The sequence below is a fragment of the Oryctolagus cuniculus genome, chromosome 8 (assembly GCF_964237555.1).
Source record: "Oryctolagus cuniculus chromosome 8, mOryCun1.1, whole genome shotgun sequence".
NCBI classification, from domain to species: Eukaryota; Metazoa; Chordata; class Mammalia; order Lagomorpha; family Leporidae; genus Oryctolagus; species Oryctolagus cuniculus.
The window spans coordinates 75,448,278-75,520,366 of record NC_091439.1 but is presented as its reverse complement, the minus strand read 5'-3'; the positions used below and the strand labels follow the sequence as shown (position 1 = coordinate 75,520,366).

Genomic DNA, 72,089 nt, shown 5'->3' with positions numbered 1-72,089 from the left:
GCAGAATAATGAATATAATTAAACAGATATTTACATATTTCTGACAAACATTTTTAAAGAAAATAAGTTAGAAGCGAGCAATAGAAATCAGTCTGTTGACCATTTTGGTTAATAATTTAAGAATGTTAGTGAGCCTTTTAATCTTCTGGCTGTTTCTAATAAAATGAGAGAACCATGGCATTTTTATACTGTCAGCTAAAATGAGCTCAGAGGAGCATCTATAATTTCCACATTATGCATATGCACCAAGTAATTATTTAATTGCAGATATGTTGTGTCTGCACACATCAAAAGGTTATGCTTTTAAATATGAAAAAGTAATACTAAAAAAGCAGAAGTTACAGCTCATGTGCTTAGACCTATCTCCAGCAGAATCAATTTTAAATAGTCTGTATTAGCCACTGTACAGCCTGACTTGCACAAAACCAACACAAAGAACTTACAAATGAAAGTTCAAATGCCATATCAGCTTTTAGAAAACATTAATGCGTAAGATCCAGATGACTGATAATCTTTGCAGGTTATTCCAAATGTTAGCACATGTGGGAGAAGACTCACTTTGTTATTCTATTACCAAGGCATAAACCAGGACATGTTGAATTAAGGTTTTTTTAATAAGTTATTTAAATCAGATACAGAAAAATTCTAGTTAATACAAGAAAAGAGTTTAATTCAAGATTTAGATTCTGTAATTTTTAAAATATTTTAACAAAAGATAATCAAATGTGATTACAGTAAAAGGGATAGGTTCCAGACTAAAGAAGTAAATTCTCATTCTGAGAACATGGAATTATTTCTGTTTGTAAAGAATGGCTTTTTTCCCCCAAATTAAATATTTCTTATTGGTGACCTTAATTTTATTCCTTCCAATGCCAGTGAATGCAAGGCTACTGGGCTCCCGTTAATGATACCAAACATTTTATTAGGTCTAAAATCTTAGTTTACATTTCTGACACTTTTCATATTTATGTATTTATGTATATTTTATTTCACCTCTAAGCAGATAATTGTAAGTAATTACCATTATTAATTTCCAACAAGGCATAGTACCCTGAAGTCCATCATATTTTAATGTCTGTCTCTGTGTCTCTCTTTCTCTCTCTGTCTCTCTGATGGAACAGAGACTATACATAACCTTAACACATCAGATCTGTCTGACATCCAGGATCTGGAATGCTGAGCAGAAAAGAGAAAGAAAGAGAAGGTTGGTGCTCACACGGCGCACTCAGGAAGGCTGAGTACCTCACAAAGAAACAGATCACACACACGGGTTTCTGTCCTGCGTTGCTTCCCATGTAGTAGACATCAGGCTCACTGCAGGGTCCTCCAGGCCCTCAGCATTCTCTACTCCTGTGTCCGCTTCTCTCTCCTCCCTTTTCTTTCTTTTTGCTCCATTTCCTAAACAGGGTTGCTAGTATCTTAGGTACATCTCATTCTGCTTTAAATATGACTAATTTCATTGAAAGTTAACCTGATAATCCTAAAACATGCACTAAGCAATGAGGCCTAAAAGAGCTGACATAAGATCAGAAGTCAGTGCTCCTACTTTTTTAAATTTTATATTATGGAACTACACTAACCAAGCATTCTTCTTTAAGTCTCAGTTTACTTCCTGTCCTACAAAGAACAAAGCAACAACAAAGGCATACCTGGTTCATAGGTGGGTACTTCAAAAAGTTAATAGAAATGCATATTTTGGGGGCCGTTGCCATGGCTCACTTGGTTGGTCCTCTGCCTGCGGCAGCAGCATCCCATGTGGGTGCCGGGTTCTGGCCCCGGTTGCTCCTCTCCCTATCCAGCTCTCTGCAGTGGCCCAGGAAGGCAGTGGAGGGTGGCCCAAGTGCTTGGGCCCCTGCACCTGCATGGGAGACCAGGAGGAAGCGCCTGGCTCCTGGCTTCGGATTGGCCCAGTGCCAGCCGTGGCGGCCATTTGGGGAGTGAACCAACAGAGGGAGGACCTTTCTCTCTGTCTCTCTCTCACTGTCTATAACTCTACCTGTGAAATAAATTAAAAAAAAAAAAAAAAAAAGAAATGCATATTATGGGGCCAGCGCTGTGGCTCACTTGGTTAATCCTCCACCTGCAGCTCTGGCATCCCATATGGGCGCCGGGTTCTAGTCCTGGTTGCTCCATTTCCAGTCCAGCTCTCTGCAGTGGCCCAGGAAGGCAGTGGAGGATGGCCCAAGTGCTTGGGCCCTGCACCCGCATGGGAGATCAGGAGGAAGCACCTGGCTCCTGGCTTCAGATTGGCGCAGCGCAGTGGCCATAGCGGCCATTTGGGGAGTGAACCAGCAGAAGGAAGACCTTTCTCTCTGCCTCTCTCTCTCACTGTCTAACACTCTACCATCAAAACAATTTTTAAAAATGCATATTATGAAAAAACTACCTATAGATTTCAAAATTTTGTACATCAAACTCAATTTATCTTTTAAGTCCATCTTTCCATGAGATTTTTGAAATTCTCTCATGTTTCTGTGGTCTACTTTAAATTGATATATATATATATGTATGTGTATATATATTTATATTACTCTGGCTTGTAGTGCTTTCAAATACATACCACTGACTTACCCTTTAGTAATAAGGAAATGAAAGAAAGCCTGTGCTTCCTTAAGGTATGAACTCACTGGGGTCCTCCACTGTATGATTCATCCTAATATGAAGGAGAATTTAAACACTGACCACTGCACCAATTAAATGAATGCATTATCACTTTATTTATTTTTAAGGTTTTTTGCTTATGTGAAAGGCAGAGTTACAGAGAGAGGGAGAGGCAAGACAGAGAGAGAAAGAGATCTTCTATCCACTGGTTCTCTTCTCAAATGGATGCAATGGCTGAGGCTGGGCCTGGCCAAAGCCAGGAGCCTGGAACTCCATCCTGGTGGTTTCAGGGGCCCAAACACTTGAGCCATCCTCTGCAGCTTTCTTCAAGTGCATTAGCAGAGGGCTAGAGAGTAAGTGGAATAGCCAGTGTTCATGTGGGCTGCTGATGACACAGACTGTGGATCAACCCGCTACACCACAGTGCTGGCCCCAGCATCTATCATTTTAGTCATCAAATTTATTTATTTATTTATTTTTTTATTTTTTTGACAGGCAGAGTGGACAGTGAGAGAGAAAGACAGAAAGAAAGGTCTTTCTTTTGCCGTTGGTTCACCCTCCAATGGCCGCTGCGGCCGGCGCACCACGCTGATCCGAAGCCAGGAGCCAGGTACTTATCCTGGTCTCCCATGGGGTGCAGGGCCCAAGCACTTGGGCCATCCTCCACTGCACTCCCAGGCCACAGCAGAGAGCTGGCCTGGAAGAGGAGCAACTGGGACAGAATCCGGCACCCCGACCGGGACTAGAACCCGGTGTGCCAGCGCCGCAAGGCGGAGGATTAGCCTAGTGAGCCGCGGCACCGGCCATCAAATTTATTTTTAAAATTATCATTATCCATACCTTTTTAAAAAACTCTCTCAGGCTCTTTGGACAAAGAGGATAAATCAAGCTAATTAATACTTTCACCTGCAAGAGCTGAAAAAGTGAGTATTTTCTTTAGTTACCAGAGTAGTTTTATAAGATTCATATTATTTTGAGGTGTTAAACGTCTCACTGTCTCATCCTTATCCAGTCCATTCATCTTCGAAGGAAGAGAGTAACATGCACAGATATTTATTTCTATCCTCTTCTGCCTTGGTGCAAACTAAAACCGTTATATATTTAGGCAGTCATTTGGCCTTTATGGAAATGATATTGTGTTAGTGATTAAAGAATACAATTACAATGTGACAAAAGTCTTTACAAAACAAGACATGAATAAAAGAGTTAAGCTGAGAATGGGTTTTGCAATAATTATGTGACTTCTTGTAAATGCTGAATTTCAGCCTTTAAGGTCCATCTAATGACTTTCTGAGTACAGTGCACACATATGGAACAAGAAGTGCAGCATGCATAAGCAGGAATGTTTTTAAACCCAGTGTGGTTTATAGTTAGAGCAGTAGAGGTGAATGAAGACAGAGAAAGGCCCAGAGGAGGCCCCCGGGTGTAGGTGAGCTCGGCCCCAGCCATCAGCAGGTTCCTGGGGTCTGCTATTTGAAAGATGGGGAGTTTATCTTCAGGTTGACAGAAGGGCGGTGTTGGTGGTGGTGATGGGAGGGGTGATGATAGAAGCTAATTAGGCAGTTGCTGGCAGGTGGGAGACAAAAGGAAGGTCATATCCATTCAGTAGCTACAATGCACTAATACCAAATTAGATGCTTAGTCAATATAACCACCTCTGCATGTGGTAAGTGCTTAATCTCAGAGAAGCAGTTAATTATCTCTCCTCGATTTACCAGCCTCCACCTGAATCCCAACTTCAGCCATCCATACATTTAATGCCATCTTCGCGGAAAATGCGTCCCTGCCATGCGCGTTATGAAACAGAATCAATTTCTGCCCCCAGTGAGTGACGTTTAATCACCCCTGTGTTATTAGGCTTATGATTGGGATTATGATTATTACTCTGGTTTGCCTTAGAGGCTCTGTGCTTTCAAAGCCTTTATAGCAAATCCTACACCCACAGGCAAAGGTCTACGGAAAGCCAGTTCCCAGCACTGCTTATGAAATGGGTTCTGAAGAGACTGTGATGTTTCTTATCAGTGCCTGGTCTTAAACTGTTTCTAGTCTACACAAAGATGCAAGACATACACAAATACATTTCTGTTTGTAATTATATCGCTGAGCTAACTTGATAAATTTGATATTCAAAAATAACATTTTTTGAATATTGTGACATGTTGTGTATACTTTATTTAAAAAAATTGATTATTATCTGATGTCTAAGAATTTATGTATGTTTCTTTTTTTAAGATTTTATTTATTTGAGAGGTAGAGTTACAGACAGTGAGAGGAAGAAACAGAGAGAGAGGTCTTCCTTCCGTTGGTTCGCCCCCTAAATGGCGGCTATGGCCAGTGCTGTGCCGATCCGCAGCCAGGAGCTTCTTCCCGGTCTACCATGCGGGTGCAGAGACCCAAGCACCTGGGCCAACTTCTACTGCTTTCCCAGGCCTTAGTGAGAGCTGGATTGGAAGAGGAGCAGCCTAGATTAGAACTGGTGCCCACATGGGATGCTGGTGCTGAAGGCAGAGGATTAAATTACTGTGCCACGGCGCCAGCCCCATATGTATGCTTCTTTTTTTGAGCTTTATTTATTTGTTTGAAAGGCGGACTTACAGAGAGAAAGAAAAAGAGACAGAGAGAGAGAGAGAGAGAGATTTTCTTTTTTTTTTTTCCTGTGTTTCCCATTTATTTATTTATTTATTTATTTTTTAACTTTTATTTAATGAATATACATTTCCAAAGTACAGCTTATGGATTACAATGGCTTCCCCCCAATAACGTCCCTCCCTCCCGCAACCCTCCCCTTGCCAACTCCCTCTCCCCTTCCATTCACATCAAGATTCATTTTCGATTTTCTTTATATACAGATCAGTTTAGCATATATTAAATAAAGATTTCAACAGTTTGCACCCACATAGAAACACAAAGTGAAAAATACTGTTTGAGGACTAGTTATAGCATTAAATCTCAATGTACAGCACACTAAGGACAGAGATCCTACATGAGGAGTAAGTGCACAGTGACTCCTGTTGTTGACTTAACAAATTGACACTCTTGTTTATGGCATCAGTAATCACCCTAGGCTCTTGTCATGAGCTGCCAAGGCTATGGAAGCCCCCTGAGTTCACAGACTCTGATCATATTTAGACAAGGCCATGGTCAAAGTGGAAGTTCTCTCCTCCCTTCAGAGAAAGGTACCTCCTTCTTTGATGACCCGTTTTTCTATCCACTGGTTCATGCCCCAGATGGCCACAACAGCCAGAGTTAGGCCAATCTGAAGCCAGGAGCCACAAGCTTCTTCCGGATCTCCCACATGGATACAGGGACCCGAGGACTTGGGCCATCTTCTACTGCTTTGTCAGGCCATAGCAGAGAGCTGGACCAAAGTGGAGCAGCCAGGACAGAAACTAGCACCCATATGCGATGCTGGCACTACAGATGGCAGCTGTATTTGCTACACCACAGTGCCGGCCCTGTATGTTTCTTTCTTAAAAAGTAACTCCAAGGGATTTATAGGCAATAAAAATGTCAGTATTCTAATGCACCCCAATTACTAAGTTGCTAATGAAAGAATAATGTGTCAAAGTATAGAAAAATACATTTTACAGGGTTTTGTTAGAAAAACACTTTTCTTTCATATATCTCAATGTCTTCTTTTTTTTTTTTTTTGATTTTTTGACAGGCAGAGTGGACAGTGAGAGAGAGAGACAGAAAGAAAGGTCTTCCTTTGCCGTTGGTTCACCCTCCAATGGCCGCCGCGGCCGGCGCGCTGTGGCCGGCGCACCGCGCTGATCCAAAGGCAGGAGCCAGGTGCTTCTCCTGGTCTCCCATGGGGTGCAGGGCCCAAGCATCTGGGCCATCCTCCACTGCACTCCCTGGCCACAGCAGAGAGCTGGCCTCCATGGAAGAGGGGCAACCAGGACAGAATCCGGCGCCCCGACAGGGACTAGAACCTGGTGTGCTGGCGCCGCAAGGCAGAGGATTAGCCTAGTGAGCCGCGGTGCCAGCCTTCAATGTCTTCTTAAAAATATTTTTTAACTTAATTCAATTATATACTAGGTATTTTAACGAAGAATACTATTTTAGAGTATCAAGTGCTTCCTTGTTGCTAAGAATTGTGGTAAGTATTTTATACCCAACAGCTCATTATTTTCAAATAAACCCACAAGATAAGTATTACTGTTGTGTCTATTTTATTGAGGCAAAGTGAGACACAAAGAAGTTAACTCATGAACTCAAAATCAGTTTGTCAAGCATTTATCCCAGATTGGACACAGTAGTATTAACTCCCAAGGTTTGACTCTATCTTTTTAAAAATCAATCTGCTCTTTTCACTCATTGATACATCTCTCCAGATTCAGTGGGATATATTTTTCTATTTCTATTTACAAAAAATGATTTAGAATGATAAACCAAAATCAATAAAATAAACACAACACGCTAATCATTTAGTATCAGTGTAATTTGAGTATTTACTATGCTTTCTTTGGTAAGAGGTTTAAAAAATCATTTATTTGTTCTGAAAAGAAACCAACCAACATAACAGAATAAAAACACATGCTCATTGCATTCTGGGAAATGTAATGTAGAGCAAAAGTTTACATTAGCAAAAACCAGGGCCACCTACATTAACTTGCATGTCTGGTACAAAATGAAAACATAGAGTTCCACGTTCAAGAATTATTTAGAAGGTCCAACCCTGTAGCACAGTGGGTTAAGCCACAATCTTCAATGCCAGCATTCCATATGGGTGCTGATTCATATCCTGACTGCTCCACTTCTGAGCCAATTCTCTGCTAATGTGCCCTGGAAAGCAGCAGAAGATGGCCTAAGTGCTTGGTCCCCTCCTTTGCCTTTTCCTAGCACTGGCCATCTGGAGAGTGAACCAGCAGATGAAAAATATCTCTCTCTCTTTCTCTCTCTGTAATTCTAACTTACAAAATAAATGAATACATTTTTTTAAAAAGAATTATTTAGAATTTTGAGGTAGACACAGATGAACACTAAATCAATGTGACTGCACAGGGCACATCCCTCCAATCTGGCTCTAGCTGAAAACCAGCATTGGTCACTGAAGATTTCCTTCTGCGTTGCTTATGTTGCCACCTCCTCCCAAGGGCAGAGGCCATGAGGATAGACTTTAAGGTTTTACTACTCCAAGTAAACTTCCTTGACCTCATTTATTTTATTAACTTGTTTCCACAGTTTTACTTTAAGAATTTACTTGAGACAAAGAGGAAGGGGGAAGTTTCCAAGCATGGCACGTCTGCTGGAGGTGAGAAATCTTGTCTCTGGTGCTAATCTCCACTGCCTCAGTGGGGTGAGAAGTTGGTTGCTAGTACCACACCAAGAATGTAGCACATTTAGGAGAGCTGCAAGGACCGGGACTGCTTGGGTTTGAGTGGGCCCCACCCAAAACGCAGTGTCTCCTGTCTCCATGTAATGGTCTTAAGAGGTGGGCCTCTTCAAAGGCAATTATGCTGTGAGGGCTCCTCCCTGATGAATAGGATTAGGTGCCTTGTGAAAGAGCTTGAAGGAGGGAGCTCATTTTTACACTCTTTTAACCTTTTATGCATTCTGCCACTGGAGGCCCCAGCCTCCAAGTTGCCATCTGAGGAGCACAGACCAGATCCTCACCAGGCAACCAAGCTGCTCACACCTTGATCTTGGACTTCCCGGCCTGCAAACCATGATGAATATGTTTCTGTTCATTAGAAATTACTCAGTCTCTGGTATTCTGGTATTGAAGCCCAAACAGACTGAGACAGTGACTTTATAAGAAAGCAAATGTGGCAACTTTCCCATTATCTGACAGTTTCATGGGAAACAGTCCCGTATGCTCTGATCAAAAATAAGCAAGTGGCATTTGTGGAATTATGACTTGCAAGAAAGATTCAACTAGGTGCCATCAAAGATCCCCACTACAGTTAAAGGACTCAGCAGTTCTAAATGTGTAGACTGAAGAGGTTGACTGTGTGACTGTGTCTTTGATGTCAGAGCCGAAGTGGGTTGTACAGAACACATCCAGATTCCTTTATGATTAGTGGAAGATTCCCCTAAAGTGTACTATAGATTGCTATTTGGACTATCCTTTCCCAGGTGAACTGATGTCCCCAGTCACACTCAGAGCAGTTGAACAAATGCTGCTACCCCTAAAGGAGCATCCTTAAGGAAAGGCAAAGGAGAAGAGCATGGGCTTCCTGCAGAGGAGCTGAACTGAAAAAGGGAAACTAGATAGGACTAGGCAGGCACACGTTCTCTCTGGGAAAACAGGGAAGAAAAGTTGAGAGGAGAAAAAATTACATTCCATTTATACCAAGAGGGCGGAGTGCATGTCTTGTTAGCTCATAGAATGCTAGAAAAATCCCAAGAAAAACTCTCTCCCCTAGTCTACCAAGGTTTGGTTAATAAATTTTGTTTTGGAATTAGGATAGTCTTCATGGAACTAAACCTACAACTGCTTGGTGAGCACAGAAAGTACTGGGCTGCCCTGGATACAAGTGACATAAGGGTCAGAGTTCAAGCTTTGGAATGAGGTAAACGCTGGTCTGAATCTTGGCTCTGCCATGGACCAATTGTGTGCTACTTGGCATTTAAAGTTACGTATCTTCTCCAGGCCTCAGGGTCTTCATCTTTAACAGTAGAATAAAATGTAGCTGTACCAATTAACCGTAACAAGTACAAACCCCCAATAACCTCTCTGTCCTGGTCTGAATGTTTGTGGCCTCAAAATTGTTGAAGCCAAATCCCCAACGTGAATGTGAATGCTTGGAGCCCTGGGATATGTTTAGATCAGAGGGGCCCAGTCCTGTTGAATGGGATCAGTGCCCTTATGGAGAGACACCAGAGATCTGCATAGCCCCTTCCTCCAAGAGAGGCTACAGCTGGAAGGCCCCAGCTATAAGGAACAGACTCTCACTGGGTGCCAAATAGGTCTATCCCTTGATCATGGAGCTCCTGGCTTCTTGAGCGGTAGAAATCAGTTTCTATTGTTTAAAACTTCTGGTTGATCGCCCTTTGTTACGGCACCACAGACTCACTGCCTTCTTTGCTCAGTCTAGGATGCTCAGATTGTAAAATTTAATTCACATTCTGCCTATTGGAGTTAATTTCCAGGTTTATCACAAATACATTACCCAAATAAATGGTAGTATTTCTATTTTCATAAGTTATTGAGAAAATTAGGTGGGTTTGATTTTCAGGTGAAAAGAAATTCTTTAAAACAGTCTTTTAAAAAGATTTATTTGAAAGGCAGAGTGATAGAGTGAAAGAGAGAGAGCGAGCTTCTATCCATTGCTTCACTCCTCAAGTGCTCGCAACAGCTAGGCCTAGGTCAGGTGAAGCCAGAAGCTAGGAACTCCATCCAGGTCTTCCATGCGGGTGGCTGGACCCTAGCTACTGGAGCCACCATTTGCTGCTTCCCAGCTGCATTAGCCGGGAGCTGGATAAGAAACAGAATCACGGGGCCTCAAACGAGGCACTCTGATATGAGAAACAGGGGCATCAAGTCTAAGCTTAACCTGCTCCTCTACAACACCCACACATCCTAGTAAGTTTTAAAGTAAAAATAAAGTTTAGCCGGCGCCGTGGCTCAATAGGCTAATCCTCCACCTTGCGGTGCCGGCACACCGGGTTCTAGTCCCGGTCGGGGCGCCGGATTCTGTCCCGGATGGCCCAACTCCATGGGCCCTGCACCCGCATGGGAGACCAGGAGAAGCACCTGGCTCCTGGCTTCGGATCGGCACGCCGGCTGCAGCGCGCTGGCCGCAACGGCCATTGAGGGGTCAACCAACAGAAAAAGGAAGACCTTTCTCTCTGTCTCTCTCTCTCTCACTGTCCACACTGCCTGTCAAAAAATATATATAAACATTTTCTAGTAAGTGTCTTGTGGAAACTAGTGCTGTGGTGTAGCAGGTAAAATTGCTGCTTGGACTCTGGGATACCCATATGGGCTCTATTTCATTTTCCTGCTGTGCCACTTCTGATCCAGATCCCTGCTAATGGCCTGGGAAAAGCATGGGAAGATGGCTCAAGTGCTTGGGAGACCCAGAAGAAGCTCCAGGCCTTGACTTCAGCCTGGCTCAGTGCTGGGCAATGTGGCCATCTGGGGAGTGAATCAACAAATGAAAGACCTCTCACTCCGTCTCTCTTCCTCTCTCTCTGTAACTCTGAATTTCAAATTAATAAATAAATCTTTTTTTAAAAAAAAAAGGGTAAGTGGTTTGGGTTTTTCCAGACATAGGATCTCTGTCACAATTACTTAACTCTGTTATGGTAATGCAAAAGCTCCAGTCCATAAACAAAGATTTATGGCTGTTTCGATAACATTTTATTTTCAAGTGAGTAGTTGACCTACCCTTGGTTAATCCGCTAAGTATACTAAAAATACAATATAGTGTTCCTTGTCCTGATATAGAGGAACAACTAGCTAAAGTGCTGTTTCTTAAGCTCATTCTGTCCCTCAACGCACACTTCTCTGACTAGATGTGAGCAGTTTCCCCAAATATCAGGGAGCACCAGATGGGCATACTCAAAGGCAGTCCAGTTCTGGCCCCTCTACCTGAAGAAAGCATCAGAACCCACTGGTAGAAGGTTGAGGCTCACAAGATTCTACCTACCTCAGCTTGGACCCTCAGACCCCATGCCCTTGCCTATCCTGCTGGCCAACCAGCCTGGAACCAAGGTTCCCATGGCCCTCTCCTCAGACTGAGTTATTTCCCAGAGCAGCTGACAGAGCTCTGGGCAATACATCAGTTACATTGACCAGTTTATAATAAAGTATTTAGGGCAGACATTTAGCTCACTGGTTAAGTGACTGCTTCAGACGCCCATATCCCATACCGCAATCCCTGGCTCAAGTCCTGGCTATTCCACTTCAGATCTTTCTTACTGCTAATGTACATCCTGGGAAAGCAGCAGGTAATGGCCCAAGTATTAAATTCCTGCCATTCACATGGGAGATGCAAATGAAGTTCCAGGCTCCCAGCTTCAGCCTTGCAGTTGCAGACATTTAGGGAGTGAACCAGAGGATGGAAGATCTCTCTCTGTGTCTCTTTATCTGTGTGCATGTGTGTGTGTGTGTGTGTTTCAAATAAAATGAAAATAACTAAATATTTTGCCATATTTTACAAAAGATTGGATGAACGGCTGTGAAGAGAAGAGGCATATGAGGGAGGCCTGTGTGAAGGGGTCAGGAACTTCCATGCCCTCTCTACGTACATCACACTCCAGGACCCTTTCCAGTGTCTCTCAAATCCAGTCTTTCTAGGTTTTTATGGAGGCTTCATTATATATGCACAACTAATTAAATCACTGGTCACAGGTCATTAACATAAACTTTAGTCCCTCTCTCCTCCCCAGAGGCTGGAGGGATGCTTAAAATCACAGCTCTCCAGTCATACCTTGGTCTTTCCTGTGTCCAGCCCTGACCCTGAAGCCATCCATCCACCCTCAGCCACCAGTTCTCTCAATGGCAAGCAGAAAACCCTCATCATTTTGCAGATTTCAAGGGTTTTAGGAGCTGCAAATTAGGACAGGTAAGAAGACCAAATATGTAATTCATAACATTATAAAACTGAAACGACTCAATGCCATCCCAATATGGAAGATTTGAAAGTCTATCTCCATTCCAGCATTATCTACATGTTCTATCTAATTTCCTTTGTATCTGTTTTACTGCATCAACCAATAAATAGATGTCAGTGTAAAAGTCTTTTTTTTTTAATAGACTGTATTTATTTAACTTGAGAGGCAATTATAGACAAAGAGAGGGAGAGACAGAGAAAGAGTTCCTCCATCTGCTTCACACCCCAAATGGCTGCAACAGCTGGAGCTCAGCCGATCCAAAGTCAGGAGCCAGGAGCTTCTTCCAGGTCTCCACATGGGTGCAGGGGCCCAAGTACTTGGGCCATCTTCCACCATTTCCCCAGGCCACAGTAGAGAGCGGGATCAGAAGAGGAGCAGCCAGAACTAGAACTAGCGCCCATATGGGATGCTGGCACCATTGGCAGAGGATTAACCTACTGCACCACAGCAATGGCCCCATTGTAAAAGTCTTAAATATCATCTTCTTAGTGGTTTATTTAGATGTTTTTAAACCAAAATAATCAAATACACAAATCTAGGTGATTCCACAGCATGTTAGTTAAAATAATTTCCCATTAAAAAAAAACTACTGATTATCTGAAAGGCAGATAGACAAAGACAGACATAGAAAGATCTTCCATCTCTGGTTCACACCTAAAATGCCTGAGACAACCAGGACTGGATCTCCCATGAGAGATACAGAGACATAAGTGTTGGACCATCACATGTTGCCTCCCAGAGTATACATTAGCAGGAAGTTGTAATTGGTAGCAGAGCTGGGATTCAAACCCAAATGCCTGCCCTTTCCATATAATTTTATTTAAAGATCTCATGGCTATCATTTCTAAGGTTTGTTCTTCCAGGAATATTTTTTAAAGAATTATTTTTATTTATTTGAAAGACAGAGTTACAAGAGAGAGGTAGAGCCAGAGAGAGAAGTCTTCCATCCGCTGGTTCACTCCCCAACTGACTACAATGGCCAGAGCTGCACCGATCCTAAGCCAGGTGCCAGGAGCTTCTTCTGGGTCTCCCACGCAGGCACAGGGGCCCAAGAACTTGGGCCATCTTGTACTGCTTTCCCAGGCCACAGCAGAGAGCTGGATTGGAAGTGGAGCAGCCGGGACTTGAACCATTGCCCATATGGGATGCTGGTGCTGCAAGCTGGGGCTTTTTAATCCGCTGTGCCACAGCACCGGCGTTCTTCCAGGAATTTAGCAAACAAACACTTTCTTTGTGCTCAGATTGCAGTTCAATGTACTAAATCGAAATTAATGTCGCTCCCCCTCTTCGTGGAGGAACGACACTAAACCCTGCGCTGTTCTTTCGTCTGCTCGGCCCTCCCCGGGTTTGCTGCTGGTTCTTCCCGGGTTGGCTACTGTCCCTTCCACCTCCCCTCCGTGGAAGGGTGGTTCCCCCTGCCACATTCCCCACTTCCGCAGGGGAGCGGCACACCACCGGCCGGCTCTCTCGGGGGCTGCACAGGTGTTCCCTTAGATGTTCCCCTTAGATGTTCCCCTTAGATGTTCCTGGTTGCATGCCGTCTCTCTCCTCCTATATAGTCCTCTTCCACCAATCCCAACTCGGCTGACCACACGCCGAGCACGCTGCTCTCCTCCAATCAGGAGCAAGTCCTACAGTTTATTGGCTGAACTGGAGGCAGCTGTGTAGAAGCTGTTTTCTTCTCTCCCAGCGCCATATTGTGGGAGAGCAGATGCATAGAATAAGTCTTAATTCCAGTAACTTAGTCTAGTCCGGGTTGCTCCCCACAATTAAGAGTTGTTATTACTGTTTCTCTAAAAGAGAGAGAAAACCTAAAGGGACACAATCCATCAAGTATTCATCAAAACATGTCTCTGAATTATATGCTATAATAAATAATAATTTATATTATGGAAGTTATAATCAACTTTAAAAAAATAGAACCTTGAGCTCTTATTGTAGCATAGCAGGTTAAGCCACTGCCTGCAAAATTGGCAGCCCATGTGAGTGCCAGTTTGAGTCCCAACTGCTCCACTTCTGATCCAGCTCCCTGTTGATGTGCCTGGGAAAGCAGCAGAAGATGGCCTAAGGGCTTGGGCCCCTGCACCCACCTGAGAGACCAGGATGGAGTTCCAGGCTTCTGGCTTTCACCTGCCCAGACCTGGCCTTTGAGACCATTTGGGAAGTGAACCAGCAGATGGAAGTGTTCTCCGTCTCTCCCTCTCTGTAACTCTGCCTTTCAAATAAATAAAATATATGTTTGTTTTATATAGAATCTTATGGTTTACATAAAGCAAACTTTTAGAAACCAAAGAGAGCTGTATTATACTGTCTCCCTTTCCACCACCCCTGAGTTAGTAAAATAAGAAGAAAGTGCAGGCAGGAGGCATAGAGAAGGTAAAGCCGCTTGCTCTTCTTTGATCAACAGAACACTTTCTGCCCTCCTTCCTCCATAATTATGCTGATGAATCTATGAGTAGATGGCCAATCAAGCAGCAATGTTTCTGCTTTCTGAATTACTTAAATACTTGGTGGTTCACTGAAAAGCACTTGTTGTGGGCGTGTTAAGAAGCTTGGGTCAAGTAGGTTTTGGTATGTTCAGGAATAGTTTTTAACATGGCCCAGCTGTGTGAAGGGCTGTTAGGTAGTACAAGCACGAAACACATGAGGAAGAGAGTGTGTCATCACCAGCATAAAAAACATCTTTGAATGGCAGTGATGAGTCTATAAAATATGAGCAAAGCAGAGCCCTCATTCTCTATAACATGGCGGTAAATAATAGAGGCTCTACTTGAGAAAAATCCTTGATGAGAGATCTGGAATTCATAGTATAAATTCAAGTGCAACTGAAAGCTCTTAAATGTTCATGTGAAATAGCGAGAAAGGTGTAATTCTATGATCTGGGAAAATCCTGTATAAATTAAGTAGAGCACTGTGCGTTATGTTCTTTCTTACTCGATTGTATTCAGCTTCTAGGGGTGAGGGGATGTGGGATGGCAAAAAAAGGATGAAAGTGCATTGGTCTACTTGTCCACACCTCATTGATCTTTCAGGATGCACATGAGAATGCATTTGTATATTTGTCCTTGGCTTCCTCTGCATCCACAGAAGCTCTAAGTCTTCCTGGCAATCTCAACTAAGGACTCTTCAAACGTATTTCCCATCTTACCATCCATCCAACTGAAGCCTTGCAGATAAATATACGAACAAAAAACGGGTCCAATAGAATAATTGTACATGTGAAAGAAAAGCATTTTACAAAGAAAAATGCTAAAACCCTCTCTTTCTCTGACATTGAGTTAAAACAGAAGGCAATTTTATAATAGATATATTAAAGCAGAAATTTCAACACACTTGAAAATATTTTGAAAATTTTGGCACGCGGGCCCGGCGCTGTGGCTCATTTGGTTAATCTTCTGCCTGTGGCACCGACATCCCATACGGGCGCCAGGTTCTAGTCCTGGTTGCTCCTCTTTCAGTCCAGCTCTCTGCTGTGGCCCGGGAGGGCAGTGGAGGATGGCCCAAGTGCTTGGGCCCTGCACCTGCATGGGAAACCAGGAGGAAGCACCTGGCTCCTGGCTTCCGATCGGCACAGCACCAGCAGTGGCAGCCATTTGGGGAGTGAACCAAAAGAAGGAAGACCTTTCTCTCTGTCTCTCTCTCTATCTGTTAACTCTACCTGTCAAATAGCTAGCTAGACATGTAGCATGTTCAGTCATAGCCAAATGTACTACATTGAAAAATAAAGAAAAATTATGGATTGGAGTCTGAACAAGGTAACATTTATTATTGATTTTTATTGCGTATTAGTGACCTATAAAAATATATTTACACTTGGTTTCTAAGAGGAAAAATAATTATTAATTTATAACAGTAGTTAAGTGAACATATTAATCAATAACCACTTATATATATGGAAATAAAAAGCCTCTGTTTCTTTTAAAGACTTTTTAATTTATTTGAAAGACAGAGTTACAGAGAGAAGGGATAGGCAGAGAAAAAGAGATCTTCCATCCACTGGTTTATCCCCAAATGGTTGCAACAGCCAGGGCTGGGCCAGGCTGAAGTCAGGAGCCAGGAGCTTCATCCAGGTCTCCCTCATAGGTGGAAGAGGTTCAAACCCTTGGGCCATCTCTCCTGCTTTCCCAGGCACATCAGCAGGGAGATGGATTGAAAGTGGAGCAGCTGAGACTCAAACCCGTGTCCATATAGGGTTTACGTTGCATCATAGTGCCAGCCTGTGTTTCTTTGTTTTGAAACAATGGGCAGATTATTATCATTTTTTGCTATGGACGTTGTCTCATTATGAAAGCTGACAATATTGACTTTCTTTCACAGATCATAAAACTTAAAGAGATAGTAATTCTGATAGTAATGTTGAGATAGAAATCACAAAAATGCCACATTCATTACTATAATAAGGGACAAAATGGGAGCCCTAACAAGGGAACAAAATTGCTTTTGCTCAAGTAGATGTAAGATCACTGTTCTTTCATCTCAAAGTCTTCCCCAGTCTCATTCAACTGTGGGACTATTATTTTTAAAAGAAATTCCCCATATAATTTAGCATACTTTCAGAGATAAGGTAAATTAGAACCAAAGCACATGCAAAGCTATTTAGTGACAAAGAATCACATACTTTCTGCTAAGCATTCATATCACAAAAAAGACATTATTACAGTATTGCTGTAATCTCGCATGCTCCTGATTGCTCCAATACTGTTTAATATATTACCATTACCGCCAGTTACTATTAACAACTCAGTGACCACAGTGTCATCACGTTCTTTTGAATAAATAAATAATGACAATAATAGTTCACACTGAAGTGCCTGGCACATAGTAAGCACTTTCAAAGTGTTGGTTGTTATATTTGCCAAACACTATTATAAAGATCTTAAGTATGTTCTCTTATGGAATCTTCCAATAACTCTATATAGAGAAGATTTTCATTACTACCATTTTACAGATGAGTTCACTAAGACATGGAGAGGTCAAGTAGCTTGACCAAGGTCACCCAAGTAACTGGCAGAGGCAGAATTGAACCCAGGTCACAGAGTCTGTGTCCTTGACTATCATTTTTCTACTGCCTCTGCCATAAGTACAGCATACAATGTGATGCAGTATCTGAATGTATTCTGTTAAATTCAAAGAAAGATTGAACATGCACAATTACTAACATCTTTATAATTCATGAACTAGGTAATATTTTCAGAATTGTGAGGCATAGTCCTTATGATCATTAAATATTGTGAAAATGTTATTAAATATTTTCAAATATTCATAAAATGAATAATTCAGATGATCTTTATGTCTTCAAGTGCATTACAATCTATTAAATGTTTAAGAAGGTGTGAATAGCATTTTTATGAAAAATAACCTCCACAATTAGCTTAAAACGCCAACATCAAGACCATATTTCTTATCCTTTTTTGAGACAGATTTCTTGTAAGAAACATTTGAAAAAGGTGCAACTTGATGTCCCTCCCCTAAAATGTCCATCCCAAAGGTGTTCCTACCTTCTGAATGCAAGGACCCTGGGCAACACTCTGAAAACCTAATGTCAGACTATTCATTGATAAATCTGAAAGTATTACGTTGAACATTACATATTGTACATCCATATTATAGAAAAAATTTCATAACAACTGTCTAGCCATTATATGAGTATAAAAACATATTTGGCTTAAAATTTCAAATGTTACTTTGTTCTGGGAAACTGATTCTGAACTGTCTCTGTCATTTACCACTGTCAAGAAATATTACAGAATTTTTATTTGATAGTTTTATCATACATGTCTTCTCTTTCTCCCATATTGTTCTCATTTCTTTCTTTCCTTTTTTTTGACAGGCAGAGTTAGAGAGAGAGAGACATAGAGAAAGGTCTTCCTTCCATTGGTTCACCCCCCAAATGGCTGCTACAGCCGGTGCGCTGCGCCTATCGGAAGCCAGGAGCCAGGTGCCTCCTCCTAGTCTCCCATGCGGGTGCAGGGCCCAAGCACTTGGGCCATCCTCCACTGCCTTCCCGGGCCACAGCAGAGAGCTGGACTGGAAGAGGAGCAACCAGGACAGAACAGACCACTGCGCCTCAACCTGGACTAGAACCCCGGGGTGCCGGCACCGCAGGCAGAGGATTAGCCTAGTGAGCCATGACGCTGGCCATTTCATTTCTTTCTTGATGATGGTGAAGTAAGAGTACTGCACCCAAATAACTTTTCTCTAACACAATTCTACAACTGGATAAAAAAAAAAAAAAAAGTGTCCTTTATGTTTTGAATGAACTCATCTCCCCTTGAATGGTAGTGTGCTGAGGATGGGGCTTCTCTGTCCCATGAACACTTCCACAAAAATGTAGTGAACATCTACTCTGAACCACGAACAAGAGAAGTCAAGCTAATACTTCATGCATGGCCCACTCCTAAAAACAGCAAGTTTGGGATTGGCATTGAAAGTCTAGGGTTTGCAGCTACTTCAGAGATCAGAATGCAGATCATTTGTCCCAAAGTGGACCTGGGGTGATGAAAATATTAAAGAACAGAGAGGAATTCCTGAGGTGAGCTACATATGAATCTGGAAAAACAGTAGGTGTATTTATGGGGGAAATGAAACAGAAACAACGGCTCTTTGCATATTAGGTAAGCCATCAAAATATTAGTGTCATGCCTTTTAGAGTCCACTTATTAAGCAGCGACTAAACACCTTTTATTCTTCAGGTACAATGAGATATCAAGCCCAGACAATTTTGTCTGGGAATTATTTCCTTTGATACGTACAATCCTAATAATTGATTTGAATTTAAATTCATGAACACAATCTTACCGTATTTCCATAATAAATTCACTGTTCCCTACGTCTTCAGTTATCAAGTCCTTTATTATCTAGTGCTTATGCAAACTTTGCGTCGAATTTATTTTTGGCAGGTTAATTATAAAAAACAGCATGGCCTCGTATTCTAAGTGGTCTCAAATTTGCTTTCCCCATTTTCTAGCTCTGTGACCTTGAGTAAGTAGAATAACCCTCATCTAAAAAACAGTTAATACATGTCCCCCACCTGGTTGCTATTAGAATTAATAAGAAGGCCCATGCAGTGAGCCCTCCCCTACCTCACAGAATTCAAGATGTGGTGATGGAGGTTCTATATATTTTGAGATAAATAATTTCTTTGAGCAGAGGCCCGAGAAATAAAAGCCATGAGAAAAATCTGGAAGAAAAAGCAGGGCAGTGAAAGAGCAGTCAGCTTTCCCTTTTGGGATCAGTGGGAGAAGGGCATAAAGTCTTTTTAGCATTATGTTTTGGCAGAGGAAATGCTTAGCATAAAAATTGTCCGGATTAAGGCAGATATGGGGCTTCCCTTATGTTGCTCCTGGGCAGAGCTGTTGGAGTGGACTTGGGGGTCTGGGATTCTCAGGAGATTAAGCCAGAGGAAATGGTTCCCATCAGACACTGGTTATCTCATTGTGTCCAGTAGGACAAGCCTTATTCACAGTAATGCAATTTCTGATGACATTTATTTTTTCTAGTTTTGTTTGAAATTGATTTAAGTAACAAAATGACCATCACAGGCAGAAGCCAAGGGGTCTTCAAGTCCAGGAAGGAAATGTCAAAGCTGAGCCACAATGTACCTTCAGCTCGGGGATTCAGGGAAAATCTCTGACATGTTCATCTCTTCTGAGGGTGACAGGTACCCGGTGACAGCCAGCATCTGTCCATGTGGTCACATTTGAATGTGAACACCTGTAACATTTGGAAGGCTCTTTAACCCAGCTTCTCGTGGCATTGAAACGAAGAAAATCAAGAGGAATCGTGTTCTCCTGACCTTTCGAATTTAAGTTTTCCTTAAAAGAAAACGGACTGGGGTGGGGGCTGTTTACTCCTTGCCATCTGCTATTGTTTTTGCCTGCAGGCCTGACTGCCTCTCTACTCTCTAACAAACAAAGGGGAATTTTATTGACTAATTCATTTTCAAAGCGACTTTAAAAGGCGGTAAGCAATCAATTCTCACAGTGTCCAATTTGGGTCTCTTATTCACTCTCTTGCCTGAGAAGCACTTGAAAGCGAAATTCATGTAAAGCATTCCCTCAATAAAATAGAAGCCTTCATTTTACTTACTGGTATTAAAAGTGATAAAGATTCTTGGATACATTCACAGGCTGTGTGTTTTCCATTACTTCCTTCCGCTATCCCCTATTGCTTTCCCTCTCTGGTTTCAATATTTTAAATTTTATAATGATGATTTGCTTACTCTTCTTTGTCCTGTCATGAAGTCTTTGGAGCAAGCTTAATTCAAATTTCACAAAGAAATTAAAATACTTGTTGGAGTAGTTACACAGGCAAGGGAATAGCGTGCTCAAATATGATCCTTTCTTTTGACGAACATCTTCCTTTCAATGACAAAGACATTTTTGACAATCAAGGTCATTTATCATAAGAAACTGAGAGTGAAATCCGTGCTGTTTAGTTCCAGTTCTCTTTGATGGGCAATGCTTTCTGTGAGGGAAACAGTTACCTTTCTAGTTTAGAATATAAACTGTTCACCTCAAGGCATCTGCATGATGAGAGATACTTAATCACTTAATAAAGATTCGCTTCACATCCTAATTTCTGTTTCCACAAACATACATTATATTTCTTGAATTTTCTCACTTTATCATTTAGTATGAAATCTTAATCAAGAAAATAATTACACACAGAACTTGTATCATTAGCTCATTTTAAAATGAATTTTATTTTGGAAGCTATTAGTAATTAAAACAGCAAGTGATCTCCAGTCCTAAGTTCCCTGTGAGTATATTTCATTTTTCAGACTTTATTCCTTCATCCTATATATGTATTTTACCAAAAGAAATAGCGATCTTTTCCTCTAGGTCCCTAAGAATCCAACAAATCCCATATTATAATGATTATCTATAAAGAGAAACTATATCCACAAATGAATTAACAATTTTACTTTTATATGTGAAAAATGGCTACTATATTGTTGAAAATAGCAATTAATTAGTACTAACTTCCTTCTAGTTACAGTGGACCTGTGTCAAATGCTCGTGAACAAGGCATCCCAATCAGAATGCAGAGTTGAGTCCCTACTGCTCCACGTATGATCCAGTTTCCTGCAAATGTGCAAGGCAAAGCAGCAGGAGATGGCTCAAGTATGGAGTTCCCGGCTCCTGGCTCCTGGCTTTGGCCATTTAGGGAATGAACCAGTGGAGGAAGGATCTCTCTCTCTCTCTCTCTCTCTCTGTGTGTGTGTGTTTCTGAACCCTCTCTTATTCACTATGCCTTTCAGTTAAGAAAATATTTTTGAAAAAACTAATAAAGACTTAGTGTCTTCCGGAAATAAAAAGGAGAGCGCTAAAGTGAATGGTCTTTAGTGACTTTGTTTCTAATAACAAATAAATTGTATTAGAAAGAGATTTGTTTTTCAACAGGGCATATAACGTGGGGAAGTCTGTCAATGTTGGAAAAAATTCACCTCAAAATCAATCAGAAAGAAAATGCAAATCAAAATAAATTATGTGCTAACACTCTAAGGATGAGGTTAGGTGGTCATGTGGGAGATGACATTCGCGTCAAGGTCAGGAAGGACTCCAGTTGAGATCCAAGGCTCTGATCTGTTTAATAGATCTGTGTACCTTTGGAAAATTAGAAAATCCCCTGAGCCTCTATTCCTCCATATGTAAACCTCTGTCAAAATTCTTCTGGGATAAATATTTATAAAAAATGAACCAAAAATAAAACACCTTTGAAACTTCAACACCTACAGAAGTAAATGTGGCAAATTATTTTTATCTTGATAACTTTCTCTTTTAATCTTTGTATTTTTTATAAACAAAGTCAAAATTTTAGTACTGTAGAGAAGTTAGCCGCATAGGGTTTTGGGTTGACATTGCCACAGTCATTTTGGTGTTTACCACCATCTTGCCTTGTTGGTCATCTTGATGGCCATCCAAACTCATGTGATAAGCCAAACCATGAATATAATCTGCCTGACTTTTCTTCTGCACCGGGCTCTGGAATGCCCCTTACTTAATGCCTGGAATGCTAATATTTCTTGAGAGTGTCAAGATGTACTTAGGTTAGCTGTGGCCACCTTTGTCTAGTGTAACATATAATCCCCTTGCTAGTGACTGGGGTTGTGAGGTGCATATGTGTCTTGTGGTAGCCAGAGTCCAAGCTTCTGTCCATAAGCCTTCTTAATAAATGAAAATGTATGTAATTCCAGATTTTTCTACTTCTTTCTTAGGTCTCTTTGTACCTTTCACCATCCACAGCCAGTTCTCTTTTATTGGGTTTTCCTGAAACATGACAGGTACAATTTTCTTAGAACAATTGGCAAGCTCATATTATTATGTTGTTTTATTTCCTGTTCTTTCAGGAATTTTCCTTTATACAGTTTAGGTCCATTTTTGCTGTTTATTATTGCTTCCATGTTATCATAAGCTTCATTAATGCATAATTGCCTTTATTTCTCCATATTTCTTCTTGCTGGAGCCTGATGTAAAATTGAAGCTCATTAATTATGCCTTCATAAAAATCCTTGTTAATGATTACTTCATGCATTTATCTGTTAGCCTGCTCTCTTGTGATTTTCTCCTCTGATTTAGTTATGCTTATTTCTTATTGCTTTCATTTTTAATCTTTTTTGTACAACTGAAATCAATTTGTTTTAAAAGGAACTGGGTGCATCAGGATTTGATTCTATCAGAGAAAATGATAATTCTGCAGGTGTTTAAATCAGGAATAATTGTATTAAATAGCATTATGATGTTCTGAAATAGATTTCAAGCCTGAGGAAGGTAGAAAGTAAGATTTCAGGTGACGACAGGTACCAAAAACTCAGAGTGAAATCAAGATAATGTTGACAAAACAAGCAGCCAGATCATGGAGAGAGAGAAAAAAGGTGGAAGTTTCCTATTCAGGTACAGGAAAAATTTACAATTGGAATATTGGCCAGATATTTTTCTTTCAACTATATTTTTTAATGTTTTTGTTTGTTTGTTTTACTTTGTCTGTAGGATTTGGCATTTCTTTCCCTCACATGAAGAAGAAATCAATCCAGAGAACTGATGGACTGAGTTGATCAGATTATAGTATATATTGGGTTGTTTTACACATTGACTGTCTTACAGACATTAACTTCTCTACTTTGCAAAGCAACAGATGTTTTACAAAAAATTTTGATGGTTTAAGTAGATGAAAGGTGGTTGAGGCTGCCTGTAGAATGTTTCACTAGACACTTCAACTTTGTGCATTGCAGGAAGGTGGATGGCTGTGGCATGCATTGACACCCCTTCTTCCGGACACTTCTGTTTCTTGGGGAACTTCTACTCCCAATCCTGTGACCCTCCTATCTACTCCTTTCTAATAACACTAAAGGATAATTAGCTCTAGGATTGGGGGAAATTTATAAAAGGGTGAGATGAATATTTTCTCACTCTCCGTACTCACTTATATTCCTTTGCTTTATTTTATGATTTTTTGATCTCTGAAGTTGTAATAGAAGACAAAAGTATCTGCCACTGTAAATTCCATACAATTATTTGGCTTAAATATCAGGAGCTAGCTTTTTAACAGAAGTCTGAAGTATATCTTCTCTTTGTTTAGAAAACTGTCCCATGATTTATTTACATTTTTACATCTCCATCTAGGAATTATTTTTCTTTATCGAGAAAATCCTTTTAAACATGTATCTGGCCGGCAGCGCAGCTCACTAGGCTAATCCTCCGCCTGTGGCACCAGCACACCGGGTTCTAGTCCCAGTCGAGGTGCCAGATTCTGTCCCGGTTGCCCCTCTTCCAGTCCAGCTCTCTGCTGTGGCCCGGGAGTGCAGTGGAAGATGGTCCAAGCACTTGGGCCCTGCACCTATATGGGAGACCAGGGAGAAGCACCTGGTTCCTGGTTTCAAATCGGCACAGCACAGCACTCCAGCCGCAGCACACCGGCTGTGGCGGCCATTTCGGGGGTAAACCAATGGAAAGAAGACCTTTCTCTCTGTCTCTCTCTCTCTCACTAACTCTGCCTGTCAAAAAATAAATAAATAAGTAAATAAAAATTAAACATGTATCATTCATAGATAACTCTTCTACTACATTTTTCCGTCAAAGCTAGGCTTAGATTAGGTTCCTTCCTGTATAGCCTCTAGTGGCTGATAGTCAATTCATGACATTAATAATCTGAATGAGCTCCCAAAGCACATGACAATCTTGAAGAGAAAGTATTGTTGTGGTGGTGGTATTGGTGGTGATTATTATTGTAAATAATAACCAACATTTACATAACATTTCATAGTTTGTGAATGTCTTAGCATGTGAATTACTTCATTACATGAGACAAATGAAGAAATTCACAGTTACTAATTTCAATTCATGGACGAGATAGTTTAATTTTTTCCTTTCATTACCAGACTTGAGGGGGATATCTATTAGGTTCTTGTTCATTATCTGTGTGGATTTCAAATGCAGTTGGAATGGGGCACTGAAGTGAGGAAGAATGACGGACTGTCCGGCTGTGTGATTAGAAAAATAGAAAATGATTTTGGCAAAAACGTAAGTCATGAGAGATTACAGGCCAGTGATAGGTAGACTACAAGTAAACTTTACAAACCAAATAAATAGAAGAAGGATATTAGGATAATAAATTAAAGTGTTAATATAGCTTTAGAAATTATATGGTTTGAAAACTTGTCTTGAAATCACTTGCACTGAGTGTAATGAGGAGTTGGTTTGAGCTGCTCGAGGAAAGATACATGGTAGAAGAAGTCTTTGTCCGTACCACTGAAGGCTACTTCGGTGCTTCCTGTGATTTCAGTTTTATAGTTATATATTTTGCCCCTAGTGCTTTAATTTGAAATGTTTCCTCACTCTGAAGTTAAATTTCATATCACTCCAATATCAGTAACGGAGGTGAGTCTTATGCAGCGGGAATATATGACATCCTCCTCTAAGCCTTACACCTCACTCCAGACTCCCCAGTCCCCCTGATCAGATTACCAAAGACAGCAGCTTGGAACCTGGGGAGACAGGGTGCAGAGAGAGCTGAGTGTGTAGGATGGTGGAGTGTTGTTTTCGTTTATTTATTTATTTTTGCATCCAAATGAAGCAGGGAAGAAAAGTAAGAGGTACTGTGGCCGAGAGGAAGGGGAAGCAACACAGGAGCCAGGAAGAAAAATCAGAACAAGAGCTGAGAAGGTAACAAGTAAGCGCATAAAAGAGTGGAAGGCATGAGTTTGAAAACTGTCTAAAGAGATTGTATGAACATGACATTTCACTTTCAATTTAGTTTGTATGGCAGTAATGTACATTTCCAAGCCTCAAACCTTGAATGATCCATTATATGCTAAAGGTTCCTGTGTGTGTGTTCTACATGTAAGTGCAAAATAAGAAAGAGGAACCATTAGAAACCCATAGATGTGTGTATTCTCAATGAATAATTTACTACAGTAGTAAAAATAAGAACACCAAAAGAAAAATGGAAAAACTAACAAAGTTAAGCATAGTATGATTTAATGCCTTCCTGGTGCTGGACCCCTGGAGGAAAAGAAGCATTAGATTTTGGGGTTGGGTTTATAAGGGAAAACTGATATCAGAGTTTAACCCTACCCATTCAACACTTAATAAGATTGACTGAGAAGGCTGCATTAAAATATTTAGAATGAGGGTGGACATTTGGCCTCGCAGTCCTCTCTCTCTCTCTCTCTCTCTCTCCTTCTCACTGGCTCTCAAATATATAAATATGTTTTATATATATATATATTATTCAATAACCTCAGCAGAATTTCTCTATATTCACAAGGGCCAGGGTTTGTGGCTGTGTGTGAGAGAGAGTGCACCTATTTTAGACTGAGGTTGGTGGAGCTTGCTGACTTCCCATGGTTGCCTCTGGCACCAAACTTCACTCTCCGGGATTTGTTTCAGTACCTCTGTTGATCCATAAGTGGAATCTAGCACTTTTCTCCCATATTGTTAGTTATCTCGGGGCATTAATCAAAAGAGGTCAATTCTATACTGATCATCTTCATATTGTAGTAAGAAATGCTGTAAGTCTGCTGAAAAAGCCAGATAGATCATTCTTTGTTTTGTTTTGTTTTTGTTTGTTTGTTTGTTTTAATTTGACAGGCAGAGTAAGACAGTGAGAGAGAGAGAGACACAGAGAAAGGTCTTCCTTCCATTGGTTCACCCCCCAAATGGCCACCACGGCTGGCGTGCTGTGCCGATCCAAAGCCAGAAGCCAGGTACTTCCTCCTGGTCTCCCATATGGGTGCAGGGCCCAAGCACTTGGGCCATCCTCCACTGCTTTCCTGGGTCATAGCAGAGAGAGCAACTGGGACAGAAGCCAGCACCCCAACCAGGACTAGAACCCAGGGTGCCGGCGCCTCAGGCGAAGGATTAACCTAGTGGGCCACAGCACTGGCCAGATAGATCATTCTTTAATGACAGCATGTCTTCCACTTTGATAGTGTGGAGAAGAGGAAGATTAAAGAGAAGGGAACTCACAAAGATGAAAACTATTTTGTGTGTTTATAATGCTAAACCCACTGAGAGCCAAAGTTTATTCTTACCTATGTGACTTATCACTAGATGTCTATCAAGAAAAAATGTTAAACACGTATAATAAATATTTTGTCTACCTTTTTGGATCGAGGAATAATTACCTTTGACTTACCTTGATTCTTGATTTAAAAACAAACAACGCTAAGTATTGTCTTGACTGTAACAGGCAGCTCCAGGTGTCTCAGGGGATTGGTTCTGGAAGCTCCCCAAGGATACCAAAACCTGCAGATGCCTAAGTCTCATGTAAAATGCTGCAGTAGCTGCATACAACCTATAATCATCCTCCCACATACCTTTAATCATCTCTAGATTACTACTAATATGTGTGCAGTGCTGTGTAAATGCTATGTAAATAATTGCCTCGTGGTATTGTTTAGGGAATAATGACATGTAAAGCACAAACACAACCATCCTAAGTCTAACAAAATAGTATAGGAAACACGGTTGGTCACATGGTGCAGATCTGGAAGTCCAAGTGTATTTGGTATTAATCGTGTTGTGTATCAAATTGAGTTCAGTTGTGGAGGGCAATCTTATTCTAGGTAATTAGAATGGATGAACATTTATTCTTGGCTATTAAATGACTTACAGAATTCTGGGGAAACTGACTCAAGGTTGAACGTTGATCAATGAGTCCTTAGGCGATGCGGCCTCCAGGAAAGGGTCCTAAAGCTATTCATGACCTGGACTGTTCCGAGGTCTGCAGACCCAGAAATGCTGGGAACCTGTGGAATCGTGAAGCTCCAAAACATGCCGCTCTTATTGTAATATGCATTAAGAATGGGTGCTTCCCGCTTGGTTCCTCTGCATTTGTCTCTTCCAATTCCAGGTAATGATGGCACATCTCATTGGTAAAAATTAAATCATGTAGGGAAACCGCAGGGAGTCTGATAAATATGGTCTTTCCCTTCCAGTTTCTGCACACTTGAAAGAGGGTGGAATGCATTTTTGAGTGAGCCGATTCACGGTATCAGCTACATATTCCTCTTGATTGTGGCCTCGGGGAGTTAATTCAGTAATATATTCTGTTAATTAAAATATTTAGAATAACCAGTATTTATGAATAAAACATGAGAACAAAATTTGAAAGTCCTCATAATATAGGAAAGAATAGCATGGAAACTTGAATAATATATATTTATAGTTCTCAATTAGTGTCGCACATCCTCTGCAGGGGCACCTGAAAATGCATGGAGACTTCCTTGATCATCACAATGCCTGAGGAGTGTTATGAGTGTTTGGGGACAAGAGCCAGAGGTACTAAATTCCTTGGTACACAAGCAGCACAATATGATTTAACAAAATGAAGAACTGTCTCACAACAAATAGGAATCACACCTCGATTGAAATATATCAACAAAGTTAATGTCCAAATAATTTCAACAACCTGCAATAACATCAGAAAAATGCACTAGAGTTAACTTAGCATCTCTTTGGATTTTTTTTTTTTGCTTCTGTCTTATGAAAGGAGATATACCCCGATGAATGTTAATATGGAAATGGGTTAAAAAGATGCAGGAATAAAGGAGGTTAATATTTTATGAACAAAAGAATCATTTAACTTTATTAAATAGTGGTTCTCTAAGTGTGTTCATCTAACCTGCAGTTGGAGCATCACCTGGGAGCTTATTACAAAGAGAAAAATCTCAGAGCCTACATCAGACCTACTGAATCAGAAACTCTAAGGGTTGGGCCCAGTAATGTGTGATTTAATAAGCACACTAGGTGGTTTTAATGTACTTTAAGTTTTGGCAATTGCCAGAATAAAGGCATCAAGGAGTAAATGTCAGGGTCCAGCATTGTGGCATAGGGGGTTAAGCTGCCACTTGTAGCACCAGCATCCCATTTGGGCTCTGTTTCAAGTCCTGCCATCTCTATTTCCCACCCAGCTTCCTGCTAATGCATCTAGAAAAGCAGTGAAAAATAGACCAGGTGCTTGGGCCCTTGCATCCCCAGGGGAGACCTGAAACAAGCTCCTTGTTCCTGGCTGTAGCCTGGCCCAGTCTGGACACTGTGGCCACTGGTGAATGAGCTAGCAGATGGAAGACCTCTCTTGCTCTCTCTCTGTCTCTCCCTCCCTCTCTCTCTCTCTCTCTGAAACTCTGCCTTTCAAATAAGTAAAAATAAACCTCTTTTTTTTAAAAAAGTAAATGTCATAAAAGTTTGCTGTAATTCACAAATCCAAGTTTTTATCTATGTTCAAGGAATGGAAGTATTTTATATGAAATCAGCCTGCACTGGAAAACATTCTGGTCTCTCTCACAGTGATTCTCACTTGGTAGATTGTCCAATAGGAGGAATAGGTTTAAATTAATACACAACTCGCAGTTAAAGAACATCAGAAAAAAGTTTCGATGAGGTGTAATCATTTTCTATGGCTGTTTTGAATAATAACCCAAGCTTAAGGGCACACTTTAATTTACCTCACAGTTTCTGTACATCTGAATTCAGACACAGGTGTCACCAGGCTAAAATGAAGGTGTGAACAGGGCTGCCCTTCTCCCTGGGGGCTCTGGAGAAGGGTGTTCTAGCAAGTTCACTCATGTTGTTGGCCCATTTCACTTCCTTGAGCTAGTAGGATTGAGAGCTCCATGTCTTTGTAAGGAATCAGCAGAGGTCACCCCTCACTCCTGGAGGTTTCTCTTTAGTCTACACACGTGGCCCCCTGGAGCCCAACTGGAAAATCCAGGTTACTCTCCTAGTGTAAAGTCCTCAACCTCAATTCCATCAGCAAAGTACTTTTCGCCATGTGCAGTATTCTTTCCTTACCCAAGGGGCTGCATTCCAAGATGCCCAGCAAATGTCTAAAACCTCAGATGGTAACAAACTCTATGTACACTAAATTTTTTAAATAAAGTTTAGCATATATATTAGTCACAGTAAGAGATTAAGAACAATAGCTAGGCCAGCGCCGCGGCTCACTAGGCTAATCCTCTGCCTTGCGGCACCAGCACACTGGGTTCTAGTCCCGGTCGGGGCAGCAGATTCTGTCCCGGTTGCCCCTCTTCCAGGCCAGCTCTCTGCTGTGGCCTGGGAGTGCAGTGGAGGATGGCCCAAGTGCTTGGGCCCTGCACCCCATGGGAGACCAGGATAAGTACCTGGCTCCTGCCATCGGATCAGCGCAGTATGCCGGCCACAGCACACCAGCCACAGCGCACCGGCCACAGTGCATTGGCCGCGGCGGCCATTGGAGGGTGAACCAACGGCAAAAGGAAGACCTTTCTCTTTGTTTCTCTCTCACTGTCCACTATGCCTGTCAAAAAAAAAAAAACAAAAAACCAACAATAACCAATAATAAATGGGAGCAAATGCAATAATATACTGTGATAAATAACAATATAATCTCTCAGAATATTATAGGTCAATCGTAAGCAACCTCAGTATACTATTTCTCTCTCTCTCTCTCTTTTTTTTTTTTTTTTTTTTTTTGACAGGCAGAGTGGACAGTGAGAGAGAGAGAGAGAGAGAGAGAGAAAGGTCTTCCTTTGCCGTTGGTTCACCCTCCAATGGCCGCCGCGGCCAGCACGCTGCGGCCGGCACACCGCGCTGATCCGATGGCAGGAGCCAGGTACTTATCCTGGTCTCCCATGCGGGTGCAGGGCCCAAGTACTTGGGCCATCCTCCACTGCCCTCCCTGGCCACAGCAGAGAGTTGGCCTGGAAGAGGGGCAACCGGGACAGAATCTGGCGCCCCGACCCGGACTAGAACCCGGTGTGCTGGCGCCGCTAGGCAGATGATTAGCCCAGTGTGCCGTGGCGCCGGCTCTCAGTATACTATTTCTTATCTTTCCTAGTTGAAAACATTCACTTAAAGGAAGAACTTTATGGCTTCATTTGGCGTGTCCAAACTTCTAACATCAACAAAATATAAGGGTTACTTGAACACAAGCATGCCAATACTATGTCCATTTGAAAACTGAGATTGCTACCAAGTGAAAACAGGTGGGAAATGTACATTGAGTGGATACATTGCACAAAAGGATGACTCATGTTATGAGCAGGATGGAGCAAGACTTCACTATGTAATTCAGAACCACACACAAGTACCAATTGTTTCTTTCCAGAATTTTCTTTTTAATTTTTTTGGGGCCACAGTTGACCACAAATTAATGAAACTGTGAAAAGTGAAACCACAGATAAGGGGAGGCCACTGTCATGTAACAAATGCATAAGCTTCAGAGATTAGGATATGGACATCTTTGGATTGACATGATTCAGCCTATCACACAGGGAATTAATTAATCAATAATTTAATTCACGTCTTCAGTCACAGCATTGTGTGGTAGGCTCTGTCATATAAATAATAAATGCAATAGTTTGCTATTCCAAGGATTTTATTTAAACTATGTAGATGCAGATGATGGAATCATAGAGAAGCATTGTATTTTACTGACAAATTCATTTATATTAATAATTTCCAGATATTTTGTAACTCTTTTGATAGTAATATACAATGATAACAAGAATCTCAAGTGACAGAATTTCAATGGCCGGTATTCACCATTTAGAAAAATCTATCCACTTCTCAGGTTCCCAGGAAAGGCACCTGATAGCAGTTAGCTCTCTTGACCAGGCAGGAGCAGGCTGGGACAAGAATTCTGAATCAACAAGACAAAACAAGTGTCCAGTCCCTCAAAGTGGACTGAGATAGTGTGAGTGAAAATAGTGAGAACCTAGAAATAGAGTTCCAGGCAGGAATACAGTGTAGTGTTGGGTCTCACGGGTAAAAGGAAGGCTTAACTAAATAATCAGGGGTCATCGTTGGGCCACTGGAAATACTGTGTGTTTAGGGGAAACATAAGCTCAAATGCAAACACCTGCTGCTGCTCTGGCTTGCGAGCCGGAGAGGACTGACTGAGGAGACTGAGGACAAAGGCAATAGACTCTCGGAATATGAATGCCCTGAATTGCTCTCTGTGCAGGTCTGGGGATTCCCTATCAAACTGTATAGTTTTTTCCTATATTTTAGAAAAGAGGCATAAAGATGAGTTAAATAATATGCTAGGTGATGAAGGAGACAGAATGTCAGATTTGGGTTATAAAAGACATGGAGGCTCTTCAAAAAGTTCACGGAAAATGTACATTACATAAGAAAAAACAGATTTCAAAAATTTTTGCACTGAAATAAACTTATCTATTAATTCCATTTTTTTCTATGAACTTCCTGAGTGTCTCATATGTTTTGGGAAACAGAGATGCATGTCACCTGGGACAATTATAATCTTGTTGGATTTAGATCTTCGTAAGATTCTTGGACACTTGAATAAACTATATTGACTTATTTTCATTCCTTTTCTCTTAAAGCAGTTTAATATGGATTGCGTTAGGAGTTTTTACAGGGGCCGGTGCTGGGAGTAAAGCTCCTGGATCAGAAGTGGAGCAGCGGGAACATGAACTAGCAGACATATCAGATGCTAGCATCACAGGCAGTGGCTCTACCCACTACGCCACAACGTTGGTCCTGAGAATGCTGATCTTTAAATGTGTTTTTATGTTTTAGTGAATAGAACAAAGGATTATATTAGTATATGACAAATGCCACCCTCCCACTCAGAAATGGGGCATTAAATATGACAACAAACAGAATTTTTAAAAAATATTTGTTTATTTATTTGAAAGTTAGAGTTACACAGAGAGAGAAGGAGAGGCAGAAAGAGAGAGAGGTCTTCCATCCTCTGGTTCACGCCCCAGTTGGCCACAATGGCCGGAGCTGTGCCGATCCAAAGCCAGGAGCCAGAAGCTTCCTCCAGTTTTCCCACACGGGTGCAGGGGCCCAAGTACTTCAGCCATCCTCTACTGCTTTCCCAGGCCATAGCAGAGAGCTGGATCAGAAGTGGAGCAGCCAGGACTCAAACTGGCACCCATATGGATGCCAGCACTGCAGGCAGCGGCTTTACCAGCTACGCTACAGTGCTGGCCCCAACAAACAGAAATTAAGTGATTTTTCAAATGATTTTTTTTTTCAGTAAGGATATAATCATGAGAATGGTACTATATAGCTCCTAGATGCCACATCTTCCTCATTAAGGTACAAAAACAAAGAAAAGAGAGAAAATATAACATTTTTAAGGCAGGTCTTGATTATTGACATAAAATGAGAAAAAGGAGAAAGTCAAAACAGACCTTTTGGGAGAGCCTGCATTTCAGGAAATGTTTTGTGCTGGAAGTTTCTGAGAAATGATCATGAAAGACACTGATTGATACGGGAAACTCATTCTGAGTGCTTAAAGGGATTACTTTCATTTTTTGACAGGCAGAGTGGACAGTGAGAGAGAGAGAGACAGAGAGAAAGGTCTTCCTTTTTCCATTGGTTCACCCCCCAATGGCTACTGCAGCCAGCGTGCTGTGCTGCAGCTGGTGCACAGCGCTGATCCAAAGCCAGGAGCCAGGTGCCTCTCCTGCGGGTGCAGGGCCCAAGCACTTGGGCCATCCTCCACGGCACTCCCTAGCCACAGCAGAGAGCTGGCCTGGAAGAGAGGCAACCAGGACAGAATCCGGTGCCCCGACCAGGACTAGAACCCAGTGTGCCAGCCCCGCAGGCGGAGGATTAGCCTATTGAGCCACAGCGCCGGCCAGGGATTACTTTCAAGATTTTTAAAAGTCATATTTATCAGAGTTTTGAGGCCCTTTTTCTAATGAATATACTTGCCTTTTAAAATTTTTTTTTATTTATTGACAAACAGTAATTTTACATATGTTTGGGATACAATGTAATATTTTGATACATGCATACATCTTAATGATCATACTAGGATAATTAGTATCCATCACTTCATATATTCAAAGTTTCTTTGTAGTGTGAACATTCAGAAGTCTTTCTAGATATTTAGAAAAGTATAGTATGTCATTGTTAGCTGTTATTACCCTACTGTGCAAAAGAACACCAACAGGATTGTTTTTACAATAAGGAAAGTACTTTTTAATTAAATAAAAATAAACCTTTCTGAAGCTTGACTTATATATAATTAATTAATTAATCATTAATTTATATGTATATATTTGAGGGAGTTAACTTTTGAGAAGAACATAGGAATGTTGCATCTTTTGGGAGCACTTAGACATTACTATAGCTTATGATACATAGATAATGTCCTCCACTTAATACATTAAAATGAAGCAAATCTTTGCAATCAAGTTTTAACTATTAACTCTCATAATCCAACTTTTTGAAGACAGAGGTCCTGCATGGCAAGTTAATGCACATGACTCCTGTTGTAAATGTAACAATTGACCCTCTTATGTGTGATGTCAGTGATCACCCGAGGCTCTTGACATGAGCTGCCTAGGCTATAGAAGCCTTTTGAATCCACAAACTCTGTCAGTGTTTAGACAAGACTATAAGCAAAGTGGAAGTTCTCTCCTCCCTTCAGAGAAAAGTACCTCCTTCTTTGATGACCACTTTTTCTGTTGGGGCCACAGAAGTCCTTCATGCGGGACACTTTTTGCCGCAGTGTTTTATCTTTCCATGCCTGACGAGCTCTCATGGGTTTTTTGGCCAGACCAGAATGCCTTAAGGGCTGATTCTGAGTTCAGAGTATTATTTGAAGTGATTGTCATTCTATGAGTCTTCTGAATATACTTGCCTTCAAAGAGCCATTGACATGTACCAAAGTAATTCACAATGTGGAGAAATGGAATTAAAAGATAAGTTGAGGGGGCCAGCACTGTGTCATAGCAGGTGACGATGCCACCTAGACATCTCCTTCTCATATGGATGCTGGGTCAAGTCTCAGTTGCTCCACTTCTAATCCAACTCCTTGCTAATGACCTGGGAAAGCAGTGGAAGATGGTCCAAGTGCTTGGGGTTCTGTAACTACATGGGAGACCTAGATTTAAAACTCCTGGATCTTGGCTTTGACCTAGCCCAGCCCTGGCCATTGTGGCTAACCAGGGAGTGAACCAAAAGAAGGAAAATCTCTCTCTCTCTCTCTGTCTCTCTCTGTCTCTCTCTGTCCTCTCTTTCAAATAAATAAATAAATCTTGACAAAAAAGGTAAGTTGATTTAGGGACAGCAGTTTGAGATTCATGCCTAGTTTTTCCATAATACACATTTTTCATGAACTTTCTGAAGATCCACTTGTATACATGGATATCAATTTTTTTGCCCTCAAAATAAACACCTTTTAATTAAATTTGCCACAAACTTTAAGAAGTACTTGGCATATTTGTTGATTATTGCTTCTATTTCCAATTTCATATATAAAATGCCATGAGAAAAGCAGGGCATGGGAGCTTATAACCATCTAACCATTCTCACGGTAAATGAAAATCAGCCCTGGGTAGGGGCTTTACCCAGCTCCGATTTCCTTGGCCTTGGGGGATCAGAATTCACTTCCAATTGTATTCATGGTTGCCATGCATTATGTAAGGCCTGTGAATCTGGCTGTTGGATGCTGTATTTAAGTGTGTGTGTTCACATAATGGTTTTATTGCTAACTGGATTTTGAAATTTTATGATATTATTGGGGACTTGGGGGGTGTGGTACAAGATCATGGGACAAGGGAACAGAGTTTTATAGTTGAGTCTTTGACTCACTCCAGATGTGACCTTGCATAAAGTAGTCAGCTTTCTTTTGATTTAGCTAGAACTGCAATCTACGTTTTCTTGTAGCAGAGTTAACTGTGGATAGTTTCAACATAAAATGGAAGACCCATATAATTTGTTGTAATTTCCTGTAAATCTTATGTAGATTAACTGTTACCTCAGAAGACCACAGAGAAGAGACTTCTAAAAATGGCCACAAAGCACTTATGTTAAGAAGTGTACATTGTTATGGATATGCTTACTAATGATAATAGCTTTTGGAAGAGAGCTTAATTGAAGGACTAAAAATAGCTCACAGCGAGCAAAATTAAGCATGATCTTTTAGTTGTGCTAATATTATACAGAAGAAATAAGCACAATTTTGAAGATGATAATGTTTTATTCAACAGCCTCAGTGACATTATTCTCCTGGGTCTTCTCTTTTGAGATTGCCTCTGCTAATTGCTTTAACATTTTCCAACAAGTGTATAACTGAGCCAAAAATGCCCAGCATCCAAATCACTGATGCTTAGGGCAGGTGGGCCACAGCTGCATGAGACACAAAATCACAGCTGGAACTCCGCTCCTCTTTGTCTCGTTCTATATATTTCAGCTTAAAATTCAAGGCTTAAATTTGGAAAAATGTCCACACTAATTCTCTAGCATAATTATCCAACATTGTCAAATTTGCCAACATTTTCAGTAAAAACCTGAAAAGTTACATTGCAATGTTGCTATTATTTATAAGGATTATTATTTCTTCTATAAAACACAAATTACAGGAATTTGACCTCTTAAATTCATTTTAATTAATTTAGTTGGTCTTCAGTCCTATAAAGTCCACCATTTTATCAACCAGAATACAATAATGTTAAGGCTATAGATGGCCACATATTGTCTCCAATGTAGCAACTTCATGTCTGAGTAGAATTTATTCCAAATCTGGAAAAACAAAAAGGGGAGTTTACATTATAACAGAAACAAACTTAACAACATAGTATATAATTTTACTTCTTTTAATTATAAGAAAATTACACATAGAAACACTAACTTAAAATAATTTATAATATTTTATAGTATTTTTTGCCAAATACACTTGACTATAGACCTATCTAAAGCTCCATTATTTGAGCAATTAAAGCAAAGGACTCAGACAAGTTGATTTTATTTAGCTTTCAGACAAAGAAAATTATTTAATTTATGAAAAAAGATCATTCCCTTGGCATTTGCCTGTTTCTTTGTTTATTCCCACTGTGTTCTTTTCTTCCTGGGACTTTTTCATTGCTCTATTTTTCTACTTTTTTTTTTTTTTTTAACAAGAAATGGCTCCTGGAAAAGAATAATTAACATCTTTAAGATGTATAAAGCATTTGTTTCCTGTTATGTAAATAAAAGCATTCTAGTTTTAGAATTCTATAAATGCTTTGTTGTTTTGTTTTCACTTAATCTGAAGATTGAAGTTGAAAGGCCTTAACACCTTGTTAAACACTGTTGCCAAAAATATACAGAGTATAGATAATCTACACAGAAATACTGCTTTAAAATTTAAAAAGCAATTTTAGGAATTTCAAAGTATTAGTGAGTACCCTTTACGTGGAACAGTTGATGCAGGATCATAAATCTTATTTACTAAACCTTCAAGCTACCTTTCATGTGACAGCAAACCACGGTGACGGCACCTCGAGTCCCCCCTCCCCCCCTTCACTTTGGCGTCTCACTCTAATTGGGAAGAATGCAGATCACCTGCTAGTCTAGCTAAGGTGGCTCCCTAGTTAGGAAAGCTTAAGTGCATTCACAAGTTTTCCTGATAAGGTCAGGAGGACCATCAGGGTGCCTCAGGGGCCAGCTCCTAAAGCATATGCAAAGGAATCATGCAAAACTAGCTCTTTCCCAGTCTCCCTATGAAGTCTGTGAATTTTTAAAAGCTTTCTCCCATCTGCAACCGTGGGTACAAAAACTCTCTCTGCAGCCCTGGACTAGATTGTGAGTCCATTCCAGGTTGAGATTGTACATGTAAGCTGCCTGAATAAAATCCTTATTCTCATAGGAAGCTTCCTTCTTCCTTCTTCAGTCTCAGGATTCTTTCTCGGGTCTGGGGCATCACACACTCCACCAACCTTCAGACACTTTTATAATTATCCTTGATACACATGTCAAGTATCATCTGCCATTGCACCAATACTGATGAGAAGTGTCAAATGTTTGCAATCAGAATCTCTATTATAAAAGGCAAAGATCTCTCTCTCCCCCTCTTTTTCTCTCTCTCCCTACACACAGGTCTTCTTTCTTAATGAAATATTTGTTTATTTATTTGAATGTCAGAGACAGAGACATTTCATCTGTTGGTTCACTTCCCAAATGCTCCCAACAACCCGGGCTGGACCAGGCCAAAGCCAGGAGCCAGGAATTAAACTTGGGTCTGTCAAGTGCATGGCAGGGACCCACGTACTGAAGCCATCACCTGCTACCTCCCAGTGTGCATAATTACAGGAAGCTAATGAAATGACATTTTGACAGTAGGGACTCCAAGACGGAGCACCCAAAACTCCTTGAGAAAGCAGCCTTCTCCCCCTGTTAGGTAGGAAGTCAGATATGAGCTTATGTGTGTGTGACAGGCCTAAAGAGAAGACATCTATGTCCAGCATATGCATCTGCATCTCAAAGTCATCCCGATAACGTTTCAGGGGCAGCTCAGTATTCACATCCCGCCCTGCCCCTTTCTACCCAATAACCTGCCAGGTGGTGGTGGTGGTGGGGTGGTCCCTGCCCCTTCTGCCTGACAAATCTTCCACAATCTCCCAGATGCAGCCCAGTATCTGTATTGCAAACACCCTGCTCCGGATCCCCATTCTCCAGGGGTCTTGCTCACCCTTCCTCTAAATAAGGACAGGTGCCAGCTAGCCGTCCTCTTGTCTGATACCTTCAGGGGAAAACTCAGATAGAAGTTTTTCTATTTACATCCAAAAAGCCCCTTGTTCCAAGAGGAGCAGAGGTGGGGAAGCAAGACCCATCTTAAAAACCCCAGGCCTCAACCAGACTGTGCACTCAGCACTCTGCTTCTCTGCTGAGCCGCCCGCCTGGCCTGCTGTCAGGCTCTGTCTGGAGAGGTGCCCATCCGTCCTAACGGATGTCCCTTCCCTAATAAACCTTGCTATTTTACCTCCCACTACTCTCTGTCTTACGCCTGAATTCTTTCTTTCGAGAAGAACCCTGCCATTCTCTGGTAACACCCCTACCCCCTGTCAGACTCTGATCTAAAATGGATTTAAAACTTAGATAATAACAGTAACATAGAAACTCCGTAGCATGATTGCTCAAGCTTAAAACAAATAGGCTGCACCTGGATTAATGTTAAAATTGTAATTTTTCTATTGTCAAGATTGGAATTGATATTATTTTCGCATAGGCCTTAGGTCAGCTTGACCCTAGTAAGCATGTATGCCCCCAATCTTTGCAACCATGTATTCCACCTCCTTTCCTGTGGTTTTTGCCTTTATCAATGCTGGTGCTTTGAGCTCAAGGTCCAGAGTTCTTTAGGGCATGAGCCTCTCTACCATTGGCAATAAAGGACCACCAAATTTTATCAATGTGTGGTGCTGTGCTCCTCTGTTTGCACTCACTCAGGTACAACATTAGAACTGGAAGCAGAGCCAAGTCTTGATCCCAGGCACTCTGCTATGGTGTGTGGGTTTCCCAAATGGTGCTTTAATTTCTGTGACAGATACCTGCCCCAACACAGGTCTTTGGCATAATGGATTTCTTTGGACTATGCCATTGTTATTGCTGAACTGTTTGTGCTTCCCTAAAATTCATCTGCAGAAGAACTAATCCCTCAACCGCTATTATTTGGAGAGGGTGCCTTTGGGAGGTAATTAGAGCTAGACAAGATGATCTGTGGAGGGTCCTTATGGAAGAATTAGTGTCCTTAGGAAAAAACAAAATAAGACACCAGAGAGCTAAGCTCCGTCTTCACCATCTAAGTACCCAAGTAGAAGGACCCAAGTAGAAGGCAGCAGTCTGCAAACAAGGAGGAGAGCTCTCATGAAAACCTGATTGTGTTGGCACCTTGAACTTACATTTCCTAGCTTCCAGAATTGTGAGAAAATAAGTATCTTTTGTTTAAGCCATACAGTCTATACAGTCAATGGCATTTTGTTATGTAGCCTTGATATAGGTAGGCAGAGAGGATAGAAATGTTTGTGAGCTGGAAGACCACGCCTTCACCATGCCCCCTGTGTGATCTCATGCCCCTACGTGACCCCACCTGTATGCCCACCTGCCAATCAAGCCACATAACCACGCCCTTTGGAAGTGGCTACAAGGTTCTTTTTTTCCCTTTTTTTGCTATTATGTACCTTTGTTGCCTTTGTTGCCCCTTGCCTTCAGAAGGCACCTGACCTTCAGGTTGCTAGCTCTGCCTTCCATTTGCTGCCCCGATGAGCTGCTCGTAACTGCTCTTAACCAAATACTTGCTGCATGTGGCTTTTGGACTACTTTCCACTTGGTATGGATCTAGATTTCCCTTTCTCCTCTAAATAGAGCCCTCACTCTCCTATGCATTTCTCACTGAATAAAAAACTTAAAACTTTCTTTGTCGTCTGGTCTATTTGAGCCAGTATTCAGAATTCTTCTCTGAATTCATGACAAGAATACACAGAGCATTAATTTCAGAAATATTAATAAGCAAATCAGTATCATCATGGATAATTAATAGAATCACAAGATTCATTTTGCATGTGTGTGTTTGTATGTATATGTTTGTGTATATGTGTAGCAAGTGTGAATTCTAAATACATATGACAAAAACATTAAATTCAAGCAGCTTTCTTGACTATCTCTCCCCTGCTAAGGGATATCTACAACCATAGTTAAGTGATTGGTGCTTTTGTTCTTCGGTGTATTTACTTAATCTTAAAATCTTGGCACAAGACAACAGTGCCTTGTAAATATTGCAAAAGTTTTAATAAAATAATACTCAACAACATGCAGATACAAGAAAATGCATTTTGAAGAGAAAATTGTCTAAAGAAGTTGGTAATAAAATCATGGAAATGGAAATTTGCTTCTGATTTCTGGACTATAAAAGATCCCATGCAAAATTCCATTTCTTTCTTTTTTGGAAACTGTGGCTGTATTCTTTCATTAGTATTATAAAACCGTTCATTACTTTGCAAATTGACTTTAGTAATCATTACTAAGTGAAATAATAAATGGAAACAATGAAAAGAACAGATTGCTTAATAAGGATAATTTATTTGCATCTAGAAAATTTCTTCGGCTTCCATGCACTGTTGTTCTTGAGCTGAGCAGCATTTACCTCCTATAACTTAGACAAGCTAATAATTTTTTAATCAAAGGAAACTAGCAATTTTACTATTTCAACTAGATTATAATACATAGTCTTAGTTTTTGCCACAAAGCCCTAGCTTCTAGTCTGTGATATCTATTTATCTATTTAAGATTAAGGCTTTGGAACCTGAGGGGGGAATCATGGGGCCAGGCAGATAGGATTAGATTCTTTAGGCTTATGAGCTGGAGACCACACCACTGCCCACTGCCCCGCCCCTACCAGATCTCATCTGTATACGCCCATCTTCCAATCAGACTACATCATCACTACCCTTTTGGCAGTGAATAAAAGGCATGGAGCACCCCTGTTGCCATGCTCCACCCATATTTGCAGCCACTTCTGTTCAGGTGGTTTTCTCTGCACTACTCTAGATTGTGCATCCTGCACATGGCCCTTGCCTGGTGTGGTTCACCTTTCTGACGCCCATCTCCCTTAAATAAAGCCCTCTTGTTCCTGTGTATTTCTCTCCCTTCCCCAAACTAATTCCCAACCTTGCCATGTTGTCTGTCTTATTTATGTCTAAGCTTAGAATGCTTCTCTAAGCTGAGACAAGAACCTGAAATATACATTTTAAAATATACTCCCCAATAACATAAGGATCATGGAAGGGCAAAAAATAAACATGATCTCTTGTATGTGAAATTTGTCTGCGTTTTTTAAAACATTTCACTGAATTTCATGTTATTATACATAGGAAAATTAACTAGGCTAATTTACTATATGGGGCAGATTTGTGTGAGCCTCATTTATTTAATATAGCCATGAAAAATCAAAAATTTTTAATTACCCAATATAGGAATGAGAGAAAGTATAATGAGGAAATTTTTAGTGTGATATATATAATCAATTGATATTTTAATTAATATTAGGTTTATAGATCATATTAATTCATATTATATATGAACATGTGTTAAAATACACTCTTGGCTAATAAAATGCTATAAAATAAATACCAGTTTGTTAATTATAGCTCAATGTTAATAGTTTAATTCTAATAACTAGATATACTTATTTTCTTCAATTTCATGTTTTCAAAAAAGAATGTTTTATCAACCTGTGTTCCAATAGATAGATAATTCCTTGATTATTTGATCAAGAAAGTGAAAGAAGTTTCCATTGTTTACATTACTGCCTTTAGTAATGACATGACCTAATAAACAGAAAAATCAAATAATCAGTATTATTTTGGCTTTAACTAATAGTAAATTCACAGCAAAATCTAATTTAGACTTCTAAGAGGAAGACAGTAAATTGATGGAAATTTGGATCATAAGAAATATTTTAATGAATTATCATTTTATTATGTTCACAGACACACCAAAAGTAGCTTAACAAAGTGGTATCCAATAAGTGACCTGCAAAGAGCTGATTTAACAGATGAGAGAGAAGATTTATATAGTTTCCCATTTGTTACTGCTTATTAATTATTAATGCTGTCTTTAGATTTTATTCTCTTAAATAGTTTAGACATGCTTATTGCAAATACTATTACCAAGGTTTAATTTTTTAAGCTAACTGTATTGCCAGGGGTTATAAATAAATTCTAAGGGAAGGAAAAATAGACTCCTTAAATTTCAACCTCAAATACCAGCTCCTTCTAACAACGTAAATGAGAACATAGTATTCCTGTTTCTCTAGTAATAAAATAAATTTTCTGGTAACTGAATTCAGAATCTTATAAGGCATACACCTGATACACGTAAAGAACTGTAATTCAGATCATGTGTACAGTGTCCAGTAATGACCTAAGAAATGTATTGTGACTAATCCACAGATTGCCTAGAATACAAAAATGCCATTTAATATAATACCATGTTTTATCTTTTGTTAATTTTGAAATTGACCCAAGAAGTTCTATAGAAAACTTCACACTGCCTACTATACATTCTCTCCCTACAACTTGGGTAAGAAGTGCCTTCCTTCCTTCAGTTATTTTAATAAAAATTCAATGAAAGCTGACTTTGTATCAGGCATTAAGCCAGATGCTGAGAAAACAGCAAAACAGTCTTCATCTTCATGTTACACAGAGGTTAGTTAACGACTTGGGTATTTAACAATTTACAAAGCAAATGAGTCATTATGATTGTTGCAATGAGATGAGGCAAAGACAAGGTGGGGAGGAATAAAGAATGAGAAAAGTATGTGAGAAGTGATTGGCAGAGTGGAAAGGACTGGTTCTGGTCCGTCTTTTTTATGATCTTGTCCTTTCACCCGTGTGTCTCACAGCACTGTTAGGCTGACACCTCTCCTCTCTGCCCACATTTATTGGTTGTTCCTATACTTTACCTTCAATTCTCATTCTAATCCTGAACCTCTCACCAAATTACTGCCATGACCTCCAATCTGGCCTTCCACTTTACACCTTTATCCTTCTTCCATCTGTTCACACACCAGCCGGGTCACTTCCTTGATTAAAATCCCTCAGGAGCTTTCTGTCAAATTTAGAATAAAATCCCAATTTCTTGCTGCATGACTAGCTATCCCTCCTGCACTCAGAGTTTGTGGTTTTGGCTGGATTTTTTTTTAACCCCAGGGGGACTTCATTGCAAAAGGAAAACAGCTCAAATGAGCTCGTTGAGTCATCAGCTCTCACCTGAAAGACATGCCTAGCCCATCAGGCACCTACACAGATGTGTACTTTGCCATGTCCTCTCTCCCAGTGTCTGAGTCATCTGGTGAACATTTAGCCAATGATCAAAGATAATTTGTAGGTCAATGGCACAATTTATTTGGTTTTCCAACAAAATCACTATTCTACCCTGATTTTCTTTAGGTCCAAAATTAGTTATCACCCTTGAGTATGTAGGCAAATAATTTTTACCATCATGAAATATTCTGTGCAGTACAGTTTTCTATTTGTTTATTGATCTACAATCTCTCTGTTTCTGAAGTTAATATGTCCAGATTTGAATATTTATTCATAAAAGAGAATATCTATAATTCAAGAAACAGTGTGAGACTTACTTCAGACACTCTAGTATGCCCACGAAAATATATTTTCAAAACTAGTTACAAGACAATTAGTGTTAAAAATTATATCTGAGTTTAGTATTGTAACTGCCTTACCATTCTTTATGCCCTTGATTGATTTGTGTCATTTTTTTTCTAGCCTTGATTTTCTTGTTTTTAACGAAAGATTCAAGTAAGATTCCTTTCCATTCTTTAATTTCTATTGCTTCAGTTAGTGTTTTCCAAATTGAAGAAATTTCATTTCTGGGGCAAGCCTTTGGCTTGACAGTTAAGTTGTTGCTTAGGACACATTTATCCCATATTGAGACACTGGGTTTCAAGTCCCAGCTCTGCTTTCAATTCCAGTTTCCTGCTACTGTCCACCTTGGAAGACAGCAGGTGATGGCTAAAGTACGTAGGTCCCTTCCACCCTCATGGGAAATATGCATTGAGTTCTGGACTCTTGGCTGTGGTCTGGCCCACTCTTCATATCTGATGAATGGCAAATCTCTTTCCGCACCCCATCCACCTTCCAGATAAAATGAAAATAAATAAATATTTTTAAAAGAATTATAGTCTCTTTGAAAGGAAGTGTTTGCTCATGGATCTTAACTACATGTTTAAATCATTTTATTTTAATATTATGTGTATATAAATAAAAATGTATTAAATTCTTTTTGTGCATAGATCTCAGATACTTTAAAATAAAAAGTTACCAAATTATATATTTTTAATTTATTTTTTATTTATTTGACAGGCAGAGTTAGACAGTGAGAGAGAGAGACAGAGAGAAAGGTCTTCCTTTTTCCTTTGATTCACCCCCACAAGTGGCTGCTATGGCAGGCGCATTGTGGCTGGCGCGCTGCACCGATCCAAAGCCAGGAGCCAGGCGCTTCCTCCTGGTCTCCCATGCGGGTGCAGAGTCCAAGCACTTGGACCATCCTCCATTGCACTCCCAGCCCACAGCAGAGAGCTGGCCTGGAACAGGAGCAACCGGGACAGAATCAGGTGCCCTGACCAGGACTAGAACCCTGGGTGCCTGCGCCGCAGGCAGAGGATTAGCCTAGTGAGCCGCAGCGCCGGCCAGTTACCAAATTATAGATAAAACTATAAATCCTTGAATGTAAGAACATAAATGTAATATGTTAGGTAACATTATTTTGTTATATTTCTACTATTGGGGTTAATAATGAGAGATACTTTACTTTATGCCCCACTTATTATTTTCATTTCTGATTCTTATCATCATAGACTGTGACATAAGTCAACCATTGTTCACTCTTATACTTTTTATTTTTAAATCAGTTAATATCTTTTAACTGTGATTGTTAATTTGATGATCAAATCAATCCAATTTAAAGAACCACCACCAAAATAGATGCTACTTTTTTTAAAGTTAAGTTAAAGCTGAAAGTGGTGATGGCCAATGCCTCTTCTTCATATCTGTGCTGTTGAGTTTTCAAAAACTCTTTTTCCTTTCTTTCACAGAGAGACACCTTCCTGAGTAGAGCTCCCAGCCTCTCTTCACCCTGACATTAACTCTTCCCTGGGAGGAGTGATTGAACTTCAAAGGAGGAACAATGAGAAACCAGACTTGTTGCCCACCTCTTCCACCATCATTTTCTTTTCCAAGGAAACGCCTAAGGGGCTTCACCTCTGCCTGCCACAGGGGAAGAAGCCTGCAGGTTGAGGGGAGGTCTACAGTGAGCCAGAACCACCAGTGACTGAGGGTAGATTGACCATTACTAGTTACTAGTATGAGGTGTCAGAAAGGCCACCTGCCCAAAGACAAAAGCTGTATTCCTTACTGTTTCCTTTAGTGGTACTAGTAGTGACTTTTTATAAATTCTTAGCTTGTCAATTCTTCTCTTTCTTCTGTTAATGGTTCAAGAAAATTATTTATACATACAAAAACTGCCATTAAAATGCCATTTAACAGCAAAACCTTGCATTTGTATTTACCACTACACAAATTAAATTCTATCAAGTTGATAAGCACAGCAAGGAACCCATGTTATGCATCTAATCTCAACCTGAACATAACACTGTCTGCTGTAATGCATTTCTTTTAAATTGAACATGAAGAAAATTTTATTTCCTCTGCCGAACATCTTCTAGTTTAACTTTGCTCTCCTGCAGTCTTGAAAATCCCTCCCCCAACAATAGCTCTCCTTGATGACATATGACCACAGTTAGCACATGCAGAGTATTTATGTGTTAAGTCCTTCTCTGTTCTTTTCTCATCACTCTGCACCATTTTATTTTATTGATGCAAGTTCTCAATATGCTGAATAATATGATACTAAAATCTTGTTCAATAAAATATCTTTCAAGTGCAATACACATTGAAATGTGAAGATTTCTCTTTACAAACAGTAAAATAATTCAACATGATCACAAATTGAAGTTTTAGATTGTCTTTTAAAAGAAAAAAAAAACACCTTAGTTCAGTGGGAATATAGTCTGGGTCTATAAACAATAGGGCCTTTTTATTTCCATTTGAACACTGTATTTAATGAAGCACTAAACCTTTGACTATAATGTAAATTAAAATATGTCATCTCAAAAGCTAAGAAAAAAGGGAGAAAGAAAGAAAGAAAGAAAAAGAAAGAAAGAAAGAAAGAAAGAAAGAAAGAAAGAAAGAAAGAAAGAAAGGAAGAAAAGAAGGAAGGGAGGAAGGGAAGTATTATAGTCTTAGAATTGTGTCTATGAACTACATTGAATCTGTTCTCTTTGTATTAACAGCACTTTAACAAAGGAGTGATGAGAATTGTGCTGTAGTATTATGCATTTGCTATCAACTTCAGAATCTAATGTCTTCATAAATTCCTTTAAAAAAGAAAAGAATTAAAAAAAAAAACAAAAAAGATTAAAAAAACAATTGTGGTTGGCATATAGCTCATAGAAATCAATAAACTTAATTTTGGCTAATGCAATGCTTACTAGTAATACTAATAAAATAAGTAATTTATTCTAAAAATGGGGGATTTCTTTTTAACAATCATTGTGTTAAATATAGGGAAATGTTTACAAGGTTTGAAATTTGGGTATAAATAATCATAAACAGACATAACTTGATTAAAAATTAAATTTTAAACTATGTTTTTTCATTTGTATTGTTAGCTATCACTAACCAAACTGTGTCCATAAGTAAAATTAAGGCTTACAAAGAAGCTACCATGGATACGTGTGAATTTTGCTGTTTAGAATCACAGACTTTTTTCACATTTTCTGTGTCTCTTTTATATTTATTCAGTGTTGCTTGTCCCACTCACACAATTTAATTCTCTACATATTACATATTGTTATTCAATTTTTGTTTAAATTCCACCTCCACTGGGACCCAGGCCTTGGATAGTTCTTTCAACAGTTACCTTTTTTACTGACATGCTTTTGGGGTCTGTTATGGGTTGCAGAGAGGAGGGCTGGTGCGGGAGCAAGCTTTGTGGGTTCTTTCCTCAGCTCAGTAGAAATAAAAAACCAGTAAGCAAAAGGCTTCCATAGCCTTGGCAACTCATGACAAGAGCCTAGGGTGATTACTGATGCCATAAACAAGAGTGTCAATTTGTTAAGTCAACAACAGGAGTCACTGTGCAATTACTCCTCATGTAGGGTCTCTGTCCTTAATGTGCTGTACATTGAGATTTAATGCTATAACTAGTACTCAAACAGTATTTTTCACTTTGTGTTTCTATGTGGGTACAAACTGTTGAAATCTTTACTTAATATATGCTAAACTGATCTTCTGTATATAAAGAGAATTGAAAATGAATCTTGATGTGAATGGAAGGGGAGAGGGAAAGGGGAGGGTTGCGGGTGGGAGGGAAGTTAATGGGGGGGTGGAGCCATTGTAATCCGTAAGCTGTACTTTGGAAATTTATATTCATTAAATAAAAGTTAAAAAAAAAAAAAAGTAAGCAATTTGCAAAGAAACAGAATTTGATTGGCAAGCTACAGAAAAGCATTTGGTCTGAGAGGAGACCAGGCAGAGTGTTCAAATCTGGCACTGGCTTTCAGGAAGAGCCCAGGATTTTTTAAGGCATTACTGGTTTTTCATTGGGTCATTCTATGGGGGTTCCAATTGAACAAGGGTTTTACATACAGTATGTTAACTGGCTTGGGGCTCATGGAGATAGCGGGGAGGTCTCTTACAGACAGTCCGATTCTTCTTAGAGGCTTGGCCCCCTCTTCTGCTAGCTCTGAGTGGAAGATTGCAAATAACTTGAAGGCATGATTTAAAACCTCAAGGTCACACATGCAGCACAAGAAGCTACCGTGGGGGAGATGTCAGCAGGTCAGGAGACAGGCTTTCTAGCCACAGCTGGCAGCCTGCTTGTGGAGGACATTCTACCTACATCTGAGGGGCCCACAGACCCCCAGTGCCCCTGGACAGCTTCAGGAACCAGCACCACTTCCTCCAGAACAGAACCAGTCCATGGTCACCACTTTAAGGAAGGAGGGAGACTCTCACCATCAGACATATTCTTGGGAGATAAATAGTCAACCTTTGTCTCCAATAATTTTTAATAAATATTATCTTTACTTGACTGGGTTTGCTTTGCGTTGGGCCTTGAAAAATCACAACAGTTTAAAAAGAGTGAAATAAGTTTTGGGGTATGGAACAAACTGTTGTATGTTCATCTTTTTGGGAAAAATATAAATTTATTAATATTTTAAAGAAAGCAGCAAATGAAAAAGAATGTTTATTTTAATTACTTTCAAATTTAATTTATTGATTTGTAAGACAGAGAGCCAGAAAGTCAGAAATCTCCCATTTGCTCATTTACTCCCCAAATACCTGCAACAGCCAGGGCTGTGGCAGACAGAATCCAGAAGCCAATAATTCAGTCCCGGGATCTCACATGGGTGGCAAGGATACAACTACTTGATCCATCACTTGCTGCCTCCCAGGGTGCTCATTAGCAGGAGCAGAGTTGGACTGAGACACAGGCACTCCAAGATGGCATCTAAGCCAAAAGAAAAACAAACATATGAACCAGCTAGTTAAACAGGTAGAACAATCGTAGTGAAATGAAAGTCATACCTTTTGCTCCATCCTACTTTCTCATTCTATCATTCCAATCAGTATTTGCATGGACTCTCTGAAATACAGACCGCTGGGCTCTGAATATGAGAAATGATTCCCTCAGGACACTTCATATTTCCATGATGTGGCAATGGTTCAACCTTATATTGATGAAAATTAGTCACATCTATTCTGGTTGCTATTTCATAAAAGAGGAAAAACTGCTTGCTGTGACCTCAAGTACGCAAAGGACATTCATTTGTCTATAACTATCTCTCAGGAACAGGCAAACTAAATCTCAACATTCCAAAAAATAGAAAACAGAAATTTATTGTTGCATTTTCTGAAGATTTTGTTCTTGTGTTGTTTAACAGTCATTTGTTAAAACAGATACATTTTAGGAAATAAAATAGTTTAATTTTCTATCATCAATGATTCAGCATTACAATGCTGAATCCTATTAACAAATCTTTAAGTTCTTACCAAAATAATAAGCAGGTTATATATCTGAAGGGATGAGTACCTGGAAGGAAGACATGGAATACAGTTTCTGTAAGTTGTGGATGTCACAGGATCTCAAAGAGGAAGCCATCAGGGATAAAGATTTTCTGCTCTCCACCTCTTGGGTGCCTTGTCTGATTGCATTTCCCATGGTTCTGGCTGTGGAATGTGAATAAAAATAACATCTGCTACTTTGTGCCAAAATATAAACGGTCTTCTGTTGTTCACTTTTTCTTTACCATGATTAATATAATGTTCCAGAAGGTGGCTTTTCTGACTCTACTCTTAGTCTCTCAGATAATTTTCCAAGGATGTGTACCTTGAAAGAAAAATGGACTTTTGTTTTGTTTTGTTTTGTCACTGCTATTGGGAGTTTATTATGCAACACAATATAGCCCAACCTGATTAACATGTCTAATCTCTCTTCAGTAATTTCAGATTTAAGTTCAGGACCTAACTCATCTATAAGAATTAAATATTTAGTCAAACCATGTATACTTTATTTCATGTGGAAACACAGTATGATGAGGTCACTTTATATATGTAACTTAACAGTTCTCAAAATATTTTTGCATATATATTACTTATATTATTTAAAATGTCCTAGAAAATGTGAGAAAGTATTGCCATTATTATTACCACAAATTATAAATGAAACAATCAGGGTTAAGAACAGTTAAATAATTTGCTATTTAGTGATACAGCCAAAACTTGAACCCTTGGATGTTTATAATTTGTTCTATCTCTATTACTCTTTTTAAAAATCGTAAACTTTCTGAATACTCAAAAGGTCTAAGCTATCTGTAGTCAGAAAGCTAATAGGCCAGATCCTATGGGAAGTTATATTAAGTAAAAGAGAAATGTCCTCTATTAGAATGAAATTCATGACCACCAAGGACCTTAATTACAGAGCTCTTCCAGGAGAGATCCCGCATGCAAAAATACATCATCATTGATTTTGCGCATGAGGGAGCTAAGCAACAAATTATGCATATGATGAATAACCTTTTTATTACAGAATTATGGAAAAAATATCAATAATGTGATAGTTCAAAAAAGTGAAAGTATGGAAATCAGTCTATTGTAAAGTTTTACAATTTTTACTGGATGTCATTAGGACAATTAATAGTCACCACAATTCTCTATATTTCTTGTAATCTTTTTTAATTCTTGAAAGCTAGTAAATGCCAGATGATCAGAATGAGGCTGGTAGGAATGGAGGACTAGGAGGAAGGACAAAAGCACAGTCTAAGCATTTGCTATTAAACAATAAAAGAACCAAAAGCACAAATATAACAAACCCTGGGCATTCCCTAACATTCATCATGTGGTCACTATTGTGTAAATTTCATTTACATAGATGCTTAAGTCTTAGTGTTCACAGGAAATGCTTCCTGGAATCAAAGAAAAATCCTCTATCTTTTGTCTTACAAAGGAATGTGCGAAATGTCTGTAGAAATGCAATGCCACTTCTGTAAGGAAACTCTCCCCACACAACATCTTCACGTCTAGCCAGATGTGTGACTTCCACTAGAATAGAAACAAAGAATAAATGAGTTTATTAAACATAAACTCTCTTAAATGAACTAGATTAACCTTCTCTTCAAAGACAATCATAGTTTTTGGCATGGCCAAGCTCAGTTTTCAAAGTGCCACTTCTTTGGACTATCTCAATTTGAGTATCAATGTAAGATTAGAGATAAGCTAGTATCTCATTCACTCTATTTTTATAGTATGTACGAATTGTACACATGGACCATTTGAATACTCAGATTTCTTCACACAATTTGGAGTATAGTCTTGTACAAAAAAAGCCACTCAAAAGACTCTTTGACATAATTGTTCCACACCATCATTTACCTAGATATATTATACTTGCATGTATACAGGTACAAAGCTTTTCCATATGAGGAGATTTAGAAGCATTTTATTAACATTAGAAATCTGTGTGCTTGGAATTAAGGGAAAATTCTTGCTTTGTACCTGCCCCTGCTTCTTAAGTTTCAGAAAAGAAATAACAATAGTTTTCAAGTTTCAGGGGGTAAAGAATAAAATTTTCTCTGCTTTGCCAGGAATATGTTATAGGAATACGTAACTCTTAGATTAATCACTTTTTTTTTGTTTGTTTCCCAACTATTAAGTTCTCCCACCTGCGCCTCCCAGGATGGCAATAGTACAAAGCTGGAACTGGAAGTGTTAGGTAGGAAGTCAGTTATGAGCTTATGTGTGTGTGACATAAAGGCCTAAAGAGAAGACATCTATGTCCAGCATATGCATCTGCATCTCAAAGTCATCCTGACAATGTTTCAGGGGCAGCCTGGCCTTCCGCATCCTGCCCTGCCCCCTTCTACCTGATAACCTGCCAGGTGGGGGGGTCCCTGCCCCTTCTGCCTGACAAATCTTCCACAATCTCCCAGATGCAGCCCACTATCTGCATTTCGAACACCCTGCTCTGGATCCCCATTCTCCAGGGGGTCTTGCTCATCCTTCCTCTAAACTCAGGATGCCCCCAGCTAGGCTTCCTCCTGTCTGATACCTTCAGGGGAAAGCTCAGATAGAAGTTTTTCTATTTACATCCAAAAAGCCCTTTGTTCCAAGAGGAGCAGAGGTGGGGAAGCAAGACCCATCTTAAAAACCCCAGGCCTCAACTGGACTGTGCGCTCAGCCCTCTGCCTCTCTGCTGAGCCGCCCGCCTGGCCTGGTCAGGTGTAATCTCTCTACTCAACCAGGTAACCTCACTCCTCCCTCCCCCGCCCAGCACTCTCTTAGGCTCTGTCTGTAGAGGTGCCCATCCGTCCTTACAGATGCCCCTTCCCTAATAAACCTTGCTATTTTACCTCCCACTACTCTCTGTCGCACGCCTGAGTTCTTTCTTGCGTGAAGACAAGAACCCTGCAATTTCTCCGGTAACAGAAGCAGAGCCAAGACACAAATCCAGTCACTAATGTGGGATGCAGGGGTCCCAACTGCCATCTCAACAGCTATGCCCAAGGCAGGCCCCATAATTACATTTTTAAAAAGTCAGGCAGTTTAAATTTGTGCTCTCATACATCCCTTGTAACCAAAGGACCTAAAGCCTTTGGACCATCAGGGCTCTTCTATAAATAGGTAGGAAAGGGAACATTATCTGTACCTAATAATCTGACACAGTTGCACTTTTTAATAATGTTTAGGGTCCTTGTAAACCTACCATTAAGGGGAAAAGGTTTGGAAGTACGAATATCAGTGAGGACTGGAAGCTCATAGGGTGTGATAACAAAAGACAGATTTTCTGAAAGCTTTTCGTTCTGCCGAGTAGAGTTTTTATTCAGTTCCGTGGAAACAACTGGTGACGACTAGTGAAAGAAGAGTATATTAGACCATAGGCCATACAAAGATGTTTGAAGAATAGCCATTAGGAAGTCCTGTTTATTTCACATAGTAAGTAAGGATTAACAGCTGAGGAAACTGGGGCAGTGGCTGTGGAACAGGACCCCAAGGAAGTCTAAACATTTTGAGTAAAGAGAAAGTATCTTCACAGATTAAAAAATCTAGCTGATTCAAGTAAGGCATTACCCCCATTCTGTTAACTGAATAAGACAGTGATTTTTCACTGTTTACCCATGGTTTGGGAGATGTTCAGGCAAACTTAAACTTCTGAACAGATATTTCAGAAACTATTAGGTTTCAGAGAGCAGAGAAGGAATTTGATAGCAACCAGTTTCTCAAACTTAAATTGATCTTTTTCCCCAAGAGGGAATAACACCTTAAGAACAATAATGGAGTACATGAATTCCAAGGCTTTTTTCTTCTTCTCACAGTATGTGCACTGTTAGATTTCCTTTATTTACAGAGTTATTAAAAGCAACAAATACCATCAGCATCCACAGCTTCACTGCAGTCATTATTGGAAAAAACTGCCATCAACTTTACCTTAAAAATCAGTTGTTCCGGTTTTTTTAAGAGTGAACAAGAACACTCACCCACAGAATGAGCACTGCGGGTAGGTTTCCCCTCTGGATCCCAGGGTGTCTCAGTCACAAGGGGAGCAAAGCCTTCTGGGTAAGATCAACGTTCCGTCTCTGCTGCTCCCGCTGCAGCCGCGACTCCGAGGAAACTTCTCATCCACAATGTGAGAGACAAGGTCTTTGGGGTTCCAAGAAGTACTAAGTCCTGGGAACGCTGAGTCCTGTTATGTGAGGGTTACCTGGCGGAAGCCTGCTCAGCAACGTTCTCGCGTTCTAAAGCTTTTTGTTTGATTGGTTTGGCAGAACATCACTTGGCTGGTGGGGCAACTAACTGCCCCAACTGGAAGCTTCTAGACTCTCCCCAGTAGCATTGCCCTCAGTCACCTCATCTGATCAGTCTATGTTAGTACCCAAATTCGTGGGAACTGGTACTAAGAAGTGCTCTCAGAGTAAACGTATTCATTTATTGACTTAACCAGTTACTCCACAGATAATTGTTGAACGTTGGTTATCTGTATTGCACTGTTTTACATGGGCTTCCAAAGGAATCCTCTGCGTTCACAGTGCTTGTTATGTTAAGTGATAGTTTACTTTATAGTGAGGTTTTAAGGCCAGAAATCAGGGATGTTGGCCTAGTTCCAGGAAGGAACTCCAATCCAAATGTTACTTCCAGAGACAAGAGGAGCATTGCTTCCCAAGGCTTGGTGGAAGGCATAGCTGCTGAAATTCATCCATCATCAAAATAGTAGATAGTCCAGAAAATATCTATTTTTTGACTTGTCAATCTCATTGCGTTCATTAGTTATAAATATACCAGGGAAAACTAATTGGAATTTGTTAAGTCTAGAATAGTTGTGTTTGGGGCCAAAATAAAATTATTGGTTATTTAAGAATTTATACTTTGATTATGAGGGTACAAACCCATAACCATATTCAAACCCATGATATAAAAATATTTATGTCTGTTGGCTTTTGGCAAAAATTTGCTGCTTTTTTGTTCCTTTGTTTTTTTCTACTCTCTTCAGCCAGATTTTTTTGTATGTTCATTTTTTGTATTCTTTCATCCTTTTCTGAGAGTTTGATGTCTCAAATATGCATCTCCAGAGAAACATTTCTGGTGAATATGTTCATGATGTTAATATGTTCAGGGTTGTTAAAAGGTTAATATGAATTTTAAAAAGCAAATGGGGGGGGGGCGGTACTGTGCACATTGAGTTAAAGATCAAGCCTGCAGTGCCAGCATCCCATGTGGACACTGGTTCTAGTCCCAGCTGCTCCACTTCCTATCAAGCTCTCTGCTAGGACCTGGGAAAACAATAGAAGATGGCCCAAATCCTTGGGCTTCCACGCTGATGTGGGAGACCTGGGAGAAGCTCCTGGCTCCTGGCTTTGGATCAGCTCAGCTCTGGCCAATGTGGTCATTTGGGGAGTGAACCAGCGGATGGAAGACCTCTCTCTCTCTCTGGCTCTATTTCTCTCTGTAATTCTGTCTTTCAAATAAATAAAAGAATTCTTTAAAGAAAAACCAAATGGGGGAAGGCAATGCATATTGTAAATGTATTTTTTGTTAATAACCTCTCAAGCATCCAATCAAGGGCTGTTTCAAAGGGAACGAATACGCAGAGGAGTTTTTACTTCCCTTATAAACAATGACATCATGGATTCTTTCATAGTTGTTTCTTTAATTCATTCCAAAACTTTTATTGAACATGCTTTTTACAACAAACATTTGCTTTATTCCTGGAGGCGTACACAAAACACACACAGACACACACATCTCCTGTTCTTGTGGAACTGAGAGTGACAGTAGGAATTGTCTCTTTCTACCTGTTTCTTCTTTCCATCATCACTTACCTGTATGACTGTATCCCACGAGGAGTGAGGAGCCAGTTACAGTTGTTTGCATTCTAATCATCCATTACTATTGGTCTAAGGAGAAGTAGGGAAGACAGTAGGCCAGTAATTTCCTTTCTGGAGAGCTTTAGAAGTTACTTGAAGTGAAATCACTTTATATTACCGTCTTCAGGAAGATAGGCGAGCTCTGAAAAACTGCCCTAGCTCTAGTCTACACTGAGGTTTGGTGGGTCAGCGTGTCGCCTTATTCTCAGATAAATATTGGTAATTATAAATATTGAATTTTAACAGACTGGATAACATAGAACTATGTTGCTAATCAAAATGTTCATCAATATTCTAATGTATACTAGGGAAGAGAAATGACAGGAAGTTATGAGCTCTTATAAAGGAGATTTAAGAGTCTAGAGGGTTAAGAGGAGGCATCCCTAAGAAAATGACACAGGCTGTGTGTTACACCACTGATGCATGGGAGTTTCCCATCCTTCATTTCTTATCCTTCTAGAGTTTGAATCTTGCCCTGATAGTATAGTTTTTAGTGCCATCTTCTTAAAGCAAATCTGTAGGTATCTGATACCCAGGGACACAGCAACTTAACACCTCCTGGAATTTTAGGATGAGGAGAAATAGAACATATAATATGATATCATTTAAATTCACCTTATTATCGGTGTGGCATTTTGTTCTTGGAAGTAATACACAATCTAGAATTCAAAGAAGAAGAATACAAAGTTCTCTTTGTCCATCTCTTAGCAACTATGTGCATGTTAAGGTTGATTCACAGAATTCCTTTATCAGAAGCCACTTGGCCTGAGAAGGACATACTAAGTAGTTGGCCTTCCTATCGGCTTTTGGAGGACAAGAACTGTCGTACACTCGGTACTGAGAGCTACAGTAGTAATGTGTTCCTCTGTGATAGTCATCTTTGGTAATACATGCAACCTGTTTAGGTTACCAAATAAAAAAAGCTACAAATTCAGTCTAAGTGTTTAGAGGATGCCTGACCATTGCAATCCTCTGCATCACCTGTTTATATGGGGAAAAAAATCATTAGGCTTTTTATATGATTATCACATTATTGAGAAAGATCATGAGACCAAGAATTATTTGAGAATAAGGACTTAAGGTACTAGAATTAGTTCTAAATTCATAAGAAATTTTTCCCTTATTTTTTTGAAAAGGCAACCTTTTTTGATGTTTAGAGGCATTGACCAATGTGATTTATAACTATTTTATTTATGAATTATTGAAAACTATCATCTAGTAAGCACTCACCTGAAGTCAGGAAACGTTTCTTCACTTAATCCTTTTAATCCTTTTTTAAAAAGATTTATTTAGCTATTTGAAAGACAGAGTTGCAGATAGACAGAGGCAGAAGGGGAGAGAGAAAGAGGACTTCCATCCACTGGATAACATCCCAAATGGTCGCAACAGTCGGAGCCGTGCTAATTGAAAGCCAGGAGCCAGGAGCTTCCTCCAGGTCTCCCATGCAGGTGCAGGGGCCCAAGGACTTGGGCCATCTTCCACTGCCCTCCCGGGCCACAGCAGAGAGCTGGACTGGAAGAGGAGCAGCCGGGACTAGAACCAGAGCCCATGTGGGATGCTGGCACTGCAGGCGGCGGCTTTACCCACTATGCCACAGCACCAGCCCCTCACTTAATCCTTAGAACAAACAGATAACCATTATTGCAACTAATCCTAATTTATGAAAAGAATAAATGAAGAGAGCTTGATGAATCTGCCAAATTCACAAAGTTAAAATAAACTGGATATTCAATCCCATCAAGGTGGAATGTACCAATGCCATCTCACTAGTCCAAGTGATTAATTTCAGTTCACAATTGATCATAATGAAAGGACTAAGAGTCAAAGGGAGTACATAAACAAGTCTAGTACCTGCTAATACTAACCGATAGAATAAATAAAGTGGAGAGTGATCCAACGTGGGAAACGAGATACTCAGCAGACTCATAGAATGGCAGATGTCCTAAACAGCACTCTGGCCTCAGAATCAGTCCTAAAGGCATTCCGATCTGGCTGAAAAGCCCATGAGAGTATTTCAGGCATGGAAAGCCAAGACACTCTGGCAAAAAAAAAAAAAAAAAAAAACCTAAATGAGGGATCTCTGTGAGTGAGATCCCAGTGGAAAGAACAGGTCTTCAAAGAAGGAGGTACCTTTCTCTGAAGGGAGGAGAGAACTTCCACTTAGACTATGACCTTGTCTAAACAAGATAAGAGTTGGAGAACTCAAAAGGCTTCCATAGCCTTGGAAACTCGTGACTGGCGCATAGGGAGATTACTGATGCCATAAACAGGAGTGTCAATTGGTAAAGTCAACAACAGGAGTCACTGTGCACTTACTCCTCATGTAGGATCTCTGTCCTTAATGTGCTGTACATTGAGATTTTATGCTATAATGAGTACTCAAACAGTATATTTCACTTTGTGTTTCTATGTGGGTGCAAACTGTTGAAATCTTTACTTAATGTATACTAAACTGATCTTCCGTAAAAAAAATTATCAATTCTCAGCTTGACTCTTACTGGGATTAAACATGACAATAGGTCTGATCTGATTTCATCATCATTTAAAAAATCATCTATTATTTTTCACTTTATGTTTCTGTGTGGGAGCAAACTGTTGAAATCTTTGCTTAATGTATACTAAACTGATCTGTATATAAAAAGAATCGAAAATGAATCTTGATGTGAATGGAAGGGGAGAGGGAGTGGGAAAGGGGAGGGTTGCGGGTGGGAGGGATGTTATGGGGGGGAAGCCGTTGTAATCCATAAGCCGTACTTTGGAAATTTATATTCATTAAACAAAAGTTAAAAAAAATAAACTGGAGGTAGGATAAAAAATTTCTGTGCTATGCCAAATATTCCCTTAGTACCAATCTGCCTGCTAGAAGTTGATGTATAATTTTTCACATCAAATTGCACATTTATTTAGCTCTATAGTTATTTTGACATCTGCAAATGAGAAAAAAAAACTTACTGCTAATTTGTGCTACACTTAAGATAATAGGAGTTATAGTGAGGCACTCCCAATATGAATGGAAATAAGATTGCCCTAGGCCGGCACCACAGCTCACTTGGCTAATCCTCCACCTGTGGTGCCAGTACCCTGGGTTCTAGTCCTGGTTGGGGTGCCGATTCTGTCCCGGTTGCTCCTCTTCCAGTCCAGCTCTCTGCTGTGACCCAGGAAGGCAGTGGAGGATGGCTCAAGTGCGTGGGCCCTGTACCCGCATGGGAGACCAGGAAGAAGCGCCTGGCTCCTGGCTTTGGATCTGCACAGCACTGGCCATGGCGGCCATTTGGGGGGTGAACCAACGGAAAAAGGAAGACCTTTCTCTCTCTCTCTCTCTCTCTCACTGTCTAACTCTGCCTGAAAAAAAAAAAAAAAAAAGTGCCCCAAAGAGATTCACCACCTCAAATCCAAAGAAAGGTCCTATGGTTAGTCACCTGCATTATTAAATCAAGGCATTGTACATAAAGAAAAAAAAAAGAATTAATGTTAAGAACACAAGAGATCTGAGCATGGCTTCGGGACCTCATTGTTTGGGCGTGTAATCTCCACATCGGGATGTAACTGACAAAGTGTACTCAGAAAAAGGCTGTGGGAACAGAATAGGTGTGCTGACTCACAGGAGTCTAAGAAAAGGGAAGTCTCGGAAGCAAACAATTACAGAGCAGCCAATCATGGATTTACACTGGGTGGAGTAAATCATTGCTAAGCAGACTTCAATGCTAAGGTGTCCTTATACATGTACTCTAGTGTGTGAGAACAGTTCAAGACACCTTAGTTAAAAGGCACTTAAAATAAACTGACTTCTCATGTTCTGGTGCCAGCTCCCTGTTGTACTGGGTCAGCTTAAGTATTCTGATTAGCTTTATGTTTTAAAGTGATGGACTGACATTCTGGTTTGCATATCAACCTTTGTATGCTGGTGAATATGGTTGCATTTCTATAAACCAGAAAGAGAGTTCTTTCTCATTCTGCAGATCTAACCTGGTATATGGTGACCCTATCAAGGTAAGGACCAATTCCTGTGAACTTACTGAGAAACCTGGCACCTATCTATACGTGGCACTCCAGTCATCTTAGTTTTTACATTTTTACAGCTTCTACACTTTGTGTATTTTTTTTTTTTTTTTTTTTTGACAGGCAGAGTGGACAGTGAGAGAGAGAGACAGAGAGAAAGGTCTTCCTTTGCCGTTGGTTCACCCTCCAATGGCCGCCGCGGCCGGCGCGCTGCGGCCGGCGCACCGCGCTGATCCGATGGCAGGAGCCAGGAGCCAGGTGCTTTTCCTGGTCTCCCATGGGGTGCAGGGCCCAAGCACCTGGGCCATCCTCCACTGCACTCCCTGGCCACAGCAGAGGGCTGGCCTGGAAGAGGGGCAACCGGGACAGAATCCGGCGCCCCGACCGGGACTAGAACCCGGTGTGCCGGCGCCGCTAGGCGGAGGATTAGCCTATTGAGCCGCGGCGCCGGCCCTGTGTATGTTTTGATAGTTATATCAATGGCTACACAAAAGCCACTTGACAGAAGTTGTCTTCTAACATGAGCACTTCATTCTGACCTAAGTTATTTATTTTTTGCCCTAGGGTATTTGCTTTATCATCCTCTAATCTCAACCATTTGAGTCACATAGTGAATAGGAAAACAAGATTCTGCAAAAATTTTTGTTCGGACATTTCTAGTTAGGATACATGCAAAAGGGACTGCAGAATTGAGAACAGGATTCAGTGAATTTTTTGATATTTAAACTCATTTTAGAATTATGTTACTATTAATGATTACATACCTTTTACAATATAAATATGGTCGAAAACAAGTAAATTTGACAATGCTATGCTCTGAATGTCTGCGTCATCCCACAGAATTCATGTGGAAATTTAATCCCAATGTAATGGAGTCAAGAGGTGTGGCCTTGAAGGGAGTTTTGACTTCAATTAGTGCCTTTGGAAAAGAGGCTTGAGGATGCTTGTGGGGCTCCTTTTGCCACCTGAGGACACAGAGAGATGCCCTCACCACACATTGCACCTGCTGGTACCTTGATATTGCATTTCCCAGCCTCCAGAACTGTGAGAAATAAATTTCTATTGTTGACAAATTGCCCAGTCTAAATTTTTTTGTTGCAGCATTATTTTTTTAGAAAAGATTCATTCATTCATTCATTCATTCATTCATTTGAAAGGTAGAGTTACAGAGAAGCAGAGGCAGAGAGACAGAAATCTTCCATCAGATGGTTCACTCCTCAGATGGCTGCAAGGGTCGGAGCTGTGCCAATCCAAAGCCATGAGCCAGAAGCTTCTTCCAGGTCTCCCACACAGGTGCAGGAGCCCAAGTACTTGGGTCATCTTCCACTGCTTTCCCAGGTCATAGCAGAGAGCTGGATCAGAAGCGGAGCACCTGGGACTCGAACTGGCACCCATATGGGATGCCGACGCTGCAAGAGCCAGCTTTACCCACTATGCTACAGCGCCAGCCCCTGTAGCATTATCTTTAAATGATATAAAAATTCCAGGTATTGGAGGGAAGCAGGACCCTGCCTTTACTACATGTTTCCCCGCAGAGGCGTTTACTTTGTGCACTAGCAACCTTGGAACAGGGAGCTAAGCAAAGACTGTGCAAGCTGAAACCCAGGGGACTGAGGCCTCATATGAGCAATTTGTCTCCTCCTGTTGGTCTCTGCCACTCCTCTTTCTCCATACACTCTTGCTCCACAGTCCATAGATGCAGGAGGCATGGCTCACTGCTGCTCTGCAGCCATTAGCTCACATATGCACCTTCCAAGGGACCCATAGGTCTACCTCGCTGGCGATGTGCTCAAATGAAAACTACAGTGATTGCTGGTAGCTCATTGCTTCATCTCCAGTTCCCCAGAACCCTATTCTCTATTTGCTGTTCCCTATTCAGCCAGGCAATTCAACATAAATGCCTGTGTGCTCCTACAGGTACAGGAAATGTTATGCTATTCTACAGTAAATTAGCCCTGACTACCCATTGGTAGCTGTTTACTTGCACTGAAGTGAAAAATAGCACACGCATCTATACACTCAAAAATGCACCCTTATGAAACCTTGGAGGGAAATAAAATGAGAAGAGAGAGTGGTTCTGAAAGTTACACCTGATAAAGAAACAGAAGTGTCAGCTCTACAAAGTAAAGCATTTGCCAGGGAGAAAAATGACTTATTTCAGCACTTCTAACACCATGGAATCCTCAGTTAGCCTGGTAGATTCCTTATCAGTAAAGGGAATGATTGGAAATGCACTTGAGAGTCACTACAGCAGATGTCCTGAGAGAATCTTCAAGTCCAGAAGTTTCCTGTTGGGTAACACAACAAACTGTCCTCAGCATTTTTTTGGCTTATTAGAACCAAGTGTAATTCAGGAGTTCTTTATTTTTTAAATGGATTATCTTGAAAGTTACAATTGTTAGTCAGACCAAAGGCACCCCATAATGTTTATTAAATGAAAAATGGTTTGCAACTTTCTATGTTGTGTCAAAATGCAGTTACCAGAACACATGTGTCTGAAAATATTTCTCCCTTTTGAAAAACTTAGGTATCGTCATCACTAGATTTTTTGCCCACATTTATGACACTATGTGTGACTTCTTTTTTAAAAAATTTTTTTTGATAGGCAGAGTTAGACAGTGAGAGAGAGACAGAGGGAAAGGTCTTCCTTCCATTGGTTCACCTCCCAAATGGCCGCCACGGCCAGCGCACTGCGCTGATCCAAGGCCAGGAGCCAGGTGCTTCCTCCTGGTCTCCCATTTAGGTGCAGGGCCCAAGGACCTGGGCCATCCTCCACTGCCTTACCGGGCCACAGCAGAGAGCTGGACTGGAAGAGGAGCAACGAAGACAGAATGCGGTGCCCCAACCGGGACTAGAACCTGGGGCACCGGCGCGGCAGGCAGAGGATTAGCCTAGTGAGCCGCAGCGCTGGCCACTATGTGTGACTTCTTACACGTGTTTCACAAAGCCAGATGACAACCAAAGGATGAAGACAGGAGGGAGTCTGAAAGATAATCTAGATGCACTTTTCTGTAATAGCAGATCCAAAATAAAGCAAAACAAAAACCATGCTGGGTGGTAAATAATTTAACAATATATTGTTGATTTATTATTTTATTTAAATCTCATGGAACTATAAGCTTTCTTTATTTAAATCTACATGTGAAAAAGCTAGGCAGGAAAATAAAGTAGCTTGGCCTTTGCCACAAGACTGCTCCATAGAGGAGCAGACACAACCCCCAAAAAAAGTCAAGTACACTGCGATACGAGTATACTCAGTCCTTTTGTCTCCTCATCCCTTCCTTAGAAACAGAAAAGCTGCAATTCTGGTAGCTGATCATAAAAGTGAAAGAGATAAGTTAATACAAGATGTTTTCTCAGTAAATAGAACTGTGTGCTCACATCACTAAAGATGAGGCTTTTCACAAAGAATGAAAGGTCTAAGTCTCTTAATACCATCCAGAGGTTCAGATTAATTACCCTTTCTGTCAAGGTCACTGACAGTGTAAAGAATTTCCAGGCCCCCTGGAGCCAAGTGTTATCTTTCTCATACAGCAACCATAGATGCTTAAGTAAATCAATACGCAGCAATTAGCAGGTAATGGGCATGATTTTTAAGTGGAAATTAGATATGAGGATCTTTGTGTAGTACACATCTGGCTAGCCAGGAGTGTACAGCTGCTGCTATCTTGCTGTTGTAACAAAATATTCTTTTTAATATAGAGAGCAAATGGGCTATCAAAAATGAAACCAATAAGGATGTAAAATTTTCAAATTTTGCTGATTTAGAAAATTCTTTGAAAGAGATTGTATATATTCTTAGAAGAACAGGCCCACAGATAAGAGTGAATCGGTAACGGTATTTTTATGTTTTTATAATAGACTTTCAAAAGAGTTGCTTCAAGTTTACAAAAAAGTAGGGTCCCTATATATTCTTCCCCTACGTCCCTACACACACACACACATACACACACACACATTTCACTATTTTTAACATTCTGCATTACTTGCTCACTGGGTAAACCAATACTGATATGCTATTATTCACTGGGGTTCACAGTTTACCTTGGGGTTCCCTTTGTGTTGTACTGTCATCCTGATCCTGACAAATGCATCATGTCATATAGCTGCCATTCCCCAAGCATCTAGAATGCTTCCCCTGCCCTGAAGTCCCTTTGTGCTCCACTCTGTGCCTCTTGATAAGAGTGATTCTATCATACTGCATTTTTATGTATGACACTCTAATGTAATTGTATTTGACCATGAAATTTTGTTTTATAGGTTTTAGAAGATTGTTTTTGTTCTAAACAGTATGATTCCTGTTAGAACACCTTTAATATTCTTTCATGTTATACCCTTTCTATTAAATTTTTTTGGGGGGATAATTGAAACAAAACAAGAAGTTAAGACATTGTCTTTGATTATAATAATTTGCAATGTAATTTAAATTAATAAATGAATGCATGAGAGGTTAAATAATACAAGGCATCAGATGGCAGGCTAGAAGGCAGGAGGATTAAGTGTTGAATGAGTAACAATGACAAAATTGGCAAGGTGTTCACTGGAGCAATCGATCGTACACACGGGCAGGAGGTTAAGAGAAAGGTTCATGGGTAGAGATGGATTTGAGAGGTGTGGGATGTGGAAAGGCTAGGAGCAGGGAAGGCATTCAAGGCAGGTGGCAGAGCTGGTCAGAGGCCGTAGGCAGGGCGGTGAGTATGCTGCATCTCTGTGCTTCCTTTGGGGAACAGGCAGTTGTAAAGTTATGTTTGGTTCCATGTGCTACAATCATTTACTCATATTCCTCGCTGGGAACTTGTTAATTTCCTGGTGTCCAACAAGACCCACCTGCTCTGTGCCTTCAGAGGTCAGTCTAGGCCATTAGCAAAAAGAAGTATGTCTTTAAGTCATGAAAGACGATTCCATCAGGATAAAAATAAATGTGTTAAGTCCACATGGGCAATTTGTATCATATATAACTTTAACAAGTTATCAAAATAACATAAAAAAGGCAAAGTTTCTTTGTTATAACCTCAGGACAGAAGCTGCTTGTTCTCTGCCCTTTTATCAAAATTCATCCTATGAAAATGAGTTAGGAAAAGAGTCCCAGAGGTTGGCATTCATCATGCTGAGACAGTGAACTTGGACATGTTAGCCGTGACATTGAGGTGGAGTAGCAGCGATTGGGGAGGGACTTATACATTTGAATTGTGCTAGTCTGAGTCAAAAGAGCAATGCTCATAGGTATTTTAAGGGCTTTACTCACACTCAGAATTGCAGTCTTCAATATCTGTGATACTGCCTGAAACACAGTAGACATCTAGTAAGTGGGAATTAAACCCAAGATAGGAAGTGGATATATCTTATGTGGGAGTCACCATTCAATGGCAACTTTTCCTACAGCTTTTGAGGGTCCTACGTCCAGGCCCGGCTTAGCTGAGTCCTCTGTCCCCTGTCTTGGGTGACGTAAATAAGCAATCTTGTCATTTGGTTATGGCCCTTTTGGTAATTCAGGATCCTCCTCTAGGCTCACATAGATGTTGACAGAATTCAGCTCCTTGACTTGTAAGGCTAAGGACCACATTTCCTTGATGTTGTCAGCTAGGACTCCTCTCCTCTCCCAGAGGCTGCCTGTCTGGCCTCTCACATCCTGGCTACTTATTTCCTCAAAGCCATCAGGAGAATTCTCTGTTGGGGCTGGCAATGTGGTGCAGCATCCCAGATAGCAGTGCTGGTTGGCGTCTCAGCTGCTCTGCTCCCAATCCAACTCTCTTCTATTGTGTCTGGCAAAGCAAATGCTAGAGACCAGAGATTAATTGAGTTTCATTGACATTATCACAGAAACTCAAATCAGGTCAAACAAAATATTGTGTTCATATCATACCCCTCCCCTCTGCCTTCACATCCTCAAAGAATATAATGAATGTAGTATCATTCAGATGACACTCAGTTATTTTTCAGAAAATATTGGTTGAATGAACTTAGATCGGTAAAAATGCAAGGTTAGCTCTTTTCCTGAGTCTATTTTTATTTTTTTAAGTGCTCATTAAGTAGAGTATATTTACTGAAAATATTTTGAAACCATTCTTGTAGTGGGATACTTTTTTTCCTTGTGATGTGAGGGAGATGATTTATAGAAGTTTTAGCACTGTCTCTTTAAATTTTTATATTCTCAACCTGCAAAAAATGAAGTTTCAGCAAATAAAAGTATGTCAGTGGGAAAACTCACAGTGATTGTCCTCTGCTGGAAGGATTAAACACATGTAGAGGTCCAAGCAGGCTTAGGTAGTGAACTGTAAAAGACAAGGAGAATGTAAGGGTGGAAAAATCTATCTTCCATCACCAACTGACGGTGTTGCCAGTGCCATACTATGTCAGTAGCAATGAGGTGACCTTTTTCCTCTTCTCTGCCTCCCCAGTGACTGAGAGATGGAGCTTTTGTGTCAATACCTGCTGACAAATCAGGTCACTGCGTACTGTTAGTAACAGGATAAGCCATGCAACCTAAGAGCCCGACCATGGGTCCTTAGTGCTTTCAACCTGAGGGTTCTTTGCAACTTGTAACACAGGCCTAACAGGTTTCTTATCTAGTGAGAAAATATGCATGGAAGTATTTGAAAACAAATATATACATTTTAGTTATATACAATATTCTCTCAAAAATGCATATATACACATTTATACCCACATTGAGACTCTAAATACATTTTTGTCTTCACAGTAAAATCCTTTCTAAAAACTATCGTTGCATATTAATTCTGTGAATTTCAACACTGCTTTTTCTCTTGTGCATGTTAAAAACATTTTATAATAAAATAAAATAAAATTTTAGGTCTTTAAAACTCCAGAAACTGAACTAAGATCTTTGGTGGATTAATGCCTGGTTCACTTCTCAAAGCTATCATGATACATAGGTATTGTTATTTTAATTAATAATTGAGTAAAGTAAATGTCAGAGATTTTCATTAAATGTCTAAAGGTCATATTCTTAAATCAAAGAATAAACATCAAACTAAAGATATGCACCTTTGGATGTATGACAGTTAAAACCATGAGCTGATGGTGGAGATAGGTGTAAGAATTTAATAGCTAAAAAAGTGTCATTATCTTCATCAGCATATGAAGGAACTGAAGGTTGGGAGTTTTAATCATTTGATCAAGGTGAAGATGAAAACCCAGACTGAAATCCACATAGGCTTGAGCAAAAACTTGTGACATTACCATCCATTTATTTACTTAGAAATATTTCTAGGGGACTTTTTAAGATATAGAATCTCTGAGAAAATTGTCATAGCCATGGAGCCTGCCGTGAGAGAGAAACAGAAGTTTATCTAGTAATCAAACAAGGAAATGTGACTGACTTATCTTTCAAATCCCAGCAAAATATCTCCCTAGAGAAGCCCTCATTATCTCGACCACCAATGGGGCCCTGTCTGCTTCTTGGTCTCTATCATACAAACCTATAATTGTTTCCTCATGGTGCTTCTCTGTTGACTTGGTCTTTTGTTTATTTATTGCCTTTATGCCACTAGAATAGATGCTCCTGACAACAGGGATCATATCTAATTGATTATGTCCACCACCCCCCATGCCTGGAATCACGTCTGCCTGCCCCGTAATTCAATTATTCATGAAATGTTTGTTGAAAGAATAGAAGAGTAAGGACTCCTGAAGGGAGCTGTGAGTGCTATCAGAATGTATTTCACCTGATGGGAAAAATCAAAGGTGTTTGGAAAATACTGAGTCATAAACTTGAAGAATGAATGAGGTCCTGTGTGTCCATGTCGAGAAGAAGGGGACCGCGAGCTCCAGGTGGACGGAGGAGTATATGCCAAGGCCTGTGGTGGCCCAAACCTGCCCCGTACAGAGGAAGGCATGGTGGCCAGCACAGAGAACCACAGAAATTGAGTGCAATATGTGGCAAGAGAGGCAGGCCAGACCAGAGCTTTATTTTAACTTTATCTGAAGGGCATGAAGGAGCCATTGAAATAGTTTAGCCAGGAAAGAAGTACTCAGGTAATAATGTTTGCATTTTCAGCCAGATCCCTTTTGGATGTGGTCAGAAGGGGGAGAAAGGACAGTTAGGAATCTCTGTGATAGTCCAGAAGTGAGCTCTAAGAAGCTTTAGTGATATTTGGTGACAGTGATGTTGAACACATGAGCTCTGTGGAAGATAAAAGGATGCAGCATCTGTGACAGATGGGGACCAAAGGGCAGAGGAGAGCAGGATAGAAAGGAAGACACCGGAGTACCTGGCTTTTGTGCAGCAGAATGGATGGTGGTGCCATTTCTAGGAAGGAACATGTTGGAGGGTCAGGGAGAGTGGGCACAAGTCTCAGCCTCCCACTGAAATGGGTAGCTCCTTGGTCTTGAAAGGTCTTATACGGCACAAATACTATTAATGTGAATAAAAGTCAGAGGCTTTTCAAAGATTAGGGCAGAGCCTAATAACAGAACCCAGATATGCACATTGCAGTCCTCCCTAAATGTGAGCTGCAACATTGTTTGTTTAAAATAATTATTACATTTCAAACTGGAAAGGGCCACATCCAAAGGATCACAAATATTAAACTTACTTCTGAAAATTTTTTGCATTATTAAATAAATTCCTACCTACATAGGCCTCAATTTACAGATTATGTTTTTAACTGTATTAATCTTAAACAAAAAAATGTACATACCCCCAAGGTTTTCTTTTCATTTTAGAATTAAAAATAATATCTGGAAAACTATAATTATTTTCATTTTAATAAACATTCCTAAGAGTTTCAAAGAATGAAGAAGAACTGAAAATGGATAGATATTGGAATAAGAACACCCAGTACCCAAAATGTGCAAATAGAATCGTATCTCATTATGCAATGTAAAAAGGACTACAAAATCCAGAGCACAAAGGAGGTCTGTTTCTTGTCTTTTGATGTGCCTGTGTTGTGAAACTGCAATTAGTGGTAATAGGAGTTGCATATGTAGCTCAAAGGGGCTTGATGCAAGATTGCAGCAGGCTACAAATGGTACAAGGAAAATCCCATTCTCATTACCAACATATAATTTTATTGTCTCTTTTAGATAGCATAATTTTTCTGTTATCAGAATTTCTCCAACCCATTACATCACAAATGCAATTATAAATGCATTATAAATTCACCCATGCTGATAAAAAAATCCAACGTAGCAAATTGATTTGAAGTGAAGGTGGGGGCTAGAAAGTAAATGGTGGTCAAGTTGAATATGAAATATTATCTACTCTCATGATTCCTAAGAACACATGCTTACACTTAAAGAAAAATGCTCTGTTCTGACACAAAAGCATTTTTTAAAAAAAAAAATAGGTTATGGTGCTAACTTGCTGCTAGATTTTTCCTGGGCAATAAGCAACCCTTGAAATTTGCAATCTGGCATTCGTTTATCTTTTCATTCCTCTAATACTTTCTGATGCATTTTCTCAGAATTAACCTGTGTTTAACCTTCAGGTTTATGTAGCTTTGTGTAGAACTTGCATATATGTTAATATCTATTATACACAAAGAGGCATAACCATTTAAGTTGGTATGTGTATCATTTGTGTATATAATACATGTATGAATATGCTACTAAACCAGATGGTCCTCTTTGGTGATAATTTATTCATATACACATACTATCACAGTACACAAATAAGGCTTTTGAGTTACAATCAAATTTGTTAAGTATGTGATAGGATTTAAGTTATCTATCTTCCTTGAAAAATATTTGCCCACTTAAATGTTTAGGTTAAATTTCCTTGATTCAGACTATTCTTATTCTCTTCTGGATTTTATGCTGATTTTTCTGTCACAGAAGAATATAATAAACTATTTTTGCTCCTACAAGATTTTTGTGGCCATTATGTAATATACAATCAACTTTAATTCATATTGATAATTTTGCTGAGAATATAATAATAAAATAGGCATTAACACAAACATTGCACCTCCTTTGTCTCTGTCTCATTGATTCAAGAAATTAGTTGCTTAAATACATGAAGTGATGTCCCAGATTTACTTACACAACAATTTACATGGAAGGCAAAAAGATGGTCCATTCATTTAGTCTATTGACAGCCTGAACTTGAAAGCGCTGACTTTCTGGCTACTAGTAAGCAAAAACTGTCAGCCTGCAAGAAGTATGGTAGTGAGCACAAGTCTCATTCTTTGTGGTAGGGCAGATAATGAAACAAGATTGAACAGAAAGAGAGGTTGGGCTATGGTGCTACTTCAACAAAGACCTCAGCTGACCCTACATTGAGCTCTGAAGGTTGTCCTTTCAAGTTGTCCCACATGATGGCAAGAAGACAGACCTTTATGTTCCTTCTTCCACGGCTCTTTGGGTTGAGGCTGTCCTCAGGAAGATGTGACCTTTAACAAGCAGCTCTCCTGTGGAAGACGATTTCCTGCCAGGACTGAGAACACAAAATCATCAGCGTGCAACATTTGCAGCAGCTGCTGAAGACTTTCAGTTCTGAAGTTGGATTGGGGCGGCACATCACACTATCCCTGAGTCTTCCATTACCCAGTTGTGGGGAAATATTGGTGCTAGAAATATCCAAAGTCCCAGAGAATAAATACAAAATTACCTTCAAATCATTATCCCTGAGTGGGCATTTCGCCTAGTGCTTACAAGGCTGATTAGGACACCTACTACTTATAATAGTCCTGGCACTGCTCCTGGTTCGGCTTCCAGGTCATACACACCATGGGAGGCAGCAGGTGATGGCTCAAGTAGTTGGGTCCCTGCTTACCCATGTGAGAGAAAGATTGAGCTATTGCCATATTTAGGGAGTGAGACAGCAGGTGAGAGATTCTCTCTCTCTGTTTCTGTATCTCTGTCTCTCTTTCAAATAAATAAAATACGTACAAATTCAAATTTTTATGTATATTACAAAATGCTTTTTATCTGTTTTAAATGTACAGTTTAGTGGCAATAAACCCATGCATAATGCTGTATAACCATTACGACTATTCATTTCCAGAATTCCATCATCTCAAGCAAATGTTTGTATCCATTAAACAATAAGTCCCTGCACCCCTCCATCACCTATTCTCTGGCAGTCACTACTCTACTCTCTGTCTCTGTGAATTTGCCTATTCTAATTACCTCATAGAAGTGGGGTCATACATTTGTTCTTTGTTGCCTGGTTGTAGCATGTATCAAAATTTTATTCCTTGTTAAGTTTGAATAATTTTCCATTGTACGCATATACAGCTTTTTAAAAAAAATACCATAGTCATCTGTTGGTGGACATTAGGATTGTTTTACCTTCTGGCTATTGTGAATAATACTGCTATGAACACTGTTGCACAGTATTTCTTTGAGTTGATGTTTTTACTACCTTTGGGCATATACAGATAAGTAGAATTATTAGAATAATAATTTTATATTAAATTATAGCAATGTGTAATACTTATTCAAAATCTCCATTATTGAGATAATATAATTTTTATTGTATAGAAAATTATACTTTTACCAATTTTCTTTTATTTATTAATTATATGACAATCCACTGGGCACTTGACATCCTTATGTCTTAGATAATTACTGGTAGTTAGTAGGTACAAATCATATGGTAGTGCTTGATATTCACCACTATTATTCCATGGAATACTTTCAGTTAACCCCTGAAAAGAGGATGTAAATATTTTTATGTTGAATAGAGAATGGCAGACTTAGATAAGTTAACAACGTGCCAGTATTTACACAGAACAACAAGAAGAAGCCAGGTTGAGCAACTAGAACTGCTTGCCTCAAAGTCCGTGCTTTGAATCATTACCCTTTCCTACATTTAGAGAACTGTTAGATCTTGAGGCTTATATTTAGAGACCCCACCATTACCTTCACTTTTTAAATTAGTTATTAATTTTTTGCTTTGTTTTTGTTGATGGATATTCATATGTCTGATAAATAATCTATCACATAAGTTATCTTAATATCAGCATTTTGGCAGTTATATTTCTGACTTTCTCTCCAATTGTCCTCTAATCTCATAAGAATGTATGATACATTTAGGGATGACCCAAGATATGTACAAGGATACTTCAAAAATTTGTGGAAAATGGAATTAAAAGATATTTTATTTTTGTTCAAAATAACTTTGAACTCCATATAGTTAATCACAATTTGTATTTCCACAAACTTTTTGAAGATCCCATGTATGCAGAAATTTCGAAACATCTTTGCACCAAAATAAACTTGCCTTTTAATTCCATTTTTACATGAATTTTTTGAAGTCCTCAGATAATTTTTCATTTTCACGTATTTGGGAGCTGGAAACCAGCTGATTTTCTTTCTTAATTTTATTCACTTAGAACACAGTATGGAATTTTAGAATTTTTAGGCCATTTTCCAGTAATGTGATTCTCATTAGAACTAGTGGGAAGTTGTTTCAAAACGCTTTTTATTATAACTTGACTTTTAAAATATTTATATTTATTTTTATTTATTTTAAAGGAAGAAGGACAGAGACCAGCAGAGAAAGGTCTTCCATCTGCTTGTTTTGTAACAAATGTATTAATGGAAGGACCTGATGTTGAAAAAATCAGTGGCAGTTTGTGGAGTTCAGGAGGGTAAATAGCATAACTTGGGAAAAGTGAAATTTTTGCACTAGCATGATAATTGAAGAAATTAACCACATTATATAAACTGGAGCATCTACTTTTTATATTCTTAGCAGAAAAGATAAAATTTTTACAGAAGTACTATCTCACAAGTTAGATAACTGATGAGTTACTATCTAATCTTTATTTTAACATGAACTTGGTTATTGATATACCACCCTAGTATACTGTGGAGGAGACTTTACAAGAAAAGACAGGACTATCAAATAGTATTATGGTCCAGTGAAGGGCAGATTTGATCATGGAGCTGTTCAGGCCTTGTGTTATATCTCTCAACAGAAAAGAGAGGCTGCATGAAACATCATGTGGGTTTTTCCTGTGTTTTCCATATAAAAAAATCTATATTTCAGAAGAAGTGTGTTTTCATTTAAAAAGTAAGATGTATTTTCACTAAATATGATGAGCAACCTAGATATGATATAACTTTTTAAGGTACTTTCAATCTACTGATTGAATGACAAGAATGTATATTGCTTTCTTTTCCTTATTGCCCAAATACTAAACTTCTTGGTAAGGATTCCTGTGCCTCTCAATGCTATTAGAACACCTAAAGACCAACTAATTACCTGACAGTACTTTGAGAATGCATTTAAT

General features: G+C 39.8%; 1 long non-coding RNA gene across 4 annotated transcripts; it reads right to left on the bottom strand.

The window, feature by feature from the left end:
- Window positions 1-35,434: 35,434 nt before the first annotated feature.
- LOC103350754 (uncharacterized) lies at window positions 35,435-55,957 on the bottom strand. Of its 4 annotated transcripts, none has more exons than XR_007909448.2 (5): window positions 53,005-55,957; window positions 52,233-52,377; window positions 50,474-50,572; window positions 49,065-49,361; window positions 35,435-36,158 (listed from the first exon to the last, which is right to left on the bottom strand). It is a non-coding gene; the product is annotated as an uncharacterized lncRNA (long non-coding RNA). The 4 variants fall into 4 exon arrangements; XR_007909446.2 differs by lacking the exon at window positions 35,435-36,158 and adding an exon at window positions 47,679-48,482 and having other exon boundaries at window positions 53,005-55,956; XR_011378053.1 differs by lacking the exon at window positions 35,435-36,158 and adding an exon at window positions 47,679-48,482 and having other exon boundaries at window positions 49,065-49,201; window positions 53,005-55,955.
- Between the last annotated feature and the right edge of the window lie 16,132 nt (window positions 55,958-72,089).